General features: G+C 33.6%; 1 protein-coding gene and 2 long non-coding RNA genes across 5 annotated transcripts; 1 reads left to right on the top strand and 2 right to left on the bottom strand.

Moving 5' to 3' along the window:
- Positions 1-24,692: 24,692 nt before the first annotated feature.
- On the top strand, positions 24,693-55,265 carry LOC149552566 (uncharacterized). Its single transcript, XR_016352954.1, has 2 exons — positions 24,693-24,856; positions 52,477-55,265. It is a non-coding gene; the product is annotated as an uncharacterized LOC149552566 (long non-coding RNA).
- LOC149552567 (uncharacterized) lies at positions 29,859-45,874 on the bottom strand. Of its 3 annotated transcripts, none has more exons than XR_016352952.1 (3): positions 45,650-45,874; positions 38,903-38,962; positions 29,859-30,574 (listed from the first exon to the last, which is right to left on the bottom strand). It is a non-coding gene; the product is annotated as an uncharacterized LOC149552567 (long non-coding RNA). The 3 variants fall into 3 exon arrangements; XR_016352951.1 differs by having other exon boundaries at positions 29,859-30,512; XR_016352953.1 differs by lacking the exon at positions 45,650-45,874 and adding an exon at positions 39,409-39,546.
- On the bottom strand, positions 55,173-55,879 carry LOC149552565 (metallothionein-like protein EMB30). Its single transcript, XM_089788161.1, has 3 exons — positions 55,749-55,879; positions 55,531-55,584; positions 55,173-55,432 (listed from the first exon to the last, which is right to left on the bottom strand). Exons 1-3 carry the CDS (start codon positions 55,796-55,798, stop codon positions 55,351-55,353), a joined length of 186 nt encoding a protein of 61 aa, XP_089644287.1. The 5' UTR covers positions 55,799-55,879; the 3' UTR covers positions 55,173-55,350.
- Positions 55,880-72,089: the final 16,210 nt, after the last annotated feature.

The following is a 72,089-nucleotide window of genomic DNA, read 5'->3' as shown; positions in this document are numbered from 1 at the left end:
AAGTTTGTAAGTAAAAAAGGATAATTTAGAAAACCTAGGGCAATGATTGAGCCCTCTTGGAATAGGAAGATGTAAAATTAAATATTTCATTTAATAAACTATCAAGACCTTAGTCTTTTACTAAGAAAAAAAGACATTATCTTAGTATAATAGACAAGTTCATCAACTAATTAATATATTAGTTTAATTTAAAAAACAATTGAAGATCTATAAATGTTGTTTCACACCTATATACCATTCACCATCCATAAAATTTATTTTGAAATAATTCTTAGATATTATAAATCTATTGGAATGCTTTAGAGTATTGTGGTATTGCTATCATGATAACTGAGAAGGGTGTGAATCAGTTATCCAAGGTCCAAATGTACAAATAAAAAATTTCAATGCTTGATAAATACTTGTGCATGCATTGATCATCCAATATCTCAAACCATAGTATATTATTGTCCTAGGTCAAATGAACTTTGTAGAAATGTAAATATGAAATACCACAAAATCATTCACACAATTTGACACAAGGATTTTATGTGGAAAATGAATTTTGGAAAAACCACTAGTAACATTCTACCAATTTTCACTCTTTTCAAGTGAGCTATGTAAGGAGCCAACCTTGTTAAAGGTTACAATGCACATTGTTAAATGTGACCTTGATTAAAGGATTTTAATCACACTATTAGGAGTGAGCCTTGTTAGAGCACTTTAGAAAATTACATTAGAATGTCACCCTATTAAAGGATTTACTCATTACTATTAGGTCAACCTTAATCCAAAGGATTTATCCAGACTGGTACATTTGTTAGAAAGTAACAGTAGGAGTTGTTTTGATAACAAAAAAACTCACTTGCTAATTACATATCACTTATTCAATCCTCTATTTTTCTTGATATTAAATCTCCTTCATCTCTGATAGCTTGTTCACCCTTTAAGCCTTCACCTCCTTAAGCCTTCTTCCTTAGTATGCCAACGGAAAATTCATCCCTTTGCCCACCAAATGAAGCAACACCTCAAGACTCCTTGTCTATCTCTGGTTCACACTATGACACTTTTCTTCTAGCTTGCTAACTCCTTAAATAGAGAATTTTAATCTTTTGTCACTTAACCACAATCATCCATCTTAGGGTTAGGTCAGATTCATTGAATCTATCCTCTTTTTCCATTTAGTTTTCTTCTAGAAAATTCCTTTACAATCCTCTTCAAATTTGTCTTCAAATGGATTATATTGAATTTTGTGCCACCAACTCATCATACTTATCTTCCACATGCTTCACACAATTCAAGAAATCAACTTTGTCAGCTTAGATTTGTCAAATCTTTGATCAAACTCATTTTACTGGCACTCGGCAATAACATGTTGTTTTTTCGGCAATCACTATCTTTTGATGCTCGGTGAACACTAGATTGCTTAGCATACACTAAGTCTTTACTAGTGCTTGACACACATTAAACTTTCTTTGCTCAGCACCTACTAGATTTCTCTTTGCTTGGCACATATTGAACTTCCTTCGCTCAACTTCAACTAACTTTCTGCTCGGCCTGTAGTGACTTGCTCGGCATCCACTATTTTCTTGGTGGGGCTTAGTAGACACATTTATTTTCTTAGCCTTCTTCTTGTCTTTGCTCAAGTATCCTTTCATTATAGCCTTAAGTAGATAAACAATAAATTATACCATCAAAGTCTTACTTGGTCTTAGTGCTCTTTTTACACACCATATAATCCAACCTTTCTCTAGGTACTCTTGTTATCCTTTCTTTTCAAATCCTCTTCATCAATCAATCAAATGATAACATTAAGACCAAATTAGCAATTATCTCACCAGCAAGTAGTAGGTTTGACATCAATAACAAAATAATGATCGTTCCATGACAGGTTTCATCAATCTCCTCATTTCTATGCTTCAACAATCTCCCTCTTTGGCATTGATGGAAAACCAATACCAAAAAGAAACTTAATACCTTTTATTTAAATCTCTCCCTCTATCAATATCTTTCCTTCTTCTATATAGGCTATAATCTTTCTTCTTCTTTATGATCTCTCTCTTTTCTAGTACAACTCTTTGTATATTCTACCTCAATATATTCTCCCTCTTTGACAACAATGCCATAGACTTGACATCTTCTCATGTAGATATCAGTAATTCAAGTTCTCCCTCTGTCACCTTGCATGTGACTGTAAATCTTTTGTTTTAGCTCCTTTACTTTAAGATTTACTTTGGGTAGTTCCTAAGGTAAGATCCACTACATCAAGTTGTAAAATATGTCATTCAACATAGTTGATGTAGGGCACTACTCTTGCTTCTTAAGTAGCTTTGGATAGGGGTATCACCCCTAGTTTACCTGTAAGATATTCATGTGCATCCTTAGGTAAAGCCTTTGTTAATATATCAGCTATCTATTCCTTTGTATTCACTCATTCCAATCTCACTTCTTTGTCTTGAACCAACTCTCTCAAGTAATGATACTTGATTGCAATGTCCTTTGTTTTTGTATGCATCACAGGGTTCTTGGATATGTTTATAGCACTTGTATTAACATAGTAAATGATCGCAAGTTCAATGATTTCTTCCTTCATTCATTTGAGTAATTGTTTAATCCGCACTACATTTCTATAATTTATAGCAATATTCACATATTTAGCTTCAACAATAGATTGTGAAATAAAATTCTATTTCTTGTTGGTCTAAGTGACCAATCTTTTTCCTACGAAAAATGCTCCTCCACATGTACTTTTTCTATCATCAATGTTTCCAGCCAATCAACATTTGTATAGGCTCTCAATTCAAATTTTTCATTTCTTGTAGTATAGACCATAGTCTTCTATGCCTTTCAAGTATCTCATAATCCTTTTAACAACCATAAAGTGATTTTGATCCTTAGGATTTTTAGAAAATCTTGCAATAATCCCAATAGCTAGTTCAATGTCAGGTCTGTTGTGAACTACATATTGCAATTTGCCAATCATAGACATGTACAATGTTTGATTTACATCAACAGAATCATCTATTTCAGATAGTTTATGTCTTGTCACCATAGGAGTACTAACTGGTCTTGAATCTTCCATACCAAAAGTTATCAAGATTTCTTTTACATACTTGAACTAAGTGATGTAAATACTATATTTCATCTGATAAAGTTGTAATCCAACAAAGAACTTTATTTCTCCAAACATTGACATCTCAAATATTTTCATCATTTCATTTGCAAATGTCTTACACAATGCATTTTTTCCTCCAAATATGATATCATTTTCCTCCAAATATGATATCATCAACAAATATTTCAGCTAGTAAAATTCCTTTACCTCCTTTTGTCTTCAAGTGCAAATTGTTATTGTCATCAATCTTCTCAAAACCAATCTTCACAAGATAGTTATGCAATTTTTCATACCATGCTCTGGGAGCTTTCTTTAAACCATATAAAGCTTTGTGTAGTCTACACACCATGTTATTTTCATTTGGATCAACAAATCCTTCAAGTTGTTCAATGTAAACCTCCTCTTCCAATATTCCATTCATAAATGTTGACTTAACATCCATTTGATAAAATTTGTGTCCTTCATAAGAAGAATAAGCAAGAAAAGTTCTTACTCCTTTCAATCTTGAAATTAGGGAAAATGTCTCTCCATGGTCAATTCCCTCTTCTTGTGCATAACCTTTGTAAAATAACCTTTTCTTATTCCTTGTTACTTCACCATTATCATCCAATTTGATTCTATACACCCACTTGGTTCCAATAACATTCTTATCCTCTGATCTAGGTACTAATGTCCATTTTTTTTTCTTCTTATTCTAATCAATTTCTTCTTTCATGGCTTGACTCCAATCTTCATTCTCTAATGCATCCTTCACTAATTTAGGTTCATGTATGCTTAACAAACATGTCTCATTACTTAATATATTCCTTTTCATTTGTCCAACCTCTTTTTCTCCAATGATTGTTCAATAGGATGATGTCTCTTTACATATTTTGATAATCTTGGCTCTATTCTTCTTTCAACAATAGGTTGTTCATGAAGTTCAATCTCAGGTTCACTGTGTACTTCTCTATTAGGTAACTCAACATTCATCTCTTATAAACTAATCTTAGCATCAGAATGTACCTCAGTTTTTGATTGTTACTTGGCTCCTAAATGCAACTCGACATCCATTGTTTGTGACTTAACAATCACTAATTCTTGTTTATCAGTAACTATAGCATTAGTAGGCATGCCTTCATAGTAGTATATAAAGGTTTGTAATTCTTAGGTCCCTTCTTTTTTTCATCTTCATGTATTTCTATATATTCATCAAATTTTTTACATTTGCACTTTCCACAACTTTGTTACTATTAGTATTTAAACACTTATAAGCTTTACTTCTTGTGGAATAACCTAGGAATATACCTTCTTCACTTTTTGCATCAAGTTTACCATTTTTGTTGTCCTTAAGCATTTAACACTTGTTTTAAAATACGTTAAAATATTTGAAATTGGGTGAGTATACATACCATAATTCATAAGGTGTGAAATTTGTACCCTTCCTTGACCTGTACTCGGTTCAAGGTATAGACATTTGTACTAATAGCTTCTCTCTAGTATTTTAAAGTAGCATTCTTCTCCATCATCAATGTTCTAGAACAATCCATCATAGATCTATTCCTCCTTTCAGTTATTCTATTTTGTGGAGGGGTCCTAGGTGCAAAAGTTTGTCTCTTGATTCCTCTATCATTGCAGAAGTTATTGAATTCATTTGATGTAAACTCTCCACCTCTATCAGATCTCAGACATTTCAAGCTTTTTCTAGTCTCTTTTTCAACTTTTTTCAGATACCACTTAAACATTTGAAAAGCATCATATTTTTCTCTCAAAAACATAACTTTCATCATTCTTGAGTAATCATCAATAAATAGAATAAAATATTTGTCACCTTTGTAGCTTTGCACATCAATTGGTCCACATAGATTAGAATGAACTAATTCCAAAATTTATTTTGAAGTATGAGTCTTACTCTTAAAATTAGATTTTTCCATCTTGCCTAACTGACATTGTTTACAAATCACATTATCAGGTTTCTTCAGTTTTGGCAAACCTCTAACTCTTTTCATCTTATTGATACTAACCAAGTTGTCAAAATTTACATGGCATGATCTTTTGTGCCATAGCCAAACATCATCAAATTGTATGACAAGACAAATAGCTTCATTAATGTCAAGATAAAATAGATTACCTCTAGTCTGATCTCCACTCCCAGTGAGTTCTTCATTGGCATCATAGATCTTAGCTTTCTTGTGTTCAAATTCAACCTTGTATCTTGAACTATTCAATTCTGACACACTCAACATATTATAATTAAGTACTTCTACATAGTAAGCATTTTCACACATGATCTTGTTTGTCAATCTTATTGATCCTTTACCTTTCATGGGACAAGGTGCATCATTACCAAATCTAACACTATTTTCATTGTAATGCTCAAGGGTGATGAACTTACTTTTGTCACTAGTCATGTGATGAGAACATCCACTATCAATGATCCACCTTTCACCTTTGGTTACATAAGATACTAATGTAGTTCCCTCATCTTTATCCGAATAATCTTTCAAAGCAACACACACATCTTCATCATCATGATCATCTGATTCTTCATTAGATTTTTCTTCAACAATGTAATAAGCTTTATTTCCCTTGTCTTTATAGCCTTTTATTACTCTCATATTTTCTACCTCTAAATTTGTCTTCATTTATGTTGGTTTTCTTCTCAGTACACCTTGTTGCAATATGACCAACTTATTTACAATTAAAACATATGATGGGTAACTTAACTTTGTATTTACATTTGCCTCTGTGAAATCTCCTAGCCAATAGTGCTTGCAGTTCTTCTAGATCTTCATCATCTATATCATAGTCACTAGCAACATGCTTGACCTTTTTCTTTACTTTAGGTACTTTGATTGTTAACTTAGCTTTAAAAGAAAAATTAGTATTCTTAGATTTAAAATTATCAAAATTTGAAAGTTCAAAAGTAGTGAGTCTACCAACTAGTCCTTCAAGGGTTAGATCAATACCAGGAGTACACCTTAGTTCTTGTATAGTAGAGACTCTAATATCATAGATGGGCATTATGGTTCTCAACACTTTGTTGATTATAGTTTTATCTCCAATAACTCCATTTTCTCCTTTGATTGCATTTACAACATATTTGATTCTTGCACAATACTGGACTATAGCCTCACCTTCTTACATTCACATTTCATCAAATTTTCCTCTTAGACTTTCCAATTTCGCTCTTAGCACATTCTTCTCTCCTCCATAGATATTTTGTAGGGCACCCCACATTGCTTTAGAAGTGGTACATGTTTTAACGTCTTTAAACTATGAATAGCTAGGGTTGATGCAATCTCCAACATTTCTTGATTATGTGCTTTCTTTTGTTTGAGTTGTTCAATAGTTTGGGCACCAGTTACTACAACACATTCAGTGGTGTTGGTTGCTTATACATAATCTCCAAGTCCTCTTAGATGCAACTTCATTAAAATTTATCATGCATGAAAGTTCTCCTCTTTTAACTTGGACACCTCCTTCCTATACATCTTGATCTTTAGCTTTAAGTACCTTCAAAAAAAATCTTTCACAAGCACCCCACAACTCCCAAGAATCACATGCATGCAAACACCTATTACAAAAGAGAGAGAGAAAATCTATGGAGGCTGAAATGGCCAGATCCATAGATGAGACATTCTTGATGAGCAAAAAGAGAAATTGTTATTATAAAAAATGAATTAATCTCAATGAACGTTTACAATGAGAAATCATCTTATAAAAGGAGATCAAAACCCTAATAGGTAAAACCTAGGTTAATTAATAAAATAATTAATTATTATATGCCTAAAGTTTATCTTAAGTAAACTAGAGATAATAAGTGACTTAATAATTAAATCAAAATGATTTAATTAATATGGCAATATCTTATTACTCTAACATTAAGTACCTTCAAACTTTTCATAAGCACCAAATGCTTTGATACCAATTGTTGGAATGCTTTAGAACAACTGAGAGGGGGGCAAATCAATTATCCAAGGTCTATATGTACATGTACAAATAAAACTTTCTAGTACTTAACAAATACTTGTGCATGCATTGATCATCCAATATCTCAAACCATGGTATATTATTGTCCTAGGTCAAATGAACTTTGCATAAATGTAAACATGAAATAGCACACAAGAATTTTATGTGAAAACCCAATTTGGGAAAAACCACTAGTAACATGCTACCAATTTTCACTATTCTAAAGTCAACTCTGTAAGGAGCCAACCTTGTTAAAGGTTACAATGCACACTGTTAAATGTGACCTTCATTAAAAAATTTCAATCACCCTATTAGGAGTTAGCCTTGTTAGAAAACTTTAAGACATTCCATTAGAATGTCACCTTGTTAAATGATTTACTCATGACTGTTAGGTCAACCTTAATCCAAAGGATTTATCCATACTAATACAATTGTTAGAAAGTAACAATAGGACTTGATTTGATAACAAAATAACTCCCTTGTAGATTATAGATCACTTATTCAGTCCTCCATTGTGTTTGGCATTCAATCTCCTTCATCTCCGAGAGCTTGTTCACCCTTTAAGCCTTCACCTTCTTAAGCCTTCTTGCTTAGTATGCCAACTACAGCCTCATCCCTTCGGCCACCAAATGAAGCAACACCTCAAAACTTCTTTTCTATCTCTAGTTTGCATTATGACACTTTGCTTCTGGCCAATTATCTCCTTAAATAAAGAATTTAGATCTTTTTTTGGTCAACCACAATCGTCCATCTTACGGTTAGGTTAGACTCATTGAATCTACCCTCATTTCCATTTAGTTCTCTTCTAGAAACTTCATTCACAATCCTCTTCAAATTTGTCTTCAAATAACTTATCTTGAATTCTATGCCACTAGCTCCTCATACTTATCTTCCACACACTTCACACAATTCAAGAAATCAACTTTGTCATCTTAGATTTGTCAAATCTTCGATCAAACTCATTTTACTGGCACTCAACAATAACATGTTGTTTTCTCGGTAATCATTGTCTTCTCATGCTTGGTCAATACTAGGTTGCTTGGCATACACTAAGTCTTTATTGGTGCTCAACATACACTAAACTTTCTTCGCTCAACATCTACTAGATTTCTCTTTGCTTGACACATACTAAACTTCCTTCACTTGGCTTCAACTAACTTTTTGCTTGGTCTGTAGTGACTTGGTTGGCTTCCATTGTTTTCTCAATCAGGCTTGGCAAACAAATTTATTTTCTTAGCCTTCTTCTTGTCTTTGCTTAAGTATCCTTTCATTATAGCCTTAAGTAGATAAATAATACACTATATCATCAAAGTCTTACTTGGTCTTAGTACTCCTTTTATACACCATATAACTCAACCTTTCTATAGGTACTCTTGTTATCCTTTCTTTTCAAATCCTCTTCATCAATCAATCAAATGATAACATTCAAACCAAATTAGCAATTTTCTCACTAGCAAGTAGTAGGTTTGATATTAGTCACAAAATAATGATTGTTCCATGATATGTTTCATCAATCTCCTCATTTCTATATTTCAACAATATTCTTCAACAAAATCTACATGTAATTTTTAGTAAATTAATTTCAAATATCAATTGTGAAGAACAAGAAATAAGCCTATACCAAACAAGTTCTAATTAGCTAATAGGTTATTATAGGTGGGAAGTCATGGAAAATCATTATTGTTAGATACCTAAAAAATAATTGATCATAACCTTCTTCTTTTTTTCTTTTTGGTGAATGCATGGGAAAAGGTCCAATTGTAGGTGTAATTTTTCTTTGGCATGCCCCAAAAAATAGAACGAGTGCATTGGAAGCAATGCCACAACATTAAAATTGTAAATGAAAATAGGCCTGCCATAAATGTCAAGGAATTACCTAGAATGACACATTTTACTATCTTAAAAGTAATTATTCTATAATTAATTTGCACTATACACTATTTTTGTCAGTTATTTTGAGACATATTTTTTTGAGGTTTTGTCCCTTGGATTTGAAATAACACACGAGTGAAGATAAAGAGAATATGAAAGGCTGCAACTAGACATGGAAGTAAATATTGGCCTCGCCATATTTTCTACACTCAGAAAGCTTTTTGAAGACACCAATTTTAGATACTCATTATTTTATTGATTGAGGTTTGTTTATTTTCTTTAAATTTCTTTTTTTTTGGCTCATTTGAGTCATTTTGAACATTGTTATATTGTTGGTATTTTTCTATTTTAATCTGATTTGGGGTTTCATTATTTTCAATTTTATCTCAAGTTGTGTGAAGAATATTTGGTTGTGTTGTGGTGCATGATTGGATAGAAATGATGTCGTGATGATTTCCATATATTAATTTCAGATGGTGTAGGCCATGAATTTGAAACTACAACTTTAATTTGGGGTTTTAAATATTGGACAACTACTATTTTTTATTTCATGCACTAATTATTTTCCCCTACATTAGATTTTCCTAGTATTACCTATGTATGGGTCCATATTTTATAATGTTTCAAGTTGTCATTTATGGGTAGCATCTTTATCCTTGTATCTTACAACTGCCCAAACTATTCCACGAGCCTAGATAGTGTATATGAAACTATATTTTCTTTATTATTATTTTTTAGTACTACCATTCTATGGGACACTACAACATTTGGGATCAAATTGTGACGATATTTTGTGACAATGGTCTAGTTTGTGGTGATTTTCATTTTTCTTATTTGCAGTTTTCTCCAACGTCATCGCAATACCAATGTTAGAGTCATAATGGAGACATTCACTTAAGTATAAATAAAAAGAAGAAGAAAACACAACATAAATCATTTCCCATTTGTTTTGATTATGGAGAGTTGCACAAAAAATAAGGTGGAGAGCTTCAAATGAAAGAAGGTGGAGAGCTACACACAAAAGAAGGTGAAGAGCTCTAAATGTTGTCATGCCCTTGTACTTGGTGCTTTTTAAAATTTTGATATAACTACATTTCATTGTTGTGGCTTTTCTTTGCATTTCATTTCCATGCCCTTGCTCTGCAAATTGGTTGGTGTGCCTTTGTCATCTTTGCAATTTTGGCACCATGCCCTTGCTCTGTGATTTTAGTGCCATGCCCTTGCTCTACAATTTCAGTGTCGTTCTCTTACTCTGTGATATTTTTTCCATGTTGTGCCCTTGCTCTATGATTTCATTTTTGTGTTGTGTCCTTGCTCTGTGATTTTATTGTCATGCCCTAGCTCTTCAATTTTCTTCAAGGGCTATGTAAATGTTGGTTTCTTTTCCTTTGAAATAGGTATCTCTATATATCTTCTTTTGAACATGTATATTTAGAGATATTTTTTAAGGTGCGAATTCATCTTAGCACAACAAAAAGATTGATCAAGCTACATACATATTCCAGAATCCAAATAATAAAACAATAAATGATGAGAGCCAATTATAACCTATTTAATTCCATATTTTAATCCATTTCATGCACTTTCCTACTCACTTTCCTATTCCATTTCCATTCCATCCCATCTCATTATTATCATTTTTGCATTGCATATGGTTTAATATAAATAAGTAGTATTTAATATTGTTTTGGGACTAAAATATGGAAAATTTATTATTGGTTTCTTTTTATTGGTCTTTATTACTACAACATATTGTTTGTGGAACATATTTTCCTATAATCTATTTCACATGTTCATCCTGTCACCCACTATACATCTTCCTATAGCTATTTCACCAATACAAAGTTCCATCCACTTTGAAATGTATTGCCTATTATTGCTTATTAGCATAAAGATATATTTTCTGTAGATATCATTCACTCTACAAGATCACGTGGAGAGGACATTGAAGACTAGTGGAGAATGTATTTTCTAGCTACCTATTTTTGTTTCTATTATGAACTACAATACTTGTTGCATATTCTCTCCAAAGCTTGGAATGATATCAACCACTACGCAGGATATGCACATGATCTATACTACGCATGTATGGATGCTAATAAAACTTGTGCTACTCTGAGTTGTTATGTTGCTAAGGAGATGAAATGGAAGCATTTCCAAACCATTTTAAAATGTTGGCTCTAAATAATGGTTCAAGACAAATACAATTTGCTAGAAACCTGTGATGCAACTAGAAAATAAACATTGCCGTAGATTTCACACATAAATAGGACATCAAGTGGAGTAATATGTGAGAGGATAGAAATTAACATCCAAACATAGATCATTTTCTATTGTTGTTAATAATACAACTAAGCAATGAATAAGTTTCATAGTCTCACATGGTCAGATTCTTCTAACTCATTTCAAAATCATATTGGATAAAGACAACATCTTGTTGGAATGATAACAAACCATTAGACTATTCTTGGTGCATATCCAATTTCTGGTATTATTTGTATGGTGATTAAAACAAGATGGAGGACTTCATACATGGTAGGAACCAAAATTGTCATTTCCTATTCTCTATTGCAACTACCTGCAATCTGTAAATAAGCTTGTACATTTGGTATTGTTTGGTTTTCATTATCTATATTCTAGTCTAAGTTGTTATAAGTTGCATCTATATAAGCAGTAGGAGATAGAAGTAGGGATATATATACATAGTTCTGAAAAACACACAATATTGTACAGAGATTGTTATTATTCCAAATCATAAATTCTATATTCATGTTCATGGTTAAGAAGCTATAAAAAATCAATTCATCTCTTCATCACCAAGAAGATAAGGAGGTGGGCCCACTCTGAAGTCACCTGGTGATTCTTTATTTTATTGAGTGTGTTTAAGTTTTTTTTAATTTGTATTTTGATTAGTTTAGCATTGTACAATATGTATTTAATCATAATATATTAGTCTGTATGTTCATTATTTGAGCTTGATTGTGTAATAATATCTATTTTATTAATTTAATTAATTAATGGATTTTGTTTTTGTGACTTGTAGCCATTTTATCGCACATTAATTTTGTTGAGTTATTTATATTCCTGGAGTTCCTGTTGCAAGGAACTGATAGTTCCTATCACTAGGATTTAATTGGTTTTTCATATATTCAATTTTGTGTGTTATAGATGCATTCATAAACCCTCATCTCACAACTACCATCCCTTGATAGCATATTTCTTGAATGCCTTTTGTAAGCTTACACTCTTGGATTGACACATATAGACCAGCCAAATTCTATCATGAATTGTTAATTCTTTATTATTATTTGCCCCAATGTTGGCTTATTAATAAAACTCACTCAACCTGTGCTAAGTGACTTACCTCAAGATCCTCCACAAAATAATGCAGACCAAGAAAAATGGACAGAGTTCACAAGAAATGTTACAAAAACATATCATAGCAGATATTTTTAGAAAGAAACTAGCCATAACCAGTTAAATGGATCTAGTTGTTGATTTGTTGGGTTGATTACGAATTCCTATAGAGCTATCATTAGATTAGGTGCAATAAAATGAACAATTAGTTGTTCCTAGATAGAAGGATCAAATACAATTTTCCAAGGTGATAAAATTGCATATGCAACCTGAAGAATAACTTCAGTGAAGAGTTGAGTGTAAGGAGTTGAAGAAGCAAGTTCTGCTTCTGTATAAACTCCATAATCATGAGGCTTATTCCCTTGCAAAAGCCTCTAGCACAATGGCATTACCTCTAAACCATGCAAAGGATGTTGAAGCGGTTCCCAACCATGAAACACTCTTATAAGAATTTGATATTTGGACTGTAAATTCTCAAAGACACTTGCAAGTGATTCCAATATCATAGTACCTATCACAACACTTTCCTGGATCCCATCCAGTGGATCCCATAATATCATCTATGTTTTCTACCTATTGTTTCTGTTGTGTAACCTCTTTCTAAAGTTGCTCCTTCTCCTTCTCTTTCTAAAGCCATGCCTTCTCCTTCGCTCTTGTGCCTTAAATTTTGGTTATCAAACTTCTAAACATTTGCATCTACCTTATCTAAAATCAACTTCACATTGTGTTGTAACTCTAGCATAGGTGTTTGATCATTGATAGCTTTCATTTCAACATTCAAGTTTTCAAGATTGGTCAACACCATCACTTGTGGACCTCTCATGTCAAGGACCTCTCATGTCAAGCACTTTTTGTACTATTTCAACACCATATTCTTCCTTCTGAGCTAACAATTCTTCAAGTGCATTTTCTTGTAAAACATTAATTTTGTTGAACAATTGTAAACTCTTAGAAAATGCATTGTTGTTTTCATGTATGTATGTATATATAATAATGAATAATAATAACACTTTCATGTATGTCAAAATAATAACTAATATTACAATTGGATCATATAATAATGAAACAATCAACCCCAATAATTAGCAACTACACCAATTTAACTATTGTTTCCAATGTCATAGTACCTCCAAATGTATTTTCTTGTAGAATATTAATTTTGTTGAACAATAGTAAACTCTTAGAAAGTGCCTTGTTGTTTTCATGTATGTATGTATGTATATGTATGTATGTATGTATATATGTATTTATGTATGTATGTATGTATGAATACAGAGAGATCTTGTGGATTGTGGATTATGGATTATAAACAAAAAGAAAAGAAAACATGATATTAATCATTCCCCATTTTTTTTATTGGTCATGGAGAGTTGTGCATGAAAGAGGGTGGAAAGCTTCGAATGAGGGTGGAGAGCTCTAAACGTTGGTGGAGATTCGTGGAGATCTAGGATTTTTTTGTAGTTCCCGTATGATCTTCATGCCCTTGCTCTATGATTTTCTTTAAGGGGAGAAGAGGTACCTATGTAAATGTTCTTTTCTTTTCCTTCTAAACATGTATCTCTTGTTCATATATAATAGCTTTGGTTATATTCAAGGATAATTGATTATGATGATTGCATGCATATATGCGTGTATGCATGCAAATCAGTTCACTATGTGAACTCATTTACATGCATACACACATACTTGCATAGTACTTGTGCTAAATTAAATTAATCGTTCATGTCTTCAACTGAATCAATTCACACAAGCAATTATCCTTGCATTCAATTAAATTTAATTATACCAAATTAAGTATGCAAAAATATGTACTTACAGATTATATTATCTCTTGGTGATTGAGTAAAGATCTCATGCATAATATCGTCCAGGTAATGATTGGATGCATTCACATTAAGTCATAGTAGGATTGAACAGATGATCTATTTATGTTACTTCATACTTGTTTTATTGAATGTTTTGTTTAACATACTTAGTAATACTAGAATTATATAGCTACAACTAGTACTCTTGTTTATTTTATTTTATCATATACATTTAAGACTATTGATTTTCTTAAAATTAGACTGTATATTTGTTATCACTAAAACACAAATATAGATCTCTGATAGTTATCTTTTTTAATTTTAAGACATTCATATTTAACGTGAAGAGTTTCCACTACTAGATAGTAGAATAGCCATAATGAGGAGCCACATAGCTCATGGCTTTTTCCACCAAATTATATTTTTATTCTTTTTTATGTCACCAAAAATTTTCCATATATTTAATAATTTGTCACTTGTTGTTTGAGGTAATTTTCTATTATGAGATAGAGACATCTATCATAAGGATGGACATGCCAATTTTGATCATCATGCTTTCAAAGTTGATTCCCTTATCAAATTAATGAAACTACTTGCAACTGACACCCTCATTTTCTGCAACTTACCCGATCCGCCATTCACACAACCATCTTCCTCCTACCCCACCATCTAATATTTTGTAAGCCTCTCTCCTCTAAATACCTAATACATGGAGCTATTATCATCATGAGTAGACTCACTATCCTTAGACGAATTCAATCGAAACTACTTATACCACACTAAGTATGTAGAAATTTGTACATACAAATTATATTATCTCTTGGTGATTGAATAAAGATCAAATACAGTTTTCCAAGGTGATAAAATTGCATATGTAGATGTATGTGTATATGTATGTATGTATGTATATATGTATATATGTATGTATGCATATATGTATCTCTGCATCTTGTTGACATGCCCTTGTGATCAGTTGTTGGGGGAAATATAAAGAGATACATGTTTAGAAGGAAAAGAAAATAACATTTACATAGGTACCTCTTCCGTCCTTGAAGAAAATCACAAAGTAAGCACTACTACATTTGGGCCCAAACACCACAAATTACACCACCATTGTAATTTGACCCAAAATGTTGCAGTGAGCTGCAAAGGGTACAAAGATCACAAGGGCATGACAATGAAATCCTAGATCTCCATTGATCTCCACCAAGGGCATGAAAATGAAATATAGAGATCATAAGGGCACGAAAACCAAATACAATGATCACAAGAGCATGACAATGAAATATCTACCAACATTCAAAGCTCTCCACCCTCTTTTGCATGCAACCCTCCACAATCAAAACAAATGGGGAAAGATATATGTCATGTTTTCTTTTCTTTTTTGTTTATATCTAAAATCAACTTTACATTGTGTTGTAACTCTGCCATAGGTGTCTGATCCTTGATATCTTTCATTTCATCATTTCAACATTCAAGTTTTCAAGTTTCCTCTTCATTATATAGTCCTTTCCACCCTAAAAACCACTTTTTTACTTCATTAAAATCAAGACTTGAATAAAGCCAATGATAAAACAAAGCCCATATTCCAAAATCCAAATACTAAAACAATAAAACTCACTCAACCCATGCTAAGTGATCTAGCTCAAGATCCTACACAAGAATAATGCAAACAAGGAAAAATGGGTAGAGTTCGCAAGAAATTTTAGAGAAACATATCATAGCAAATATTTTTAGAAAGAAACAAGTCATAACCTAATTAAATTGGTCTAGTTGTTGATTAACTAGGTTGATTACAAATTCTTGTAGAACTGTCATCAAATTAGGTACAATAAAATGAACACTCGGTTGTTCCCAACTAGTAGGATCAAATATAGTTTCCTAAGGTGATAAAATTGCATATGTAGATGTATGTATGTATGTATGTATGTATGTACATGTATATATATTTATGTATGTATATGTATACATATATATGTATATGTATATTTATATGTATATGTATATGTATATGTATATGTATATGTATATGTGTATGTATGTATATATAGAGAGATATTTTGGATTGTGGAGATTAATGGAGATGTATGATTTCGTTGATGTGCCCTTTTGATCTATGTATATGTATGTATGTATGTATATATATACATACATACATACATACACATATATATACACATATATATACATATATATGTGTGTGCATATATGTATATATATATGTATATATATGTATATATGTATATATGTATATGTATACACACACACACACACATATATATGTATGTATGTATGCATGTGAACAGAGAGATCTTAGCACAACAGAAAAACAATAAAACTCACTCAATAGGTAGCATGGCCATGGGTATTGTCACCAGTGGTTTGAGTTGGTTTGAGTAAAGTCCCTTGGCTCCCAAGAATTTGTAGCATAGGTTCAAGGTAGTAACTCCTTACACTCAACTCTTCATTGAAATTATTGTCACTGCCACAATGACATTACACTCTAAACCATGCAAATTACCTCTAAACCACAATGACATTACCTCTAAACATGAAAAATTACCTCTAGACCACAATGACATTACCTTGTGTACCTGGTTATTGAAAATAGAAGGCTAAGCTCTACATTTCAGCATTAACTTGACTGGTCTATTTAGACACATTGATTATTGTCACAAGCTTTTAAACATAACTCTATAAGGAGTGAGTTAGGACGTATATAGGTCAACCTTACATTAACTATAAACTACAACACAAAGGTTGTACCAAGGTATTATAATATTGTAATTATAGAAAACCACTTGATTCACCAGAGTGGGTGTATGATGGCGAAGTTTTTTATTAGGTGAGTAAAGCTCACCAATGGTTATAGGAATACAACTACATCAAAACAATTAGAAACCAAAACTACATATTTGTTAGAGTGAGTAGTTCAAGGGTCTTGATCCTATGGCTACAAGTATGTAGGCAACCTGGTAGGCAAAGTATGTCTTCAGTGTGTAGATGCCTTGGACATAGTTAGGTAGTTGAGCTTGCACCTTATGCAATATGCAATACTTCATTCAACATGTAACTAAACTTGATAATAGACCAAATTCTTAGATTAACCACTTTGAAAAATATATATATGAAAGAGATTAATAGGATATTCTTCGATGTTTGAGGGGATCATTTATGATTTTGTTATTATACATATATGATCATTCATGAATCATCTATGATTTTGATTATGATTTGTTGTAATTAATAATATCTATTGTTATTCAATACTCTTTTCATTCCTTTTGTTCACTAATGTTTATATATCCTCACTCATTGGCTGAGTAGATATAGTTTTACTAATAGGAATTCATTATTTGGTGACTACATTCTCTTAAGTATTAGATTAGCTTTAAAAATCATGTTCACTATATATAAAATTCCAATGGTTGTGCATTGCAATCCCTAAGAGTCTTTTTCCCTATTTTCTCTTACGAATAAATTATGATATGTCTTTAATACTCCATGCTCTTCTTTTTATCATTTTCAACTCTCCTAATATCTTCCTTACAGATGTCTCATTTGAGTTGATATTTAACCTTCACTTGTTGATTTTTACAAAATTTTTGACTAGAGACTTTGTGTGTGGTGAGTTGGAATTAAATATGTCTTTTATTTGATAATTGAATTTGATTATAATACTTATTTATTATTATTGTTATTTATTAACTTCAGTCTTGAAATTAGATATTATTATCTATTTAACTTTATCGAATGTAATTAGAATTAAATCAAATTATATTTATTTATTGCTTATAGTAAATCTATTATTAAAATTATTCTTGGAAATGGGGACATTAAAGTCCATCCTTCCCAAAATTGCTTGTCCTCAAGCAATTCAATACTATCTCCTTATGAATTGGTTGACAATCCTGCAACAACAATTTTAGTTTGGGATTAGATAGTTGAAAAATATAGATTTAAATATCACAAGATTAGATTTTAAATTACTAAGATAAATTTTAAAAGAGGAACTTATCTTTATATACTTTTTGATCCTTCCTTTGCCATTCTTTGACCCATGAAAAGTCTTGATTAGTAATCCTCATAAGTATTGGTAGAGACTTTATCTCAAGTCACCTTCATTCTTTTGACAATTTCCAACTCCATCATATTTTTGAGAGGGTAACAAGGTTGTTGACTTCTTAGCAAATGTAGGGATTGATTCAAATGATGAGATAAATTTGATGAGTGGAGATCGCATTCAATTTGCTAGATATTCTACTAGAAGATATGCGAGTGTTTGTCAATAAAGGCATTGTTTAAAATCTAAAAGAATCCCCTTGTATATGGTCAATGTCGTTCTTGTGAATTTTGGTGTTCTTGCTGTCATCCTTAGATTTGAATAATCTTTCTCTCAGATCTTCTACACTATTCTGTCAGTACTGCTCGGACTAACAGGAGATTGTCATGATTTTTTTTCTAGATTGGTGCACTCCTTTTTTGTTTATTTGGGCCTCTATTTTTTTTTAATCTCAAATCAAATGATATTTTAAGGAATTCAGTGTAGGTGCGTGTAGGTTGTGGTGGTGGAGGAGGCGCCAAAAGCTCAAGTGGCCAGGATTTTTGAGCAGGCCAATGAGCAGGAGAAGGATACACTCATTATGCTATTGGGAGTAGATTATTGGTATGATGGTCATGTTCACAATGGCGGGGTGGTTTTTGACTTACCAACCTATAATAAAAATTTTGGGCCATCCTATCTCTACATATGGTGTGGCTAGGAGGACGATTATTGAATATCTCTATTTGGAGGTGATGTATGCTTTGGATCCGATAGAGACAAACTTGGTTGGAGGGGGTCTTCTAAGTATTTTATTTCTTGAAGTTGAGGGAAAGAAGAAAAACATAAAGAAAGCTTGGTCACTTTTCAAATCTGGGGTTGTAAAAGAATATGATTTGAGTAAGTTTGAAACATTTTGCCAAGAAAATGATGATCTTTTCTTGGTCGAAGTCTCTGCTAGGTTGATTTTAGTCAGCAATGGGGTTGGATACCTAGCTCATTAATTTGGCAGGTTTTGTCTGTTGGGATGATATGTAATGGAGTGTTAGCTCCTTGATATAATGTATTTTCTTTCTTTAAGTAATTAAGTATTTTCTTGAACTTATGATATTACTATACAAGTGATTAATGTGGAATGAAATGATGACACTCAGGTTAAAAAACCATGGCTTTAAACTAGATCCTGAAGTTCACATACATTCTTAAGTAGACATTTGTGAGTAGTAAGTGTGTGAAGGCTCCATGCAAACACATGTAGAAGCAAAAAAGGTCACGATGAACATTTTCGATGACATGTTTGCCAAGAGCATACACGATTTCCTCAAGGTGACTTGGCATTACTAAATTTTCATGTTTGCCAACACCATTGCTCTTCCTCCATATCTTGCATAAATAAAAAATGTTGTCTCCAAACGTTACAACCACATGATAAATGGGAATAACACATGCCCAAGCCATAACCTAGTTAAATTGGCCTAGTTGATGATTAGCTAGGTTGACAACAAATTCCTGTAGAACTGTCATCATATTAGGTACAATAAAATGAACAATCAATTGTTCCCAGCTAGTAGGATCAAATACAATTTTCCAAGGTGATAACATTGCATATCCAGATGCATCACTTGAATGCCAAGCATGAAGTGCATTCCCCAATTTTAATTAATTGCCAAGGATGTAACCATGCATGTATTGGTAGAGTTAATGTCATTGTTAATGGCAACTAGTAGGATCAAATACAATCTTCCAAGGTGATAACATTGCATATGCAGATGTATCACTTGAATGCCAAGCATGAAGTGCATCCCCCAATTTATAATTAATGGTTGGATATAAAGGCGCCATACATTGGCCCAAAAATGGAAGCCAAGGATGTAACCATGCATGTATTTGCAGAGTTAATGTCATTGCTAATGGGAATTATATTTCCCCTACACGCACACAGGCGCGCACACACACACATTACCCATCAACTCTACATTATTTTTGTGAAGGATCTTGAGCTAAGTCACTTAGCATGGGTTGAGTGAGTTTTATTGTTTATTTGTATTCTAGAATATGTATGCAGCTGGATCAATTTTTCTATTGTGCTAAGATGTAATAACAACCTTAAAAAAGATCTCTTTGTATACATACATACATACATACATACATACATACATACATACATACACGTATATGTATGTATGTATAGATGTATGTATGTATGTATATGTATGTGTATGTGTATATATATAGATATGTATGTAATAAGCACCTTAAAAAAGATCTATCTATATACATACATACATATACATGTATATATGTATTTATGTATGTATGTATGTATCATGTGGAGATCTAGGATTTTGTTGTCATGCCCTTGTGATCACTACATTTTGTTGTCGTGCCCTTGTGATCTCTGCATCTCATTTTGGAATGACTTGTTTCTTTCTAAAAATATCTGCTATGATATGTTTTTGTAAAATTTCTTGCGAACTCTATGCATTTTTCGTGGTTTGCATTTTTTTTGTGGAGGATCTTGAGGTAAGTCATCACTTAACACCTTATAAAAGATCTTTCTATATATACATACATACATGTATATGTATATATGTATGTATGTATGTATGTATATGTATGTATGAATTCATGTATGTATGTATCATGTGGAGATCTAGGATTTTGTTTCCGTGCCCTTGTGATCGCTGCATTTCGTTGTCATGCCCTTGTGATCTCTACATCTCATTTGTTGTTGTGCCCTTGTGATGTCTGTATGTGTATGTATGTATGCATAAGTATATGTGTGTGTGTGTGTGTGTGTGTGTGTGTGTGTGTGTGTGTGTGTGTGTGTGTGTGTGTGTGTGTACATAAGTAGAGAGATCTTGGCATAGCAGGAAAATAATAAAACTCACTCAACATGTAGCATGGCCACAGATGCAATGATAACGCCTATTGGTAAGTAGATTCCTCTTTTTCTCTGTCATTTTCATGTGTTTATAACTATTATTTCTTAGGGGATATTTTCTAATATTGAATTCATTTTATGCAGGAGGCAATGAGGACATTCTTGGATGTACCCATGTGATGAATTACTCGTGAACAATGAAGATGTTCAAATGCATGGACAACAGGTGGAGTTGAAAAACACAACAGTTTTGCATTCTTGTTTGAGGTCTTTAATTAGGTATTAAATAAATGTAATTGTGTTGTATTTTATCAGCTCTGCCTATTGTCCATGCATTCTCAATTCAGAGTGGCAAAATCTTATTGTGGATGGGATGGAAAAATGACATGCACTAGAAGATGGGAAAATGATGTCACTTTTGCAGGTATGGAACTTTTTTTATACTTTAAACATTGATCATTTCTTAAATATTTTAGAAGTTAATGGGGAATTTAGATGTTGGGGTGTGGGGGGAGAAAATGAGCTTCCACCTTCACATGGTTGGCCCTGATCAGTAGATAATATTAAACTATTCTCAAAACCAAGTGAAGCTCAATATTAACCTATTTTGCAATCATAATAGAAAAAAAAATGAAATGTATGACATTGGAGAGAGTTATTTTCTAATAAATCTATTTCTAAAATTCAACTTTGGTTATGAACATTATTAGGAGATTGCAATGCTCTTACCCTTATAACTGGTTTTCCTATTATATTTATCTTTTGGGAGAGATCAGATGATTCTTGTGACTATCAAATTTGACAATGACAGTCACAAGAATCATGTGATCTCTCCCAAAAGATAAAAATAACAAGAAAATTGTCAAATTTGACAGTCACAAGAATCATTCATTCTCTCCCAAAAGATAAAATATTGATAGTCACAAGAATCATCCGATCTCTCCCAAAAGATAAAAAATAGCAAGAAAACTAGTTATAGGGGTAAGAGCGTTACAATCTCTTGATAATGTTCATAACCAAAGTTGAATTTTTGAAATAGATTTGTTAGGAAAGCGTACTCTCCAACATCACACATTCTATTTTTTTCCTACCACATAGTTGTCGCAACTTTGATGGCTAGCTGTCGGTTCCATAACGTTGCTCCCATATATCTGTCACTATTACGACAGATAGGTGCGATGACTAGTTGTTGGATCCACAACATTATCGTCGCCTAGACATCGCACATGAGATAGGGCCTTCGATGATGTATTGCCCCTTGTGGATTCAATTTACAATAGTTTGGGGGTGTTGTGTCCAATGGGAGCCAATTCTTATTGGAGTCGCTTGGGCGACGAGTGACCATCGCCATTGTGATGTCCTGCCATCATAATTCGGGCCCAAATGTAGTAGTAAGAGGCTAGATTATTGTATTTTGTAGCATGCTTGTTTATTTAATTTTTTACTTTTTTAAGAGTCCGATTTCTTTCCTTTTAAAAGCTCATCCTATAGACTTCATTTCTTTTAGGGAAATGAAAACATTAATGCTTTAAAACATTTAAGGTAAATGACTAGTTTAAGGTAGAAGTTATTGACTTATTATTTTTCAAGCTATTTATCTAGGAATACATTTCTCCTTATAGAGATTCTAATCTATTTTGTTTGACTAAATTTTATTTATGGTTTAGTTTCAAAGTTTTAGACATGAGTTTTTTTTGGATAGTGTAAACAAATGAATAGATATAGTAAATTTTATGTAACTAAATTAGAAATCATAATTTTTGGAGTTAAGATTTTTTTAATAATTTTTTGTAGTATTTAATTGTTTAGTTAGTAAATTCTCTTTATAAGTTATTTGTTTTTTGTTAATTGATATTAGTTTTCGTTAAATAGAGTTAGGAATTTAAGTTAAGAATTATGTTAATTAAATTAGTAAATTATAAATATTTTTTTCCTTATTGATTAACATTTATTATTTGATTAATACTATCTTATTTGTTCTAATATTGTTGTTTAATGTGAAAAATGATGAATTCTTTTAGAACTTAGTTAATTAATTAAATAATATAAATTTATTACGTTTTATTGAAGGGGTGACTTGATTTAAACTAGGAGTCTAAAATTTTCATTACATATTATTTTCATTATGTCAAAAATAATAATTAGGGTTGCTTCATTGTATTGCGATTTAGCTAGTAATTGTCAGTGTGTTTTAGTATCACCTTGCATTGGAACTATGGTAACAAGTTAAGATTTGCGATTATAGATTGTATTTTGTATACTAGTTACATTTTTCCTTTTCATCTTTTCTAATTGTTTACTATTGAATATACTAGTTCTAGTTTACTTTTGAATCAACTTTCTAATTATTTACAACACCATTTTGTTTATCTCTCAATCTTAAAGGGTTGTTGTTTCTTGAATATGTTCTTTTCTCAAGATATGAACTTGATTTCTAGATAGGGTACACATGTTAATGGACTTGAAATGGGAAAGGTGGTTGTATAGCCTTTGATGGAGGTTTTCAAACAATGTTATTGTCAAGAGGCATGCATTTAGCATGTCACAAAATGTAGCAAAAAGTGTTGTAGATTATGAGTCATTTCATTTAGAATTCTCATGGATAGAATTTCCCAGTAAGTGACATAGACTATTGCAGACTTATGATGCTCAAGGATTGTCTATTTTCACAACTTGAATTGACAAAATTAAACTTTGATAGTCACATTTAAATATTTTGATGGTTATTGAAATATCTTTCTAATTATAAATGTATGTGAAACAATTGTGTAATAGATAGAAATAAATAGTGTATGTGTAAATATCAATGCTGCATAATTGTAATAGCCTTTGCAAGAAGTCTCATATTCTATCTGCAAGTTACATAAATTAAGAGTTAAATAATTGATTTATGTGTAAAATATCTCACATGGATTCTCAATTCTCCTAGTAAGGATTAGTGTGAGAAATGAAGTGTAAATACCTTCTCATGTATTATTATTCCTAGAGAAGTCGATCAAATTTTGAAGTCATCTAAAATGAAATTATGTGATGCATCCACTCCTTCCATTATTGAGTTATTTGTGTGAGATGTTAGGCATTTTAAAAAAATATGACACTCCCTAAGCTTGGTTTTTTTTGGATTAACATAATAGATTATTAGGCTACTTTTGTGAGACATTTGACTAATCTTGAAATGAATCTACACATTACATTATTGGCTAAATTTGGTTGGGTTTGTTGTTTTTGGAGTTTTTTTTTGGTGAGAAAGAAATTGTATTCCACATTGCCAAGTTATCTAAGTGTATTTTAAGGGTCTCTAGAATTGATTTACATAATAGATTATTAGGTTATTTCGATAAGATATTTGACTTTTTCTAAAAATGAATTTATACCTTACATTGTTGACTAAACTTGTGTGAAATGTTTTATATATGAAATGACACTTTAGATAAGGAAATTGCACTCCATATTATCATTTTTTACTATATTTCAAATGAATTTACACCTTACATTTTTGGCTACATTTGTGTGAGATGATTTATTTTTATAATAAATTTGTCTCCTTTCTTTCTATCGATTTAACCATTGGAGTGCAATTGCTAATTTAATTTTAAAGAAGGTAAAAAAATTAATAAAAGAGATATGAAGAAAATAAGATGTCTTGTTAAGAAGTTAACCAAATCATAATATGTGCCATTCCAAGAAACATATCGAAGGGGAGGTTCAAAAGAAATCCTCACGAACTGGGCGCGCACGCCGCCATCGATTTGCTTGGCGCGTTTATATTCAAACAGGGGAAGACACGCTGAGAGGAGGGATCTGAAAAGATTATGGAATCAAGGGGTTACGCCTGCCAAATGCATCCACTCGTGAGTTCTATGCCTTTTTTAACAAATTTTATTGTCTGTTTCCTACAATCTACGAATACACGAGGGTATTTGAGGAATTTTGTCCAATGGTGTCAACACCTGGTCTTTGCTTCCTCGTTTTCTTGGCTGTCAAATAGTTCAAATGCCTTATATATGCCTGTATACCTTGGTTTTTAAAATCACGCAAAATTGTGAAACAACATGATGTACAATGATAAAGTTTGCGTAGAATCCTGTAATAAGTTTTGTATGAAGATAGCCTGACCTCTGTTATACACTATATGTGAAGATATTGAAACCATTGCATTTACGGCATCAGCAACAGCTGATATCCATTCACCATTAAATAATTGTGCGCAAAACTTTCCACGAAATTAACTCTGAGAATAATTAAAAGAAGAGTTGCGATGCAGCTTCCGTTCCTGCCTTTTGCAAAAATAACGATGCTGAAGCCGACATTCAGATAATTGCAATGCCAATCTATACATTTGCACAGCAGAAATAGCTGGCATTCAGATAATTGCACTGCTTAATTCTCTATTTGCACAGCAGTGACGAAAAACTTCTCTATTTGCACAGCAGTGACGAAAAATATGTTTAAATTGCCCAGTATCTTTCAAAGTTTCAAACATTGTGGAAATCATCAATTGAAAGCAATATAGAAAAATTTCTTTTACTATTCCATAAACTCGACTGCCATATTGTGATCGGTAACTAATTGACACGGGCGAATGCTTCGATTACTACATTGTGAATAATTCGATAACTTAATTGTGATTGGTGACAAACTGAAGAAAGTGAATGACTTTCTTGACTAATGTCGTGAATGAATGGAAATTTTTTCAGATTCAGCATCTACCCTTCCTATAGCTTTCAAGCTTTTGGGTCTCTGCAACATTCAGCTTTTTGAGTTAGTGAAGACATGAAACTCAAAGACAGGTAGTTGAAGTGGTGTTTATAGCTGGACATACTAAATTACTTGAGTTTGACACTGATGTAGTGAATACATCTTTAGGAATAGCATCCCTGATGTGTAAGCCCTTGGAAAATATTGAATTGTCCAGTATTAAAAAAACAGTTCATCTTTGCTTGGTTGAGACATTGAATCACTGGAAAGGAATTAAGTACTTGGGAAACTTTTTGGCATGGAGACTGTTGGTTTTTCGGATCTGCTGCAAATGTATTAAGCACTGCCTTATTAGGTATGGGTGTTCCAAATGCAACATCTTCTTAGATTTATATAAAGAGAGAATAGACCATGAATAGACATGTCATGTCTATTCATTAATCAGATAATTAATAATGATAACAAATTTAATCTCATATAACAATGACCTTATATCTCAATATAAAGAAAACACACACACACACACACACACACATGTATCTCATATATAATTATATATATAGGTCTATCCAACTAAATCTATCAAAAATCAACAGCCACTCTTAGCTTAGAAGGATAAACACATAAGAATAAATATTACTTCAAAGTATTATTACAAATAACAATTTCAAGGATATCCCATTTGATACCTCAAAAGATTTCCACCATTTGATATCGAATTCGATATCATGAGTATTGGTCTTCCACGATATCGACATATGATATTCACCAAGTATCCAAATAAGGTTTGATATCACATCTGATATCAAGAGTATTGGCCTCCCAAGATATCAATGATATTCACCAAGTACTCAAACGGTCTTGATATCACATCTGATATCAAGAGTATTGGCCTCCCAGAATATCAAGGATATTCACCAAGTACTCAAAAGATCTTGATATCACATCTGATATCTAGAGTATTGGCCTCTTCGAATGTTGAGATACAAGATATTCACCATACACTCATTTGTTTGATCTCATAATACAAGTTATTGTAAGATAATCACCTTACAATAACTTATGCAAATACAAGTGACATCATTTGGAAGTTGTCACTTCCTCATGATGTACACAGGGGGTAGGCCCATTAAAATCACATAGCCATGAGGTATATTCATGAATCAAAGTCCTCTTGATTGCTACAATTTATCGATCACTGGAGAATCCATCTCAACATGGTTTACTCCCTCCAAATCTATAAGATTGAGATCACCGAAGGTTGACTAAATCACATCCTCTGTCTACTCCCTCTCTTTCAAGGTTGCCTCTAATGAAATGTCAGACTCCCTTTGAATATCAATCATCTGAGCTCCTCATCCAATGATGCTTCTGATGGAGTGTCAAACTCCCTCTTAATCTAATATCATTCTCCCTTTTTCCTGCAATAACATTCTTAGAGAGGGAAAGATCAAGGCAAATACATATTGAAATACAAATAAGAATGTTAGTATTTTAGCTCATGCCATAATATAAATACTTAGTGATGTATAAAAGTCAGAATATAACTATACTTAATTTGCCCCTTTTATATTCTCATAATGAATCTCTTTATGATTAACAAACATTAAGTCAGATTTATTTAATCTTTTATTACAAGTCTATTGTAATAAAAAATAATTGTATATCATAATAATTGTTTAATTCCATTATATATATGTATATATTTCGTTAGTAACCATTTCATATCTCAATATAAATAGTTTATATTAATAACAAAAATATACCTACACATTATACCGTGATGGGGCCCATGTCTTGCTTGATGCCTTCATTCTTTGTTCCACGTCATAAGTGCTAAATTTTCACTATGGGTATGCATTAGCAGTGGTCCACATCACTTGACTAACTAATATTCATGTACCTTGGGCCGGTTGGTGCTTGAGCCCTTACACCTTACATTATATACACTTGTCGTAATGGGGGTTTACGCTTAATAACTCATCACCACAGTATGAACAGGGATCTATACGTGCTCTCCAATGTCGCTGCCTTATCAGATATCCTTCACTCTTAACGTGACACAATTCTTTACTTATGTGTGGGGACCGATGCCTTTGTTACCCCTTCCCAATCTTAATTCTTCAGGCTTCTGCAAGACCTCTTCTTATCAGTTTGTCCATGATCTCCTGGTCAAAGACTATTTCACTGCTTCTCTCTTACTTCCTCGATTATGGTTGTGTCAAACTTATGTTGACCTTGCAATTGATAAACCTGCAGAATCTATATGGTGTTCCTTTTCATTGGTTATTTGTTTACGCATTCTCCAATTTGTAAATTTACTGATGACCACAAGCTCTGGAATCTGGTTCGGTTACAACTCCCATCCGGTATTGTAACTGTATCTCTAGACAATTTATCTGCATCTCCAAACAATATTATTTGATCTGTTCAAACAGTGTCATGGCTTCTTCATCAATCAATACTTCCAAAAAAAGCTCCCCTTGTGTCATAATACTTGTTTCACTATTAGTCCAAACAGTTTGTCTTTTCTTATTTAGTTGTTGAGACTTGTTTGAGACTTGTTTGTTGTAGTTGGATAACAAAGGGATACAATATCACAATATATATCATCTTTATATATGATGATACCTCCAGATTTGAACTAGCCAGATAACACAAAATTGTTGACCTGTGTATTAAGCTGCTAGCCCAATAAGTAATTTATTTTTCATAAACATTAAGAACTTTTGAGATTTATTACTGCTCATTGTATCAAGCAGCGATGGTGACATTTTTCCTTCAACCAAATAAACTTTTGTCCAACCAAATACAAAATCCTTTGGTATTTCATAAAAACGATGATCCCAGATTTCAAAACAAATCACAGATATTACTGGGTCTGCCTAGACCATGCTAATTTTAACATCAAAGACATATTATATGCAAAACAAGTTGCTTCCTTACATTTGCAGTTTGGCTCTGATACCATGTTGGTCTTTTGGATCTGCTGCAAATGTATTAAGCACTGCTTTATTAGGTATGTGTGTTCCAAATGCAACATCCTCTTAGATTTATATATATAGAGAATAGGCCATGAATAGACGTGTTCCTTCATGGGACATGTCTATTCATTAATCAGATAATTAATAATAATAACAATTTAATCTTATATAACAATGACCTTATATCTCAATATAAAGAACACACACACACACACACATAAATTATATTTCATATATATATATATATATAGGTTTATCTGAGTGAAGCTATCAAACTCAACAGAGACAAACCAAAATCAATCCTTAGTGTTTGTGGCTCCTCAATGTCTTCAATGAAGCACTTCAATAAGTTCTATTGATGGTCTACCCAATGTATGGACACCGGCTCTCCAAGTGAAAGTAGAAATGCTTGCAAACATGCCATGTGCTCTATTATTAACTGTTATTATGCGATGCATTACCCATGCATCAAATTGACAAGTATTTATAAGTACAAAAATATAATTATGTTCAGATTACTGTCTACCCTTCTCATAGCTTTCAAACCTCTTGGTCTCTGCATCAATGGCATTTTGAGTTAGTCAGGGCATTAAATTGTAAGTTATAAATGCAAATGCATTTGTACAACAGAAAATTCACTGCATAATGCAATACATGGCACCTAATTGACAATAGCGACAATATGCTATTAACTCAATTCAAGCAGACTATGTGACCACTCTCATCATATGAATTTTATAATGGTTACATTCTAATTGAATGGACCAGTGACTGAAGGGAATCTATTTTTGAAGTTAGTTGTAGTTAAAACTAGAATTCATCCATTGAAAAGTGGGTTATACAAGAATTTAGATAAACTAAGAAAAGGCGGAGATTACCTATCAGCAGAAAGCTTTAAACCTAGCTATTTAGTTTGTTTAGTTGATTATTATATTTTATTGCCTTGTGTTGAATCAAATCTTTCAAAGGAAATTTAGAACCATTCGAAATTGTACAAGAATTTATTAGAAGAGAAATTGAGTTGATGAAACACTGGCATAAGAATGGTGGAAAAAAGTACCGATCACATAGTGTCATCCAATATAATGTACACAACATAAGATTGACAGCTTGATCCCATCACCAACCCTGAAAAATAATAGGGAAGAAGAATGCCAACTAATGTCTCTGATAGTTAGAATTTTGAGTTATACAGTGCTTATAATATTTATGGAAATTACATTATTAATATTCCTTTGAAATATATTACATAATGTTTCCAATGCCATGAAAAACATGTTTGACCCATCTAAATCGGAGGAACACCAGCAGACTATAAACTATTAATCAATGTTAAAACACATAGAGATTGGAATTGCTTTTCATACAATTGAGGAGCACAGTAAAGCTCAACAATCTGACAATTCAGCAACTGCTTCATTGCAAATACACAAATCTGTTTGACACATGCTATCAAAATTCATGTGCCCTGTATATGCTTCCACATATATAGTATAAATTTCTACCAAGGTAGTTGCAACTATAACATTTGAATTAATAGCTTCTTTCTTTTCTTTTGATACATGTCCATATCTTGTTCCAAAGCCCTCATTTTGAATTTGGCAGGTAGGATGCCATGAAAAGTTATTGAATTTGGTTGAACATCTTCCAGTCACAATTACAGAAGACTTTGTAAAAGTATTTTAGAAAATCTGTTTTGTGCACATCTTGCTATTTGACATACAATAAGATCAAATTGCTTTGAGTCTTTCCATCAAATAGTTCAATGGCTTTTTTATGCTTGTACATTTTGCATAGATATCTACCAGAGCACTTCCACAATGTCCTGGTCAAAAACACCAACTTCAGAATACAGCATTGACATCCGTCGATTCATTATGCAGGCACCTTGTAAGAGATTAGGGCACATCCAAAAAGAATAAAATTTAATTTAATTTATGCATATCAAGAATTCCATTGACATGTATAATATAGATAGAATTGTAAATTTATACACTTCCCCCTTATTAACAGTCTACACAAATAAATCTTTTTGTTGAAAAGTAGATACAAGTTGGATTCAGGCAAGGCACACAGTTAAAGAGAATCCAAGTTTTCTCCTCTTAGTCCATTTTTTTGCCTTCTTTTTTACAAGTAATCTACATAATGCATCTGATTGAGTTAGTCTTTGAGAACTGTTTTTCTTAACAATACAATGCATTTTTTGGGTTAAATGAAATGGCATAGATTTATTCCCATGGATTGTTATTTTCAGAACTTGAGGGAACTGATATAATTTTCAGCTCAATATGATGGTCATGGGCTCCTTGCAATGCAGATTTGCTTCTCTCTAGGCTTTTGTAGTATCAAGCTAACATAACAATAGCCAAGCTAGACTTCAGAACAAAAATGGGGAAAACTGATCTATAAAAATTGTTACACGTAAGAATATTCTACACAGTGAAAGTAATGGAAGAATGGATGTCGATGTTGAAGGAGATTGCTCAAATCTGTAGATTCTTGAACTTTTTACCAAGATCCAAAATATTGAAATCATGGATACAAGAATGCTGGAAAACAACAGGACTGAGGGACTTTGTAATTAGACGTTGTGAAAGATATGGAGACACAAGAAAGATTGCAACCATTGAGACTTTTGACATTTTACAGAAAATCAACTCTTCATGAGATGCTATGTTGGAATATAGTCTGCGTAAATATCATCCTATAAAGATTTTGTACCTATCTGTAAATTGAAATTAATGGGGAAATAGATAAGGCTCAGGCTATGCAAGATGTGGCTGGCATTAAAGAATATCATATCAATTTAGGGCACTCCTCTCTTGTGCCTATACCCTCTTTCTCCTGTGGCCTCAGACCTTCCTCACTGCCCAGACTGCAGGTAACAAGTATTTGTAGGAATTAAAGAAGAGAAGAGGACAAGATATAATTTATGAATAGGTAAACAAATGAATTTTGAACAGTTTATGATTGGATATTAAACTGGCCCTACGTTGCTGTAGGAAAACCAGAAAAGATAACAGATAAGTGTAAACTGGGAAATGAGGCATTAGAAATATGCATGAATAAGCCAACCACAAAGCTTAAAACACCGTGCAAACAATATTCCTAATCACACCATAAATCTATTAAGACAGTGCATAAACATATTGAAATTAATCAAATAAACACTCCCTTAATGAAGCTTCAATGCCCTTCCTTTTATCTACAAATGTTGCTCCCATGTTGACAAAGTGCACATTCAATTAAAGCAATTCTGACAGGAAAATAATGAGAATACTTGAAATGCATGGCTGTCAAGAATGAGGAAAATGAGCCCAACTCATAGAGTTTTAACACTTCAATCGACAGTCAGGATCAAGGACAAATCAACTGCTATGATAGCATTTGCAGACATAAAATTGGCAATTGACATAAATAAATTGAAGTTGTGCATTTGGAAAGTGACAACTTCTTATGACAAATTTTGACAAAATTAAATGTACAATTGGAAATGCATCAATCGAGGGGAATGTGTAAGGCTAAATTAGGGGAAAATGGAAAAGGAAAGGTGCAAGGAATGAATGCAGGAGATGGAGACTAAGTTAGTGGGTTGAAGCACGATAAGGGAAAATGAAACCAGATTAGTGGGATTAGGAAATGAGAGAATTAAAAAATTCAAAATTAATTAATTGTTGGATAATGGGAAAGAGGATGAATAAATATATTTTATTTATCATGACATAAGACTTTGGTTAAGGGGACAATTATTGATTATTAGCCTCCAAAGACTAATTAATTGATTGACAAGGTCAAGTGATCAACAATCAAATTGATAGGATCAAACATGGTCGAAAAGGTTAAATCAATAAGACATTAATAATGATATAAGCAATATGTATATATTTGCCCCTAGTGTCAGGCAAGGCAGAGATGTTATGAATGGACAAATGGACTGGTTGAATGGAAATGCGTAGATAAAGGATAGTGGTAGCACATTATGGCACTGAAACTGCTTTGGTTTCCAAGGACTATCCAAGCGATGGGATAACAGGTTTTTGCCAAGCTAAGGATTTGGACATGACAAGATAGAGTAATGATATGGGCCAATTGGCACGTGATCCACTAGAATTGACATGTCAAGAGGTTTTTTTGAAAACATGTTTTGCATCTTACATCCTTATTTTACATCAAGCCCAAGAGCAGCATTTCAAATGGGACAACAATAGGATATGAATGAGGTAAGCAAGTTCAAGAATGAACAAGATAAGGGATATTGACTGAAGGTTGTAATAAGATAGGTGATATAGACTAGGATATGGACCAAAGGGATGCAGATAATGTGAAGTATATAGGTTGTGAATACTTGCAACGATCCCTAGCCTTGTCAAGATCAAAGATGAGAAAAGGGAATATGGATGTTGATAGGATAATAGAGGAAATGACAAGGGTATGATATGATAGAAAAACATGGATGAAGTCCATCCTCAAGTGTGGAACACAAGTTCATAAATTATACATGACACCCGTTTGCTAGGTTTCCATCATGGTCCTTGTCCAAAGTGCTTGTTTGCCATGTTTTTTACATGGGGCCAATTATTTCTTTTCTCTTTTTTTCTTCCTTTTTTGATGTCACCAAGATGCCCGTTTGTGAAGTTTTCATCAAGGCAGCACTTTTTTTTGACATTTTTGGAAAGTAATGGATGCATAATAGGACATGGACAAAGGGCTCAACTATCTTGTTCTTTGGATGGCGCTCTTGAAGGGACATGGAATAATGGTCCATGGCTATTTGTTGAAATTATGAACCAAAATATAAGAATTCAATAGATAGAATACAAAAACACAAAATTAACAATTAATACATAAGAATTTATCCTGGGAAAAAAGCTCCTCTTGAGGAAAACAAATGAGCCCACAAAAGATGATTCCTTTATTCAAATCTTCAACCACATTGCAGAATACTTGCATATAATTGATGTTTTCAATCAGACAGTCAATATATGAGCCTTTAGATTTTAATCAATATCTCATACAGGTAGTAATCAATAGCAATTATATATGCTATCTGCTCACATAAGAGTATTTACTCTTATCAAAATTAAACATCAACTACAGTACTAAAGATTCTCAGAGCACATAGAAAGAACTCTCAGTGCTGATTCAAATACATTACTCAGTGCTTATACAAAATACAACACTCTCATTGCTGATACCAAATACGGCACTTAATAGTCAGAACAAAACGATAATATCTTTTTGATGCTCAGAACAACCAAACAATGACACCAGGTATCCCCTACAATATCACTGAAAAATACGATCAAACATACATTATACTTTTGCATGGCCAAGAGTCTTTGACATGTCAAACGTCAGGAGTTAAAGAAATGAATCAATGTCTCATTAAGATGACTGTTGACATGATTAAGGAAACCGATGATATTATTATAAACCACCAATGCAAATGAAGGAAGCTTGCACGATGCCAAGAGCTCGCATGATGCCAACAAAAACAGAAACAGTGCCAAGTCACCCAAAGACTAGTGACAAGTATGATGCCATGTCACATACTTCCAGCAGACAATTAAGTTGAGTAAAGACGGAACTTGAACGAAAGGGAAAAATATTAATGAAGGTTCCAGCTGAACAACACTTCAACGCAGAACGATGAAACTCTGAGATTGCATAAGGAAAATAATCACATCCACACCAATATGAAGATCTTGATCATAGCTATCATCTTCAACACTATTGATGGTACGCTCAAAGGTGTTGTTAAGGTAATGACATAGGGAGATAAATTGGATGATTGGATAGCAAGGATAAGGAATTATTCAATGGATTGGATAAGAAGGTTAAAGGGTTGAAAAATACGTGTTGGATAAAGTAGGGAGTGTAGGAAAACTTGTTTTTTAGTGGAAGGAAATGTGGGCAAGAACAACACCGGCACACACAATGAAGAGTGATGGAGAACGAGAAAAATTTAGATTTTGGAGCGTTGATAGAGGAATAGGTGTGGTTTTTGGGATACAAGGACTGAAAATGGATTTGGAAGGTGGCAAACATTTAGACGGAGGGATAGCAATTTTTTTTTCTTTGGGAAATTGTGTTTCAAGAAGTTAGTTAGGAATCCACATAGTTTTTGGTTTTTAATTCTTTTGTGGGTTCTTGAAATGCATTATTTGCACAAGGAATTTAGGAACCCATATGACTTGACTTTTTTTTTTGCTTAGTATTTCTTTTTCCTTTCGGATCTTTCTTTTTACATTTCGATTAGATTGGACATGTTGATCCTTGATTGCATATGTATTGGTAGACTTATGGACTTTATGTTTGTATCCACATTGGTTGGAAAAGGAATGGGATTCATGGATGGATAGAAATTGTATGGAGGCCTTTTTGATGGGTGGATGGTTCTCCAAGATGTGTGCCTTTGTTCATCTCATAGTTCCAAGAATCACGGCGATTCATGCGATTCACGCGATTTGGTGATTCGATTCAAGCCAAACGATTTTTTGTGAATCGGTGAATTGAATCAGCGATAAAGGGATTATGAAATAAGTTACTCACTAAATTTCAAGGGTTTTTAAAATTTTCCGATTCATGGCCGATTCGATTCCGATTCATGGCCGATTCACGATTTGATTCGGCCTTGCCGATTTCGATCCGATTCCGATTCTTGTTACTTTGGTTCATCTTGATTTAGAAAAAGATAAAATGATTGTGAGCTAGTGGATGAAGAAATATATGGACCTAGGATGGATTGAAGGGATGAGGAGGGAGTATGTTTGGATTTAGATTTATTTGGTATTCCAACATCTTGTGAATGAGTTTTGTTATGGAGGCCATGACCATCAAAATTTTCTCTCATATGAAAGGGTTTTAAGATACCTTTTTTGTGGAGGCCCAACCCTTTGACTTGATAATGCTTTTGACTTGTGGGACATTTGTTGCTTTGGGAAAAAGGCCCAAGTCAATTTTGAGCTGGATACAATATGGAAGAACTGATGGGATCATGAAGTGGATTAGACTAGATGTAAAATGAAGGGATCCATTTGACATGTGTGGGGTTCATGAACAACTAGCACAAATGTGCTTGAATCATGAGGGGGACTAGGCAAAATAATAGGATCTTGAGGTAGAATAGGAGCAATGACAAGATCATTTGGTAGGATAGGATCTTCCAATGGACATGGAGTATTAAGACATGGAGATGAAGGGATGGAAGGATCATATAGAGGATTTGAAGGGATGATGGGATCTTGTAATGGACGGGAATGTGAAGGGACAATTTGATCTTGACTTGGAATGGGACCATTGGACCCCATTTTAAGGGTGTTTGGCTTCTAACTTTGGATGAAGTTATTGGGAAGAATGGAAGGGATGTCATGATTTTTCTTAGGAAATGGAAGGTCAATGTGACTTGGAAGGATACTTTGTTCTTGAGATGGAAGGGGACCATCTAAGATAGAATGGATAGGGATAAGTGGATCTTGGTCAACAATTGGATGAGATTGGTCATTATTGGGATTGGGATCTTGATTTATTTCAAGACCCATTTCTTTGTGCTTTGTGCCATCCTCTTGACACAGGATTAGATTTTGAATATGTAAGAGAAATTCTAGGAAAGGTTCAATGATTTGGCACAAAGGAGATGGCCTCTGGATGAGACTCCTTGACATGGGTTTGATGGTAAATGGAGCACATGGTGGCATTGGCTCCAAGGTTTCTGAATTAGGGATGGGACTTTTATCAAGAAATGAATTAGCTTGGATTTCTTCTGTGGATAGCCTTTGGGGGTAAATATGAAAGGTTTCATTTGATGGTGATGGTGGAAATCGCTCTTGTGAAACCTGAGGGGGTGATGGAATGATGGGAGATATGGAGGCCTCTTGAGGGACAATTTTTTCATAGGAAGTAGACATGTCATTGATGTGATTGTTTTGGAATGGGTCATTGCTAGACACGGGTAAGTGATTTTGATCATGCTCAACAATTTCTTATGTATAAACTAGTTTTCAAAGAAAGCTCTTGAAAGCTTTATTTTGCGATTTTTGTTGCTTGGGTGATCTTGTTTGTGATACCACATTGACATTTTCACGTTACAAGGTTTTTGTTGATTGACCTTGTGCCACAATAGGTTGCACAATTAGCACAAGGGGTTGTGTGATTGCTTGAGGGACATTTGGTTGCAAAGGAAGGAAAATTGGTTCAAAATTGGGTGATGGCCGGAATTGAATTATGCCACACTTTGATGGAAAGGATTGATTTGGAACTTGGTTGAATGAGGTTTGATTAAATGAAGATTGATTTGGGATTTGATTGAATTGGATTTTCTTGAATGAATTGGATTGAAATTTGTATTTGTTGTTTGAAATTGGGTTGCCATGTTTGTTTGTTGGATGAGGTCTGCTATGTCCGATTTTGAGATGAGAGATTGTATGCCTGATTTTGAGACGAGATTGTATGAAAACTATGATTCTAGGAGATGAAGGAAAAATGCAGCTTATGTTTTTGGAATATTTTTTGGGATTTCAAACAATGAAAACTTAAGGATGACAGTACAACCAATGCTTTTGGATTTGGAATTTTTTTGATGCAAACTAGGGATGATAAAATGCAAGGAATGTAAACTAGGAATGATAATGTGCACACTAAGTTTTTGGGAATTTTGGAAATTTGAAAAACTTAGGAATGCAAATTTTAGGAAACTAAAGTGATATCAAGATCTTAAAGGATCAAAGGGAAAACCAAAGGACAAAGGACCAAGTCACACCTTTCATTAAAAAGTTAGTGTATTACTATTGACTTACCGATAGTGATGACAAAAGTACAAAGTTTGGACAAGGTCATGATTCGCTACTCAACAACACAAGGTATAACCCTAAAACATGGATTTTTGAAATTTTTGCAAAGTATACTTTAGGTTCTAGGTGCATGAGGATGGTAATATGAGGGTGATAATGCAAGGATAAGAACAAGGCTGTAGTTGACTTAGGATCTAGGGATAATGAGGAATCATGGGCTAATATGAGGAAGACAAATGCAATGATAAGTTGATGAATGACTTGGGATGTAATGCAAATGCAATTATGACTTAGGATCTAAGGGAACGACAATGCAAAGAAATGAGGCAATTATTATAAGGATAATGCACGAAAATGAGGACTAATGCCAAGATTTTAACCTAAGAAGACACCTAAGGTTGAAACAAGATTCCAAGGTTCTTGGTATTTCTGTACTCCATATTTGAAAGGTTTCTATTTTGACAATGTTTGAAAATTTTTGGTCAATTATTTGAGGGTTTGAGTGAGGCATTTGGATTATGCAATTTGTTTAACACTCACATAAGACACATCAAGCAAATTGTTGTTTTTGAATTCTTTGAATAAACAATTCACAACCTAGGCTGGAAAAGATAGTACTTGCTAAATCCCCACTTGGATTTTCCATATACCTAGGACATAGAGATTCTAGTGTCATTGGCTCCCTCAATCACTAGAACTCTTTACCTCATAGGTCTGAAAACCTTGAGGATTTTATGTCTCACAATGAAAAATACATGTCGGTTGACTTTCTTAACAATGGTTCCTAGTAACGGCATCCAGTTTAGGGGGTACAATGATAAACTCCCTCATGGCCCTTAGGAGGTCTTCCAGCCCTTAAAACAAGGGTTTTACATATCTCAAGGATACTAGAGGAGATCTATCATGTGCCACATTTCGTTGATTTGACTTTCATTATAATCACATTTTTATATAGTAAGTTGGAAGAGCTTGGCCTTAGTATATTATCACTTGGGTCAATCACTTGGTAGTGAATACCTTTATTCTTGACCAAGATAGGCCCTCTAATGTAAAAGAAGAATTTGGGCATTGCTGTTTCTTTTCTCTTACACCCAAGTTTGCACAAAGCACAAGGGGGGAGAATACTTCACATGGCAGTAGGTTCATCCTACAATGTGCAAGTGCACCAAACACACCAAGAAGAGTTCATCGACCTTAAGAAATGAAATGTGCTCTATCTAATAAAATCAAACACATAAAGTTTTGAAAGCATATGATTTATTTGACATACGTCCTGCAACAAACTCATTAGTAGTTTGATCAAAAGGTCTTCATCCCACAATTGCCGAAGTACTGCTCAGACCTTTAGTAACACAAAATCTCCATTTTGACAGAAATAAAAAATCATGAAAAACAGAAGCAAATCACTCAGAGAAAATTATTATACCTTCCCAGCTGTGCAGCAATTATCCCAGTTGTGCAACACATATCCCAGCTGAGCAGAAACCTGCACCAAGTACGCAACAAGTCACTCAAGTGCGTATTGGAATATTCCAAGTGCTCATAAACATTCGTAAGTGTAGACAAACAGTAACAGAATGCACGTTTTCAACCAGATTTGAACTAAAATTTGTAATTTGCATGAAACTGAATTAAATGACCCCCATTTCAAATCCATCTGTAAGATTGGGGTTCATTCCATCATTTTAGTTAAACTGTGTGGCAGATTGTTGTTCATTTAACACCTAGTTAAACTAGATGAATTTTATTGCCAATTGAACCTCCTACATAGGCTAGATGAAGATTTGTATTCATTTAAAACCCAATGAAAGTATATGGTTCATTTTTAAGCTCAAAGGAAAGTGTATAGTTCATTTTATGCCATTGATTTAATATAGTGATCATCAACAAACATGTGTGTAGCAGTAAATTGAAAACTCCTAGTGAAACTACCTAAAGTCGTCTAAGTCCAACTGCATAGAACTAAGTTCAACTATGCAAGATATATCCAAATTGCATAACAAAAGTGCCTAACTGCGCATCAGGTGTGCCTAACTGCGCAACTATGATCCCAACTATGCAAAAGAAGCCTCAAAGTGCATAGAACCTACACATGTGCCTGCAGACACATCAAAATTCCAAAATTTGATCAGTTTTCAAGCATGAATTTACATTTGGTTCACCAAAATGTAGACTAGGAAATGAGAACATTGGAAATATGCAAGAACAAGCCAACCACAAAGCCTAAAACACCATGCAAACTATATTCCTAATCACACTATCAAAGCTATTATGACAGAGTGCATATGAAACTAATCAAATAAACACTCCCATAATGAAGCTTCAAGGTCCTTTCTTTCTTCTCCAAATGTTGATATGTTGCTCCCATGTTGACAAAGTGCACCTACAATGAACGCAATTATGATAGGACAAGAATGAGTTTACTCAAAATGTGTGGTTGTCAAGAGTTAGGAAAATGAGTCCAATTTATAGAGTTCTAGGATTCAAATTGATGATTAGGGTCAAGGACAAATCGATGGCTATGATGGCATTTGAAGATTCAAAATAGCAATTGACATGGTTATGACAAATTGAAGTTGTGTATTTAGAACATGACAACTTTTATGAAAAATTATGACAAAATTAAATTCACAATTGGAAATGCATATATTGAGGGGAATGTATAAGGCTAAATTAGGGGAAAGTGGAAAAGGGAATGTGTAAGGAGTGAAAGAAGGAGATGGAGGCTAAATTATTGCGTGGAAGCACAATTAGGGAAATGAAGCTAAATTAGCCAGATAATGAAATGAGTGAATTTTAATAATTCAAAATTACTAGTTCCCACATTTAGGATAAGTGAGTTGATTAATTAATTGTAGGATAATGGGAAAGGCGGATAAATAAATGTGCTTTATTTATCATAAGACTTAGGATAATGGGATGGTCAGTGGTTGTTTGTCCCTAAAGACAGTAATTAATAGATTTACAAGTTTAAATTGTTAAGGATCAAATTGATAGGATCTGACATGGTGAAAAGGTTAACACGATACAACATGATGAACAGTGGGGGATGATTGTCAAATATATTAAATAATTTTCATTATTTAATTAATGAAGACTGACAGAATGCCGACAAATAATAAAGATCAAATATGCGACATAGATGAATGATTAGAACAGCAAACCAATTTTTTAAAAGTTCATCAAGATATTAAAAAGTGGCAATGTAGGTGTTAACCATTTCTTAATGTCTATAATAAGCACATCATTTGTAAACAAAATTAGTGTAAAAGTTTTGAAAAGTGGGAAAGAAAAACTCAATAGCAATAGATACTAGCTCATTCCTTCCTGATGCAATTTTTAGCTGCCTTTTACTGACCTTCCAATGAAGACACCATCCTTGGGAAGCCAAATTGGCGTGGGGATTTAAGAATCAGAGTGGGTGGCTGCTGGCTGCATTCATTTTGCTCACCCATAGTGCCCCTCCCTTTACACCTTTTTGCAATTTAAAAAAGGAACAAATATAGTATTTAAACAGTGAGAGAAGCCTAAATCTCAAACCCACTAAACATAGATTAATTCATAATGACCAGTTTGATATTATGCATAAAAGCACAGCTCACTGCTAATAATGTAACTAGTTCCTGCAATATAGGTTGGAACTTGGGGCATAATGTAGGAATACAGAACAAGTTCGAGAGTAGAATAATCGAGAGCCAAGGCCCAACTCTTAAGAATATTTTCCAAGCTTACCACCACAAAATTGCAATTTTAGACCCCCCACCTAAAATGTAGTCTAAGATAATTCTTCACAAAAATAAACTCAAACATAACCAAACAGAACAGTAAAGGCAATTCATAACGTGATGCAGTACAAGGAAGGAGAATCCCTAAAGGAGATGTCCCAGCTCTCAACAAATATTCACACAATGGAATATAAACAATAATACAGAGATTTAGATCCACAGAATTGCCAATTCTCATAATAGAATCATAAGATTTACATCCAACATGCCCGGTTGTAAGGCCTTTCGGGTTACGGCCAAATACATAAGCAATTACAATAGTAATTTTGCAAGACCTCGCAAGATCCAACCACTAGCTAGCCTAGACCCACAATCTAGTAGAAAACCCCAAGAAGAATCTAAACTTGTGCTTGCAAGCCACCAAGAAACCTTCTTATTTTCCCAAGCCCACACTTAGCTACTAACTTTTCTCAACTTCGCTCCTCTCAACTACTCCATGCTGAATGAATAATGACTTTAGACTGCACAAGACCCTCTACTTATACTAAACCAAGCCATAGGCTGGCCTAGTATAATAGACATTAAATAAACACTCACGTTAAATACACCTTCAAGCCACAAGTCGGATTGGCAACAAACATTAAATACATGAAATAATTAAATACTTAGGACATGCCCCAAGTTTACACAACATAACTAACTCATATGACATTCTAAGAGTATGCACACTTAGACATAGGTCCATGTGTCATCCAACGATCCAAATCCAGGAGCACACACACACCAACTCCCTTGGATTGAAGCTTGCGAATGTAATCTCCAAAGTTTGCCAATAAGTTAGGAACATGCGACCAACAGTCACCAAGATGGCTCTAACTCCAAGAGGATAACTCCAAACTCTATGTGCACTTAGGACAAGGTTGCCCAATACGTCTCAAACATATCCCCAACCGCGCAAACCATAACTCCACAAATCCAAGCTCGAAGCACTTGCATACAGGATTGCTGACTTCCCTAGGATGCTCCTACATCATAACATCACCTAAGGTTTCTTTTAACAATACTAGTGGCAAATCATGTGTGTGCTCTGAAACACCCATTTTACAATTTTCACGTTGCTTTTTGAAGCAACATTTTGGGTAATGGAATGTGGATGGCTAGAGCATGTATTGACCAAAAATCCTGTAGATATGCACCATCCTGGAAGAAGAAGAATTTATCAAAATTGACTAAGAAGATCCTTGTGTATTGTGTAAATTGATCAGTAGCAACTAAACCATAGAATGCAAAATTCAACATTTTGACTTTTAGTTGCAATTAATCTGCAACATATACTACTGAGCATGCATAGAACAACGAAAAGAGGATCTGTACCAAAAACCCTTGCAATGCACATACAAGGCATGTCCAGCACTAAAAAGATTGCAAGCAAAAATTAACCAAAAATTGATTATAATAATGAAACTGCTACAGACCTTAGTATAAATCATTTCTGCCCATTAAGAGAGATGAATTAAGAGGTAAAAGCAAAGTGAAAGCATTGGTCTCCATCTAAATAAACAGGAACTAACAAAGTAAACAAATAGGTTTAAAAAATTATCCAAAATGATCTGATTGTGTATTTGTTGATTGAGTCCACTTCAAAATTTTGAAGAAATTGTGTCTTGCAGTCGACAATACTGATGGAAAAAATGAGCAGGTTTGAAAGTAAAAAATAGCACATAAACATAACAAAGTATATTTAAATATCTGAAATGAAAGAAAAGCAATATGTCTATACAACTGCTGCTTCAATCAAGATTTAAAATATCGAGGTTTGGAGCTGCTAGAGTCTTTTGAGCTTGAGATAAGATTTTTGCAGCCTCCTAAATGAAAATATTGGATACACATTAAAATTTGTTCTCAGGAATAAGGTGAGGAATGTTAAGTGGCTGAAAGTTGTTCTCCCGGTCTGAGATAACTTTTTGGTTGAATGCTGCTACAAAATATAAGGAATTGTTCATTGCACACTGATTTTGTTAATTCTCCAACAGCTCTCTGCAGGTAAATAAATTATTATTTTGGTTAGGATCATAGGGCATAGAACTCAATTTCTAGACTTGTCGAGTGTTCAATCTTGATCTACAAGATATTTGTTTATAAGCTGTAAATAAATTTGTTCCATAAATTGTATACCCATTTAAAAAAGGTATTTGTACTTTATCTAATCATGTTTAAATGGATATCGGCATAAGATATACAATTTGTTGATGCGCTTTTTGTTTCACTGCATCATGCATAATCTAATACTTAAAATTCCAAGATGAAATACCAAATCTCAAACTCTCTCTTGAATAAGGATGTTCATATGCTAAACAATGTAGATGAATTGTGTGATCAAATGAGACAATCTCAAGGCTCCTTCTTTATTGTGGACTTTCGCTCAGTTTTATGATGTTATATGCTGATTATCACAAGGGGACTTAGCTATTCATTCAATGGATATCAATTACTTCAACTTTTTTAATCACTTCCAACTAAACAAACTACAAAGGATAATGGCTCAGAAATTCTATTTAACTCTAAGAAGGTAAGATAATGTTGATGATTGGGTGAGCCTCTAACCAATCCATGCTTCATCATGTCAACTATGCATAGGAGGGTGCTTTCTTCTAATGAGAATGATTCACATTGTCAATACTCATCCAAATCCCCTATGAAGGTGCAAAAAGGAACATTTCTAATAGAAGTTAAACACTTGCAATTTAGGCCCAGACTAAACTTACAATATTACTTACAATCAACAAGTACCGAAAGTTATTGACACCAGCTTCACCACTAATCACCTTTCAATAATGTTTTCCATCCATATCTACTTTTATTCAATATGAATTGAAATCTACTATAAGTAAGGAATTGAGGAAACCATGTAATACCCTAAAGAAACACAAGTAAATTACCATGAAGACCAACAATGAATCAGCAATTACTTTGATAGCATTATTGCAAAAACTTTAACAAGTCTCCTCTCCTACTCTAATCTCCTAATCTTATATTTCCTCTCTAATGAATCTAAAATCTAACTCTTCACACATGAGAAGGCCTTGGCCTTTTATACTTGTTCAATTACAATGAAGGGGCAATATTTACCCACTAAAAACCCTAGTTAGGGTTACTACACTATCATCCAGTTACATAAAAAAAACTACCTTGTGGGCGGATAAGAAAATTTCAATGCTTTTGAGAACCAATGAGAAAATAGATAAGGTAGAGGTACACTTGGCATAAGATAATTTAATGTACTTGGACATGTGTAATTGGAACCTTCTGATTGGTTGTAGGCAAGTGGGTGCCACCTTGACATCTTGATCTCAATTACAATGAAGGGCCAAAATCAATTCAAGATTAAGGGCCAAGATTTACCCACTACAGACCCTAATTAGGGTTTCCACACTATCATCCAATTACATAAAAGCTTAGTTACCAGATTCATGCCCTAGAGGCTGGATCTAGATTCGTGCTGATCCTGGTAGGATCCTTGTTTTAGATAGTGGGTTTGTTTGGATTCGTGGACCACAAATCCAGATGAATCCACTGTGTAAAACAAGGATCCTACCCAAATCAGCACAAATCCTCAAGGATCTTGTGCGAATCCTCAAGGATTGATGGGTAGGCCAAGGTTTTAAGTGGGTCTAACTTATTTAATATGACTTTTTAATTTATTTTTTTACTTTCTAACCCTAAAACAAACCTTTTATTCAACATCCAAATACAGGTCACCTCAAATTTTCTCTCTATTTCACTCTCTCATTGCATATTTCTCTTATTTATACATATACATATACATATACATATAAATATACATATACATATACATATACATACACATACATACATACATACATACATACATATATATATATTCACGAATCCACAGATCCGATTCATGTGCCCGAATCAGATTCATATCCCGAATCGGTAACTAAGCATAAAAGGCATCACCTTGTGGGCCAATAAGAAAATTTTAATGCTTTTGAGAACCAAGGAGAAAATGGATAAGGTAGAGGTACACTAGGCATAAGATGATTGAATGTGCTTGGAACCTTCTTATTGGTTGAAGAGAAGTGGGTGCCACCTCAACATCTTGAGCTCATCGACTTGATTAATATCCTTTATGATAAGGAAATATCTCACGATAACATTATAAAGCCTTTTATTGTGATGGCAGCATATTCCCAAATTGCTTCATCTTCTCTACTTTTCTCAATCTCTATTCTTGGAAATTTTCTTACTACCATGATTTGAATTTGATTGTACTAACAAAGTTGATGTCTCTTTTGATGCTTTGACCTTGATCTTCTTAAAGTGATGAAATCTTTCATGTAGCTGGATCCTTCAAAGTGAACTTGGATTTCTAGAGGAAATTCAAGTTGGTGATGATTTATCTTTCACTTGTATCTTGATCTTACCTGAATTTGCACTTTGATAATCTGCTTTTGAACCTCCTCCTCATTTGAAGTCCTCGAGCTTGATTTTGCAGCATCCACTTGTTCTTTGAACATTTCCTTGCTCCATATTTACCTTGCAAAAAAAAGGAGAAATGCATTAAGCTCAGTCTGAAAGATTACATGATATGAAATTGCATATAGATCATTGTTTCTTTTACTAAAGCAAATTGATCAAGAATGTTGGCTTTCTATCTGTCTGATTTTTAGTTTCTTCTTTACTTCAATTCTGATTTCCTTGTTTTAAGCCCATATTTGGTCTTGCTTCAGCATTTTTATACCTCTGATTTTCATGGAAAATCAGTGATATTGCTCTCTAAACTGCCCAAAAAATATTTCCTTCTGATCGCAAATTGCTACGAAAGAAGTATGTCGATCTGCCTTTCATTACTCAATTTGGTGCTTAGATGAGAGGTACAAATGCTCAAATTTTGGTGGAAAATTAATTGCTGCTCCTCTCTTATATAGGCAACTGCCAAGACCAAAAGGACAGGTTTCAATTTGGGCTGACTTGTCCTATTTAGGCCAATAAAATCATTTTGAATTAATCCTTTTATTCTCATCAATAGCAACTTTGATTGGATGACAAGAGAGTTTTTTAAATCCACCAAGCCATAAGTTATGTGCTCTATCCTTAACCCCATTAATCTGATTTTGGGCCTGATTAAATCTGGGTGGAATTTTTGGGTGAGTCGAGATTATGAATCTCGACTAGGGGGCAGATTCTGCCCCTTAGTCAAGATTATAATCTATAGATTTTGGCAAACTAAACCCCCTGTAATTTTGTTATAAATGCCTCTTGGTGAAGGCGGTACATAATCTCTCCACCCCCAAATCGCTATCTTGCCTCATTCTGATGGAGATTAGGAAGGTTTCATGATTAAGATTCTTGACAAGAGGGTGGATTCTGCCCCTTAGTCAGGATTAAGTCAATTTTATCAACTAAGCCCAAATCGCCTTTCATCTTTATTTTTTTCCTTCAAATGTCATCCAAGACTTGTTGGCGAAAGTTCATTGTTTGTGATTTCCACTTGAGACCCATTTGAGTTCATTTTAATCTACTTTTTGCTTATCACTTGCTCAAGATTTCCCAAACTTCACCACTATTCTGCCTCAGACTTCATTTTTCTCCAATTTTGAGTGATTGGGAGTTTAGAATTAACATAAAAAATTCCCCAGATTTGGGGCAGAATTCTGATATAAGTCGGGAATTTGGGATGGTATTTGGGCAGAGATTTGACATGTCTTAGAAAATAGATTCCCAAGAGGTGATCAGATTCCGTCCCTCTCTTGGGATTATCCCTTTGTTTCACTTAGCTCCACAAGTCCGTTGGGCTCAATTTAGACTCCCAACTCCATCACTCTACTGGGTTTGATCTGACTTTGCCATGGATTAAACCATCATTGGCCTTGAAACCACATCAACTCAACTTCATTTGAGTTACCCCTTCTTGCTGCCCTAAAGCAAGTGCCAGAATTTAGGAGTGATCTGGGATTTGGAATTCTGACAAGGGGCGAATTCTGCCCCTTAGTTGGGATTTTTCTCCTTCTTTCTTGGTTTCATTTTGTTAATTTACTTGCCCATGCTTGCATGCCTCCATCCAACATGACTTCCAAGTGTGATTTCTATCCTTTGTCCAATCTGACTTGATACCTTGGTTGATTGGATTTCAAAATCTCATAGCTCATCCATGTTTTACTTCCTTGTTTACTCATTTCTCTTTGAGTCTTGACTGATTTTTACCATTTTGCCCTTTGAATTTGATCTTCTTACATCATTTAAGGTCAAAAATTCACCTTAGCCTACACCTACACTTGGCCAGAAATGAGGTGAGAGTCAAGATTTTGCAAAGAGGGGGCAAAAATTTTGTGGGAGTTAGGATTTTGAATTTTGAGAGGTGGTCAAATTCTGGCCTCCTCTCCGGATTACTTTACTTTTGCAAGTCGGCCTTTAAAAATCATCATTTCCCTACTTTTCACCATTCTTTTTATCATTTCACACTTGAATCCCGCCTTGTAGTCACCCAGACACCATCTATGCATGGATGAAACTATGGGGGTGTTCAGATGGGAATCTTGAGACATGGTTGGATTTCAACCTACTCTCACAATTCTTTAATTTTGTTCTCCCAATTTATCATTTCAATTTCTTTAGTTTAGAGGAAAAAGTGATTTACATATATTATAAACTATAACATTTAAGTTATATTTAATATAAATACTTTTAGGATGTTCGAGATAGGTTTCTGGTTCAAAGGAGTTATAATAAAGATTTTAAACTTTAGAAATTTCCACAAGAAATTACTCTAGCCAAATTTTAGAATTCGACACCCCCCCAACAATGTTACCTCCCACCTTTGCCGACATTTTAAGATGAATCTGAAATTGGAATAATAATTTAAAAAAGGTTCTAACTCATTTTATCACATATTTGTTGATTTCAACTCCACTTCTTTGACTAGCTTAGCCTAGCTCTCGCTCACATCCTTGATTGACTTGACGACCCAACGAGCCAAAGTTGCCCAAACTCATATATTCGTCTTGGAGACTTAAAATTTGCTACCAAGATTACCTAAGACCCCTGCTCACATTGCTCAAGCAAAAAGAGGGGTTCCCCATTTGCAATGGAGTGATGGTGTAAAAACCTCACAACACGACCCTTTAGTGTATTATAGTCTTGTTTATTCTAGCCATTACTTATAGTCAAAAAGCCTTTTAGGAAAGATATCTTCAACATTAACTTACTAATATACACAATATATATTAGTGTGTAGAATTTATTATCATCTTTCGTTCATATCAATATGATTTTGATGCAGTGCAAGGCAAGTGTAACCCTAGAGGAGATGACCTAGCCCCCAACAAATAATCACACAACGGAATATAAACAAGAACACAAAGATTTAGATCCAAAACAACACCAATTCTCAAAACGGAATAATCAGATTTACATCCAACATGCCTAGTTGTAAGGCCTTCCGGATTATAGCCAAATACAAAGCAATTACAATAATAGTTTTGCAAGACCTCGCAAGATCCAATCACTAGCTAGCCCAAACCCACAATCTGGTAGAAAACTCTAACAAGAATCTAAACTTGTGCTCGCAAGCCACCAAGCAACCTTCTTGTTCCCCAAGCCCACACTTAGCTACTAGCTCTCCTCAACTTCACTCCTCTTAGCACTCCGTGTTGAACTCCATGCTGAATCATCCCCTCTAGACTTTACAAGACCTCCCTAGTTATACTAAACCAAGCCACAAGTTGGCTTCGCAATTTACATAAAATAAACACTCACATTAAATACACCCTCAAGCCACAAGTCGGCTTGGCAACACACATTAAATACTTGAAATAACTAAATACTTAGGACATGCTCTAAGTTTACAATCATAACTAACTCATGAGACCAAATAAGAATGCAAACTCTTAATGTGTAGGTCCACATGCCATCCAATGATATAATCCAAGAGCGCACAAGCCAACTCCCTTGGATCGAAGCTTGCGAATACAATTTCCAAGGTCTGCCAACAAATCAAGAACACGTTACTAGCAGCTGCCAAAAGGGCTCTAACTCCAATATGATCACTCCAAATTTTATGCACACTTAGGACAAGGTTCTTCAATATGCGTCAAACACATCTTCAACCACACAAATCAGAAGTCAACAAATCCGAGCTTGATGCTCCTACATTCAGGATTGCTGACTACCTCGGGATGCTCCTGCATCAGATTCTTTATTAAATATTAATTTAATAATGAATTTGCTTTTATTTTAGTTTATTTTGTTCTTTTAACTTTTTTCTATCACGTGCTTGATTTTGTATGTGGCATGCTTAATTAATGATGTTTCACTTTGTTGAAAGAACTTATATATAGGTGATAAAAATAAATAAAAAGAGGGGTTTGAGACACTATGGAATTGCTTTATGAAATTGCTCGTTTAAGTTCTTCGATTGTCATTTTAAAAATTTTGAGATCCATTACTTGCTGTCCATTTATTGAATATGATACATTATCTCTAGTTGTGGTTGAAATGGTTGTTTCCATTGAGCTATTTTGCATTACCAACCTTGCAATCCAAAATCACAAACTTAGTAGGGTTCCCTGTTCATATTGATAAGGATTAAAGAATGGATTTAGTAAAAAGATCTGCATGGGATCTGTTATTGGCTATATAATATTTATAAATATTTCTTATAAGACATGCAATATGAATGTATACAGGTAGGGTAAACTTATTAAGTGTTTCATTAAACACTTATATCCATAGTTCTAAAACTTAGACTCTGCTCGAACTTGGCAAGGTCAACTTGTCTGACTCGGTAAAATGAAAGAACCCGTGAAATTTAGAGATTTTTAATGATTTAAAACTTGTTTCATGCACCCTTTATTGAATAAAACTTAAAGACACCATAACATCATCAAATAGAAGCTAATTGGTCATCACATACATGAACAAGAACATATCTTGGAATTTGGTTGAGTTTAGAATATTTTGGAAAACCTCAAAATCTAGATTTTGCATCCAACTCCTATGAAGCTGAAACCTATCTTGAACATCTTGACAACATTTATACAAATATAACTCAAACGTTATATTTGTATAAATGCACCCCCTACGCCCCCCCCCCAAAAATCTAGATTTTACATTACATCTAACTCCTATGAAGCTGAAACCTATCTCAAACATCATGACAATATTCATACAAATATAACTCAAATGTTGTATTTGTATAAATGCCCCCTCCCTCGGAGCCAAGTGTTGAATTGCGGAGAAAAATTGCAAGTGTATGGTTGGAGCCAGTGGAGTTATTCGTGCTTGAACTTGGCGAGTTGGGTGAGTGATGCCCCAAAACTTGAAGAGTTGAGTTGGGTGAGTGATGCCCCAAAACTTGAAGAGCCGAGTTGTTGGGTTGACATAACTCGGTTGTGTTGACCTAGCTCGCCAACTCACCTAATTTACCTACCTTGCGGCGAGTTTGGGAACTTAGATTCGATCAATCAAGCCTATTAGTGATTTTTGTGTAATGATTTATCTCTACATGCTTGAACATGGCTTTTGGTTCAAGCTTGATTTTTCTACTGCACATTTTGGAGACAACAATGCCAATGTCTGTAGAATTGTTAATACTTCACTGCTGCATGCCAATGTTTAACAATCTTACAACCATTTTATGGATTCACTTCTCATTCAAAAACATATTGATTCTGAAATCCAAATAAGTGATGTGAAAGTCGAGTGTTTTAATGTTTGTTTTTTGAAATTGTGTCTTTTAGGAATCCTATGGAGATGTATTGCAAATAAAATTGCTTTTAATTAATTAGGGTTTAAGGGCAATTTTTTGGGGTTTGTCCTTTATTGTTCCACTAGTTTTGAAATTTGAAATTTTGTTGGATAGCATGAAAGTGAAAAATGTTTAAAGGTAGTTTTGTGTCACTACAACTAACAGATTTTAAAATGTACTTACTCAAACTATGAAGCCTCTGATCTCATTATGTAGGGAAGGCCATTTAGGATGAATCTTTGAGACATGGTTCTTAACTTTAGGTCTTCTCCTAAATTATTAGCCAAATTTGTTCATCCTTTTCCAATGTTGTGGATTTTCTATGCCTCTCTTTATAGATCTAGCTATGATATAGCAAACCAATATGGTCTACCCAAAGTGATGTTAGGACATGACTCGATAATTTTATATATAAGTTGGAGATACAATCTTACAAGGTTAGTCTAGTTGCACATACATCTTGTAGGTGTAGGCATTGAAGGTGAGGCAAAACCATTGTGAGGCAACACGAGGATGCTCGTGACAATAAATGCCATGACTTGTTTTGCTAATTAAAGAGATGTAATAATTTATTTTCCTTTCAATTTTTCCTTTGTTACCTACATTACTAGCTAACTAATGCTTGGTATTTATTTTTAAAAAATTTGCTAGTTACTCTTAAGGATAGTAGATGTGTTCTGTGTTGTGGCCTTTGAGGGCATGACACATTCTTTCCACTCAAGCATTAGTCTCCAAGTTATCTTAGTATTCAAGGAATATTTGAAATCTTTAATTTTCTTTAACTTAGGTTAATGTTCATGAGTTTCCTCAAGATTGTAAGAAAATTTAAACTATAAACTAGGGTATTCTACAAAGTAGAGGTAGGCCACTTTCCACCCCACAACCCTTTCTAATAGCTCATTCTTCAAGGAATTAGAGACTTAACCACTAAAAAGGGGTAGACATAAATATTTAAAACAGAGAAATTCACTTGACAGTCCAAGATACCATAAAAAAATCCTTTTTTAAATCTTATTCCTTTCAATCTAACCTCATTGATAGCCTTTTTGATATTTCTTGCAAAATCTTTAGCCATTATTATGAATGAGAAAGGGGAGATAAGGTCCCCTTGTCTTAAACATTCTTGAGTTCTTGAATAATCTTGATGGAGATGTGTTAATCAAAACTAACACCTTGGGGTTAAAATCATTAGAAAATTGATATCCATAAGTTTCTCTTTGAAGCCAAACATTGCCATGACCTTGAGAAGAAAATTCCAGTTCACTCTATTAGAGGCCTTCACGAGATCTAATTTGACAAGTAGTCCTTTTTTGTTTTGTAGAGCGAGTGGAGGAATTCATGAATAGAGACAACAGTGTCCAATATCAACCTCTCTAATATGTAAAGTGCAATTTAGGGAGAATCATCTGCAATCTAGATGCAATTACCTTTGCTATACTCTTGTAAATAGAATTATAATGGATAATCATTGTACTCACAAAAAGAATTTGCATTTGATTTTTTCAGATGAAGAGTAAGAAAGGATATTTTAGCTCCTTTAACACTATGACTTCCAAAAAGCTCCTTGGTGGCAGTTATGACATTTTTAGAGATAATCTCCCATAAGGTCCAGAAGGGAAAGCATGGGATGCTATCACATCTAGGAGCTTTGTTTCTTATAAAGGAAAATGCAACATTCCTAATGTCCCAAAAAATGAAAATTCATTCAGCTATGTTGTCTTCTTTGTAGCATCTTGGGAATATCTTCCAATACAGCCAATTGAATATCAAAGTTTATAAATCAGTCATTATATAGGAGCTCTAAAAAATTTGGGAGAATTCAATCTAGTTTCATTCACTATGGTGAACAAAGAATTTCCAATCATTATCTTGGTTCTATTGGTTCATTTTTGTTTAGTAGTGTTCAAATTAAATAAATTAGTGTCTTGAAAACTCCTCTTTTTCAGGGATGACAGAGGACAATTCAGACATTTCAGTGATGCTCAAGGGTGAAGTGTCAGTACTTCTCAAGAGGTCAATCAGCTTAATACTACTTTGAAAACATGTTTATCTACAGAATTTTTCACAAGATCAAGTCCATTTGATTTGTTAGATCACATCTGTAATTTAAATTTCTCTCATATAAATAAAGGGCGAGTTCCCATCATTTACTTATAAGCCACTTCTCAAGAAATATATGTCATACATTAATGTGATTATCCAAAGGTTCAAGTATCAAGACTTATTATAGTGAGGTTATTCACCCTCGTACTTCTTTGATAGAGGTGTGCAAAGGTAAGGAGTTGTTCCCAAGATCAATCCCATTTGACTTGTTACTACATTTGCAATAAAATTCTCCCAAACTCATGAAATATGGAGTTCTATGAACTACACATAAAATATAAGTCATAAAAATCAAAGTTCCCAGACTTGGACTTGACAAGGATGACTCGTCTCATAACACAGTAAAGTGAAAAAACCCAAGAAATTTAGATATTGTGGAAAACTTAGTACTTTACAAATGGATTGTGGAAATCTGTTACTGTTAATTTAGATATTTTTAAGGATTAAAACTTGTCTCGTGTACCATTATTGAATAAAGCTTAAAGAAACAATAACATCATCAAATAGCTTAAAGAAACAATAATATCATCAAATAGAAGCTAACTTAATCACATACATAAATAAACATCGATTACATAAATACAAGCACACATTGTAGTTGAAAAAAATAGCAAACTTAGATATATAAAATTATAAATATTGTCAAAAGTATATAAAACTCATGGAATATGAAATCCATGGCATCAAATGTTCCAAACATATGTGAAAACAATAACCAGTCTATGGCTCTGGCTCAGCCTCAACTTCAGAGAAGCCCGCATCCCTCCTGTAAAGCATCTGAGGTAGGTCCCAAATGATTGAACAGCAATAGTCCGTGCCTGTGAGACACCACTTTGACCAAAATCAGCTGTACCTGTCCCTGTGTCTGATCATGCTTCATCCTTCTCCACCATGGCTACAACCTCGACCTATCCATCCGCTTGGTCAATCCACTCAAGGTCCTCATGTTTTAACTAGAATGAATTTAAACTTATAGGACACCAAAAGAAAATGAACTTCAACTTCAAGAATGAAAGCAGATAAAAGGAAAATATTCAACTGCAATAATTGGAAAGTTTCAAAAAAGCATTAAAGATTGTCTATTAGAAACTACTAAAAATACTAAAAACGTCCATAAAATTTAACACTTAACTATTTGAAATGAGATGAGAGCTCTTTGCAACAGCTGGTATGGACTCTTTGATGCTCTAAATGCAAGGATTATGCTGTCCCAATGTGATTTGTTGAAGATTTTTAACTCTTCCTTCCTGCCGGTTGCACTTCTATGGACTCTTATGTTTCTTCTTATCTCACAATTCTCCTTTCTTCTTCTCAATACAATGAAATGAAATTCTTTATAGGGTTGAAGGGAAAAAAAACTTAAACATTCTATTTTTATGCTTTTTATTGCAAACAACTAGAAGTCTGCTGGTCGAGTCTTGTCATCAAGACTCAGTGAGTCATGTAGTGATGCGTGTCTCGCCATGACTCAGCTAGTCACATCCTAGACTTGACCGAGTCAGAGCCCCTATGACTTGGCCAGGGCTAACCAATTGAAGGCTCACCGAGTCATGACGAGTCTGGGAACTCTGACAAAAATAAATGATGGTCGTAGGGATGAGCTATTATGACTTCTTCTAAGGTCGCTTACCCAAGTATTGAAGTATGAAGACTTTTTGGGAGGTCATTCACCTTGATACTACTATGATAGAAGTGTACTCAGCTATTGACTTCTTGGAAGTAGGCCTCATCCCGGTACTATGAAAAAAAGGTGCTTTACTATAATCATGAAGTATCTCCAGAGATCCAGCCTGATTTACTTGTTACTGTGCTTAAAAGATCTCTTTTCATACTAATAAATAAAAATTCTTGTAAGCCACTATCCACTACATTTAATGCGAAAGTTACAAAAGTAAATCATCCAAAACAGTTCACATAGTTTCGAAACTGCGAAAAGGAAAAATCACTGCCTACTTAAATTTTTTTCTTCTTGAAAATTCCATTCTAAATAACTTCAATATTTCTATGCAAAACTTATTAAAAAGTAAATTATACATACAGCTTTCAATAGTATGGCATGCTGAAATCGATTCTCCAAAGAACAAAAACACATACTCAAATATAAAATATAACAATCCTTAATAGAATTTGTTCTGGTTACAAGAGTTATTACATAGATGCAGCACACATAAAATTATATAAATAACCCAAAAGCAAGATCAACATGTTGATTGATCTTGCTGTGAGTATGTCTGCAATAATAGAGATCTATACTAAATATCATGTAATTAATGATCATCAGGCACTATGGCAGGTGCAGCTAGTGCAAGTGCAGGATGGTCCGCATTTGCAGTCGTTCTCACCCATCTCCATTTCATAGCTGAACACCACACAAAACATTGACACCATGAAAATCAAATCTAGATATTGTAGGTGGTACTTGTAACTATACACTAAAAAAATACAAGAAAAGCGCACCTCATGTTGTAGTTTTTCTCAACAATCTGCACCCCGAAGCTGGTGCGTTTCTTGCTGCCATCAACGCACAATTAAAATCATTATACTCAATTTTCAGAATATTAAAGTCCAATTAAAAAATATCTTAGAAAAATACTAAAGCAGTGCTGTGAGGAACAAACTCGCAAAATCCATGGAAATAGAAACTGAAGGGAAAGAAGAAGTTATAATGGGCTTACGTGCACTGGCTTTTATCAGCACAGTCGCAGTTATCACAGGTAGAAGACATGATGGAACTTGGAAGAATTGAAACAAAGGTCGAAGTTGTGCTGTGAATATGAACGAAATAGCAAAAATGACTTGATATGTTGAGATGGGTAGTCTGGTGCTTGTGATTTATAGAAGGTGGAGGAGGAGTCTCATGATGAGAAGGGGAGAGTGATGGTAAAATGAGCGATGGAAAAGAAGAGTTGGTGGGGTCGGATTGTGTGTCGAGCACGTTCCCCAACGTCAGGGTCTGAAGGGAATCTCTATAATGCATGGTGCTCGTAGAGTTTTGATAAACCTGCTAGTCTCACGACCAATCAATTAGAGTGATAATTCTTGATTTTAGTTTTCAAATTTATTTTGTGCTTATCCTCTTCCACAAGAGTTGAAAAGGGAGTTTAACCTCATTCACTGAACCATCTCGGTCCTTCCTAGGAAAAATCTTTTTTAGGCTATTTCTAGGAATTCCTGGTTCCGTGACTGATATAATCTCTTGTACTCAGAAAAAATAATTTTTTTTTGGAGATAATATATCGCTGATTTGTGTTGAGAGATACATTTATGTTTTTTAAAGGGATTAAAGTTTATGCTTCTCAGAATGAAAGTGAGATACGGATTTTTCTGCCTAATATGTTTTGGATTCATGTGATCACTGTTTTAAGTATTGATCGATGTGTAAGATTGATTTTTTAAGGTAAATATGTGATATTATCAGTTTTATGATTCATCATCTAATTTTGTGATAGTTGTTCAACTTCTTATTCAATTTTGTTGGTATAAATATTATCAAGGTTATTATGTAGTTAAAAAAATTTAAATTTTTAAATACAAATTTGTCAATTTTATTCTATGTTATCCTTTTTTACTATTCATTATGTGTTAATCAAAATACAACTTAATCTATAGTGCATATTAGGATTGTAGTCGAGGACTATTTCTTATTGAAAAAGAATAATAGAAGTTAATCAATGAAAGAAAGATTTATATTGAGCATATTGTTACTTCTTTTTAAGGATGCATTCACAAAAACAAATGAGGAGAAGAAGTTGCACCCAACAATTCAAATAAGGCTTAAGCCTAAACTATGAAAAAAAAAGTGAAAACTATTAGGGTCTGTTTGGTTGTTGGTATAGGAATTGGGAATTAGAATTGAAAATGGAAATGATAATTGTGATTGTTATTCTCTCTATTTGTTTGGCTCACTTAATTGAAATTGGAATTAAAATTGACCTCATCTACAAATTAAGTGGACTCATTTTTCAACACCGCCATCACCAAACATTTTTCTCCATAGAGCATGGCTATGTTTATAGTACAGGTGACATCATTGTTAAAAGGTCTTCGTACTCAAAGTTAGTCTCCACACAAGCCACTGACGGTGCTTTGTTGTCAGTCTCCACACAAGCCAATGATGGTGCTTTGTCTAACTTTTCCAAGTTGATCGAAGTTGTTCATAATTTATTTTCTTTCCACCTAGTTTCTTTCTTGTATTATGTGAATGAACTTGAGCAGACTAGCAACGTTAATAGGTATAATGTATTGTGTTTAGGTTATATTCCTCCAACACAAATTAAATAATTTAGTCCAAGGAAAAAGGTTTTGAAAATAGACAAGTAGAATAATTCCATTAAAAAAATTCTAAATTATTCATGCCTAGAAAAAAAATGAAGACTTCTAATCATGTAAAGATTAGCCAATTGTATACGACTTCAATCTTATAAACTTTCGATACACCGACCCTCATTTGAACACTAAGCCTCACATTAAAAATTTTCAAGAAGCAAAACAACTAGAAGAGAAGGAAATATGTTTGAACCACCTTCCTCTCACATTTGGTAGTCTTAAGCGGACTTGAAGTTTTGATTAAATAGTCAAAGCAAAACAAGAATAGGAATAGCTAATTCCAATAACAGGTCTTCTTGGGAATGGACATATGTTTATTTTGGGGTCAAAATGGAAATGCACATTCGTATTCCCAATTTCGATTTGGCGGACCAATTAGGGTTTGTTTGGTTGTTGAAATAGGAATAGGAAATTAGGAATATGTTTTACGTTTTCTGTTTGGTGTGTCAATTGGAATAGGGAATAGGAATACATATTCCCACTTTTCCTCTAAAATGAGCTTATGTCCGTTCCAAAAATAGTTGTTATTGGAATAGCAATTCTTATTCCCAATATACATTCATGTTCTCAATTCCTATGCTTGCAACCAAATAGGCCTTTAGAGAATACAAAAAAATTTCTAAATTTCAATTCCTATTCTAGTTGTATTCCAACAATCAAGCAAACCCTTAAATTATAAGAGCTATACCACAAGAGAGTGGCCCCCTTGTCATTTGGTTCCCTTATACATTGCCAAGGCCTAATTTTTCCAAGGGAAGCTCCCATCCAAAGCCATATGTGCATCTTATATTTTTTCTTCACATGCTTGTGTGTCATAATAGGTGATTGGATAAAGCACACCAAGGAAACTTACTAAAATTTAGTCATCCTATAAATCCATCACCATGGTCCTAGGTGTTAGGAAAGGTGTCTCAACCTTGCTCCAAATACGAATTACATGAATAATGTAGTTCTTTGACTATGAAACACAATAATAATAATTTCTAGGCTATAACATTTATTTGTGGGTAAAATAATTTTTTTGGCATTGTTTGACATTGCTCCTATGATGCCCATTTTTCAGATCTTTTCAAGCACTAAAGTTAACAAGTTAAAGGGTGCTAATGGTGTATAAAAAAGCTATGGTGTTCAAATTTAAGAATGTAAGCATATTACACATAAAAGAGTTGTAAGAGAAAATGTAAGAATATTGCATAGAAAAGAATCGCAAGAGGGAGTTACTCTTGTGATCAACTTATTATTATTATTTTTTGATGGGTAAGAAGCTGAAGCAAAGATTAATTATTATTATGTGTTATAATGTATATTGTTATTATTTATTAAGTTGAGTAGAGTTGAACTCAAGATCCCAAATGAGAAGTTCATAATTTACCATTGTGTTGTAGGCTCTTGCCTAGCTCAACTTATTATGTTTTATATAATGTGTCACAATACATTTTTGAATGGAGGTGATAAAGCCAAAATCAAATACCCAAGTCGGTAAGTGGATCACATACGACTAGATGAAAGGAATATGTAATTTTTAAATTTTTGCTGGCGAATTTACCTAGAGATTTAGATGATTTTCTAACTAGGTATTTGGGTGCAATGTTTGTTAGTAGTTTTACATGATAGTTTTGTAATTACCATTTGACAATCCCAATTGGATGATGATTATTCAACCCAAGATCTAGGCACTTCATGAAAGCATGAGAGAGCTCAACAATGAAAGAAGAATACTATTCTATCAAGGATGCAAATAATACAACATAATGGAATGTTACACGTGTTATATGATTACGAAGGGGATCCCTTGGTTGCATAGGCCAAGGTGAACATATGATGACATAAGATTATGACATGTGTCTTATCCTATGACTTGTGACTTAAAATGACAATTTTTAATCCACTTATGGTGGAAAAGTAATAACTACACACTGATAGTGGGATTTTTTAGTGTGTTCTCTAAGCATACTTAAATAACATGGGTGATTAGGACCTAGGTGTTGAACTTTTTATGTGGAATACACTTTTCACACCAATACCCCCTCATCTGCCTTAAGTGCAACTTAGGTAGAATGTACACAAAGGCTAAAATTCTAAGATGCAAAGATGGTTCCTAGGTACTAAGCTATGCTAGGTGACCTTGTACAAATGTAACACAGTCTTTCACAAACAAAGAAAAAGAGAAAATCCTAGTAGAAGAAAAATCTTCTCCAAATGAGAGATGAAAAAAAGATGCTCTTAATGAGGAGTTACATGGACAAAATCCCATGTGAGGAGAAAGTCCCCCAGTAAGAAACTAGATTGGTAACCATGCAACCCACAACAATGCAAAATCTCTAGCAACAATGGTAGATACTTGATACTAAATGTTGATCCAATATTGTCAAACAATATTTGTTTGCTTAAGAAAAAATAAAACCAAGATGGTCTGGAAGATTTATTCTCATTCTTGAAAGGAAAATGAGATGAGATGGATGAGGTGTGATGTTTATAAATTTCTCTTAAGTGTCTCCATGTTAATATTTGACGCAGGCTAGGTAGGGGGTAAGAAGGAAATGAGCCCAACTTAACCATTCTAGCACCCTTTCTTAGAGTTACACATGGAAGCTTTACTTATACACATCAATAGGGAGCAACAAAGCTATATGTAGTAGATCAATAGTGTAATTATTTTACTTCACATATACTTCCATAAAGAAACAATATTCCCGACTATGAGGCCTTCTGGGTTGCAGCCATCTACAAAGAAAATTACAAAATTAGAGTCCAAGCTTGCATCTTCTATCTTCTCTCTAAAATGATCATTTCCTACATCTAACCAAGCTTCATATATAACCTACAAAGCCACAAGTCAGTTAGTCAGGCATAACATTATAGGTCCAATCTTGGAAGAGCAAACCAAAACCCAAGAAAATGACAATATAAGATCATGTGCTCTTACAAATAAGTCCAAACACAAGTTAGGAGTTGACTCCCAATTGTGCAAGACGCCATGTCAACATAGAAAAATATGCCAATAGTAACAACACGCCTTCCAGGATGCCAAGTGCAAGAAACAAAGACTGGAAATAACGACACAAAACTCAACAAATATGAAATACTAGGATACACACACTTAGGACGAGGATCTAGAATAGGTCCTCGACATGATATGAATTGCACACATCATGAAACCAAGAGAAGCAACAACTGCTTCACAAACAATAGATTGCTATAGAAAACAAGAAATGTTTCTTTGTTGATGCAAGATTGCTCAAAGACCCAAGATGCTCCAACATCATACACTTGGGGTTAATAAAGAACTGGTGTCCACATCAAGCATTCTCAATATTTTGACCTAAATAATAAAGATCCAACTCAACTTGTATAATTCATCAATTGCCTTCAATCGGTTTGTCTTTCTACTAAATTCAGTATTCCATTTAGTTGTTTCCTTTGGTATTTCTTCTTACTTTGTTATTCAAAATATTCTTAATGATGTTAGCCTTCTTCTTAGGATAATCTAAGTTATCTTTTATTTCCTCATCTGCGTCTAAGTACTGAAAGATGTCCACAATGTTAAAGATAGGTGAAATATCCATGTCTTCAAGTAACTCAACTTTGAAACCATTTCCAACGTCAAACTTTCTCGAAATCTTACACGGACCAAATTTATTTCTCTTTAGCTTACTATATACCAACTGAAAATCTTTTCTTTGAATAAATCATCACTTTTTCTCCAACCTCAAAAGATTTATGCCTTCTCCTTTTATCTTCTCTTTGTTTATATTCAAGATTACTATTCTCTAGATTATTTCTCACTTCATCATGCAAACTCTTCATGAAATCTGCAAATTCTTCAATTTCAACACCTCTCTTTCTCTCAGTAGTCAAATACCTTAAGTCAGTAGTCCCTTTAGGATTCAATTCATTAACAATCTCAAAAGGCATCTTATTTGTTCTCCTATTCATAGAATTGTTGTTGCGAACTCTGCTTGTGCCAGAATCAAATCCCAATTAGCAGGCTTATCTCCAGCCAAACATCTCAATAAGTTACCTTAACTCTTGTTCACAACCTCAGTTTGTCCATCTATTTGTGGATGAAATGTAGAACTAAACCTCAACTTTGTATTCAACTTCTTCCAAAGTGTCTTATAAAAATAACCAGTAAACTTAATATCTCTGTCTGAAACAATAGTCATAGGCAAACCATGTAATATCACAATCTCTTTGAAGAATAATTCAACCGCATGTACTGCATTAGATGTCTTCTTACAAGGTATGAAATGAGCCATTTAAAAAAAATTGTCAACCTCTACCAAAATATAATCATTACCTCTCGGAGTTGTAGGCAAACCATGAACAATTTCCATACTAATATCTTTCCAAGGCTTATTTTATTGGCAATGGTGAATACAATCCCAAATTTTGACTAGTTCCTTTTGTTGTTTGACAAATTCTACAACCTCTAACCAATCTTTGCACATCCTTAAAAATATGCGGCCAAAAGTACCTATCAAAAATACACTTTACTGTGTTATCAATCCCAAAGTGTCCAACAAGTCTCTCCTTCATGATGTTATCTCTCATAGATCCTCTAAGTATGCACAACTGAGTTCCTTTAATTAATACATCTTCTTGAATGAAATAATTAGTCCACTTATCTCTTACCATTTGATATTTACAAGCTTTCGAAGGTTCTATGAAATCTGGATCAGTTTCATACAAGTACTTCAAATCATCAAAACCAAGTACGTCAACTCTAATTTCTGTCAGCATATTCCTTCTTCTTTTCAAAGCACCAACAACTTTATTTGATTGCCCACTCTTATGCTTCAATAAAAAAAGAATTTTTTTGCAAATACTCAACCCACTTCACGTGTCTTTGATTCAACTTATTTTGACTTCCCAAATACTGCAAACCTTTATGGTCAGTGTACAACACAAAATCTTCAGGCATCAAATAACGTCTCATTTCTTCAAAGCTCGAACAATAACATATAATTTTTTATTATAAACTAAATATCTTTTCTTATCATCATTCAACTTCTCACTAAAGAAAACTATAGGTCTTCCTTCTTGACTTATAACAACCCCAATAATAGTTCCACTAGCATCACATTCAACTTGAAAAACTTTATTGAAATCAGGCAAAGCAAGTGTAGGTAATTACACAACTCTCTATTTCAATGTCTCAAAAAAATTATGTGCTCCATGTATCCACTTGAAATCTTTTTATCCCCTTTCATAGTATTAGTCATGGCATTACATATTGAACTGAAATTCCGTATAAACTTCCTATAAAAACTTGTCAATCCATGAAATGATTTTACTTCTCCAACATTCTCAGGGGTATGCCAATCAAGAATGACTTTTACCTTTTCATGATCCATCTTCAAACCATCAGCTGAAATTACAAAACCAAGACACACAATCTCTTCCTTCATGAATGAACATTTCTTCAAGTTAATCAACAACTTCTCCTCCAATCTTTGCATTACTTTTATGATATGCTCAAGGTTTTCTTCTTTAGTCTTACTAAATATCAGAATGTCATCAAGATATACAATCACAAGTTTGCCCAAGAATTTCTTCAAAATTCCATTCATCAACCTCATGAAAGTACTAGGTGTGTTAGTTGAACCAAAAGACATAACCAACCATTCATATAAACCTTCATTAGTCTTAAAGGCAATTTTTCATTCATCTTCTTCTCTAATTCTAATATGATGATAGCCACTTTTCAAATCAATCTTGGTAAAATACTTTGCTCCACTCAAACAATCCATTACGTCATCCATCTTAGGCAAGGGAAACCTATACTTCTCTGTGATCTTATTAATAGCTCTAGAATTAGTATGCATTCTCCATTCTACATTCTACATTCTTGTTAGGTGCTAACATTGCAAGTATTACACAAGGACTCAAACTTTCTCTTTGCAGACCCTTCTTAAGCAAATCTTGTACTTGTCTATTCAACTCAATATTTTTAGTAGGTGTAAACCTATGTGGTGCTAAATAAGGCAAACTAACTTGAGGAATTAAATCCATACAATGACTTATGCTTCTTATAGGAGGTAAACCATCAAGTACAATATCTGAAATAATGTCTTGAAACTTCGCCTACAAAGATTCAATCTTAGGTGCACATTCTAGTTCATCTTGTTTCTAAGTCTTTCTAGGAATCAAAGAAAAACAAACATTTGGTTCCTTCATATCTTTAGCAAACTGTTTTCCTTCAACCAAACATACTCTAACTGTGGCAGAGTAGTTATTATTAGACTTTTCTACCAAAGGTAACAAAATTTGCTTCTTCCTATCAACCCGAATAGTATATTGATTCAATCTACCATCATGCAAAGCTTTCTATCATACTACCTAGGTCTACCCAAAAGAATATGACAACAATCCATAGGTATAATGTCACACAAGACTTCATCATGATAATTTCCAATTTTGAACTTAACAAGGCATTGCTCGCTTGCAAGTAAATTATGGTCCTTCTGGATCCAAGCAACATGGTAAGGTTTAGGATGTCTCAGTCTCTACAACTACAAATTGTTAACCAGCTCCTTAGATGCTTAATTATCATAACTTATACTATCAATGATTATCTTGTAACATTTTCCAACGATCTTACTGATGATCTTGAACAAAATTCTTATCAAAATGGGTTCTTCATTAGCTTCCTCATTCCATAGAACTCTTATTATCATCATGTTTTTACCATGCTTAGCTTCATTAGGTGTTGTAACAACTTCTTCACAAGCCAAAGTATTTCTACTACTACCTCCAATCTTCTTGCCAGAATTATTGCATTCAAAGGCTCTATGTCCTTCTCCACACTTGAAACAAGTACTTTTAAACTAAGTTATTTCTTCTCTTTTACCAACAACATTATTACTAGAGTAACCAATATATCTACCTCTAGTGTAATTACTTCTTTTTCTAGCAGGTTCCTTTCCATTACGTCTTTCATTTATCTTGTATTTTATTGTCATGTTTGTTACCTTCTCCATAGGTTCTACCTATGCTTCTTTGAAATTTGCCACCTCTACCTCTTTGTCTTTGATCATGTTTCTTTGCCAACCTCTCTTCATCTTTCAAGGCATACTTATATGCTTCTTCCACACTATCCATCTTAACATAACTAATCTCATCTTGAATTGATTTCCTCCAACCATTTGGGTATCTAGCCACTTTTTCAACTTCATCATCCACATGTCCAGACCTAATTTCCAATTTGTAGAATTCCTCAATGTATTCCTTCACACTCATGTCCTTTTGTCTTAGATTTTGCATTCTTCTACATAGGTTAACTTGGTAATCTACAGGAAGGAACTTCTTCTTCAATTTTCCAATCGTTGTTGCCCATGTCTTGATCTTTTATTTTCCTCTCTTTTGTCTTTCAGTTTGCAAATGATCCCAACAAAGTGAAGCATGACCTTTTGACTTGGTGATTGCTATCTTAAGTTTCTCATAATTAGGAGTACTTTCATACTCAAATTATTAATCTATCTCAGAGACCCAATCCAATATTGCAATAGTCTCAATTCTTCCATCATAGCAAGCAACTTCAATAGAGAAGACTCTAAGAAGTATTCCTCATCTTTTTCCTCCTCAGGTTCACAATTAGGATTAGGTGTCACTTCTTCATCGTCACTAACATCTTCAAGATATACACCTCTTCTCTAGGATGTCTCAACAACTTTAAGTATTGTTGTAGTTTTCCTTAATGTGTCCATTATGACATTATTTGCATTTCCTCTACCTCAAACCATTTTTACAATAGTTCTTGCAAGAGCGTAACCTTCTGCAAGTATAGGTCAAACTCCACAATCCCAAAATCACAAGGAAGGATAACCTTGCTCAGATACCACCTAACATAGGGTAGGTAGGGGATAAGAAGGAAATGAACCCAACTCAAATTTTGTAACACACTTGCTTAGAGTTACACACAAAAGCTTTACTCATCTATATCAACAGGGAACATAAAAGTCATATGCGACATATCAATAGTGTAATTATTTCACTTTACATACACTTCCATAGAGAAGCAACATGTCTGACTATGAGGCCATCCGAATTATGGCCACATTAAAAGAAAATTAAAAAGTCAGAGTCCAAGCTTGCATATTCTATCTTTTGCTCTCTAACATGATAATTTCCTACATCTAACCAAGCTTCATATATAGCCAACTAAGCCACAAGCCAGCTAGTTGGGCATTTAACTACATTATAGGTCTAGTCTTGGAAGAGTTAACCAAAACCGAAGAAAATGACAACATAAGATCATGCACTCTTAAGAATAGGCTCAAACACAAGTTAGGAGTTAGCTACCAACTGTGCAAGATGCCACATCAACATAGGAAACTATGCCAATAGTAACAACACATCTTGCAGAATGAAAATTGTAGGAAACAAAGACTACAAAGAATGATACAAAACTCAGCAAATATGAAATATAAGGATACATGCACTTAGGAAAAGGAGTTAGAATAGGTCCTTGATGTGATATCAATCACACACATCATGAAACTAAAAGCAGAAACGACTACTTCATGAACATTAGACTAGTACAGAAAATAAGAACTATTTTTTTGTTGATGCAAGATTTCTCAAAGATGCAAGATGCTCTTGCATCAATATCAAAAGCCATCAACACCAATTAGGTGCTCTAGACTACATTATTGAAGAGGAAAATTCAAAATCTCCTTAATTGATATAGAATATCATTCATAGACAAGTATACCTCCAAATGTTTTTCATAAGTATCCACAATCATGTTAAAAATAAGGAATAATGACATAAAGGATGAATAATAGGGTTAGAGTGTTACCTCACACAAATTAAGAAGGACTACTCCTTCAAAGTGAAGACGAGTGTTATTAATGGTGTCTCCCAAATTTGAAATGTAAGACTCAAAAATTAAATCTGAAATGCCTATCAAGTGATCATCGTATGAAGCTATGTTTGGAGGACAATGTGAATCTGTTGTATTGCATCACAAGGAGCCCAAAATATAGCAACAAAAACGCCACCAAAAGAAATAATTGACAAAAAAGATGGAATATTAGGATATGTCTATACAACTTTAGGAGATGAAAGTACTTCCAAGATTTGAATGACCTTACTAAATCTACTCAAAATTGTCCACACTAGATGCCATAGTGTGCATATCAATTGGTTGAACAATAGGAGAAAATTGTGAGAAGGTGTAGACTAAGATTAGTGATCAACCTCTCGAACTACATCATTGCTATGAAAATTTTAAATAATATAATTTTGTGTGAGCTCAATGGCTTTTCTTGGCACACTGTGCGATATTTTAGATAGAAATGATATTGGTTGACAATGGAGTCATGCAAAAAACATCATTGAATGATCCACCATCCATGTCAATACATATCTTCTCATAATCATGCATATATGTGTTGTTGTCCATCAAGATATGTGGTGATGAACAATACTCAAATGAAGAGAACATACTTTATGATGAAGCCATATGATGTGAGGGTTAGAATAAAGTATCCACTTGGTTGACTCAAAATGCTCAATTGCAACAAGGGGTTTCCCATAACATTTCTCTATCCTAGACGATGATGAAGAAGAAGGTGAACCCCAAATTGATTTGATTCTTCTTAACAACATGTTACAATACATCAATTTATATTAAATAATGTTAGTGTTCATCATGCCTTGATTTTTACAGTATGCATATTTAGGCTCCTCCTTAGATAATTACCCTCGAGGGAGAGGTGATTTAAATTCTTTGTTTAGTTTCTTTTCTTTTTTTGATTCTTATTGACATTTCATATTTTTTTGAATACCTGCAGTTGCCACTAATTCTTGGTGTTTAGAAGACTTAATTAGACCCATGTTTGAATTAACTTTTCTTTGTATTGGATGGGGAGTTTTGAAAATTATCAAATTTATGATTAACGTACAATTCTTCCATACAAAGCCAATAGGTATGAAAGATAGAAGCAAAAGATTGAATGCTCAAAACTAAGCTTGGTCAATACATTGAGAATCAATTGTAAATCCACTTTATCAATATTGTGATCCTTTGGCCATGTTCATAGTTTCTTTATTTTGGAGATCTAGTTAAATGTGGCCAAGACTTTTTGATCAAGATTTTTCAAATCATTATCAATTTAATCTTCCTTAACCTTACTAGTTTTAACATACAAACTTTGAAGAGTCACCATGCCTCTTTAAAAGTTTTCCATGATTGAGTATGACACTAGAAGTCAAGTCGACCTAATGAACATATGCATCAAATGCATTCCCCTATTCAATCTTCCATCTTGTTAATGCATTTGGATAAGTTGGTTGAGAAATTGTTTCTTTAGATGGCCAAGATAACTCTTTCATATGAGATAATTTTGTATTGGTTTCTTCCAAGGTGCATAACTATATATAATTAGGAGTTAAAATTGTGATTTTCCCATATATTGAACACAAAAACATGCAAAATAATATCTAGAACAAAATATGATTTGGCTCTTTATTCTTAGTAGATTTGTAAGTAGTAGATGCCAAAAACATGTACAAGTGATCGTGGTACATATATGTACTAACTTTTTTCTACAAGCTCAAAGTATAATTTTTGAAACAAAATGGGATCACTCTATTTACACCACAAAAAAGTATAGGAAACATCATATACTTAATAAAATAGAAACACCCATAAATATTACCAAATGAGCTCAAATGGAGCCCCAAAAGCTCTCAAAATGAGGACTATTTAGCAATACTCATGACAATGTGTAATTTCTAGAAAAACCAGGCATCAAAATACATAATAATTTCACCATTATAAAGAGACACAATTTATAATATGTTAAGGTAATAATAATCAATATGTGTTGACAGAGTTATTGTTAGGGTATTTTTTAGTGGCTAATATTTGCTAATTGGCTAATTTTAGGAAATTTTGGCTAATAATTTAGTTGTTAAAAAATATTTAAAATCGCCATATTTTATAAAATTTAGTTATACAAATATTTAAACAGTATAAGATTCGCTAATTAAATAATAGAAATTATTTTTATTTTTTTCAAAATAATGTAAGATTCACCAATATTTTTATATCTCTTTTTTTAGGGGAGTTGCTTAAAGTTTACCTTGGTTTTTGTGGCCTACTACTAGCTCCAGGATTTGCTTGGAGCCCCAATCCTACACAGGGTTTGCGCAGAAGTTTATGAATGAGTATGATACATGTTAAGAAAATATGTCTTCGTCCACAAAGGGGGGCAACGTGGGTTGGTGGAAGGAGGTGCTACATATTTTGGTTTTGGGTGGGCCAAGCTGTTGTTCACAGGTAGGAAGAATGTAGATGCAACCCTAAGAAATGGCAATAGAAAGGAACATGTGGTCAACTACTATGGATTTTCAGTTGTGAGGATGTGGAATGGTGCATAGCATGAGGGTTGTGGATATGAGGCTTAATGAAGTGGTAAGTTCTTGTAGATGTATTAGGGATTCAAATCTAAATGTGTAATGCCAATAGAGGGAAAAAATGACAGATTTAATCAAACCCCAAATAACTAGCCTTGCCACGATGGAATTAGTAGGTGATGTGGAGGAAGTGAAACATAATGTTGATGTTTTTTTTCCTAGATTTGGATTGATTATATGCTTGAAGGGTTTATGTGCGATTTTGAGTGAGCTCCATAAATGGATTTCAAAGAACTAGGAACTTGTTTAGATTTATCCAAGCATTGGGGATTTCTTTGTTGTGGTTCTTGAAAATGGCTAGGACATTTTTTTTTTTTGAGATCATCTAGAGTTGGGAGTATAAGTTTTCATTAATGTTGAAACCTTGGCGCTCTTCTTTCTCTCTAGCAACTGAATCCTTTGACATGGTTCCACTATGGATGATACTTTCAAACTTGCTTTTACATTAATGGCTTGATTCATGCCTTGAAGTTATAGGAAACTCTTTCCGAAATCTTTTAATAGTTATTGATCTTCAAATTTCTTGCATTTTAGCTTTGCCTACATCTTGGTCGAAATGGATATTTCTGAGGCATCCCTACACAAATATCTCTCAAAACTTTGAATTGTTGATAGATATTTGAAGGGTTTCCATTCAAATGCAAGAGGTTTATTCAAAAAAGGCATATGACTACCAACGTTCCAAACAAAGAATGGATAAGGCAACTTCCACGTGGAAAGATGCTTCACACCATCACTATACATGGTGGAGATGGGGGACCAACAAATTATTTATTCTCTAGTGAATTGAGAGGCATCACACTAGAAATATGAGGATATGAGTCATGTTGCTATGCATGCTATGGCCAGTGTTAAGGTTGACATGACTACTAATGCAAAGTTGGAGATCTACAAGAAGGTTGTTTCTATGTTAGAAGGAATAGAAAATAAAAGACTCATTGGAACTCAAGACAAGGAGGATGGAATTTCAAATGAAAATTAGAATCAACATGGTAATAGCAACTTGGGAGTTGAAAGTAGATATGAGGATAATTCAATGACATGGAAAAATGTGACAGTTAAGGTGAAATGTGGCTAGGAAATTGTGAAATAAAAATAGGGTAAAAATAAAAGACCTTGTTTGATATGATTCTCCACTATTAGAGAAAGGGAGGAGATGAGAAAATCTTGATAGTTATTATTGTATCTAAATTTATAGAAGCTTTATGTTTTGGAATTGTTAATATATCTCTTTGATATTTTCTTACATTTGGGGAGGTAGCTCTCCTAGTGTAGTCATCCCTGGCTCGAGTTGGGTTCTATCTTGATTAAATAAATAAAATAACTTGGTATCGATCAAAATACTATATCAAAGTGTGTTTCCTTTCATCTCAACATGATGTGAGTGGAAGTCCATAAATGTGTCTTTAGATGTTCATATGATCTCTGATATTTCTTTTGAATGAGTGTGTGTTGCTTCTGATATGTTATAGTATTACAAAATGAAATATGTAGGAAAGAGAATTTGAAGTTTGTATTGAAAAATGCTTGACATTCCTCCACATTTGGTAATGGGAGCTTGTAGTTTTAAATAAACTATTTATGTTATGTGGATGTAGCACCTTTATATTTTTCAAGTCCTGAACATTATGACATATGTGGTTGGTAATTACAATTTGCTAATAGTTTGGTTTCTTTTCAAGATTTTTCTAAAAAATTATCCATAGTGTTGTTTCTAGTTGTGTATTTTGGAGGACATGCTCAGAGTTCTTGTGCAATGTCTAAATTTAATTTTCAATTGTTGGTTTTCTTTGCAATAGAAGTTGTCGTTTTGTTTCTTAGTAGTGGTATTTGTGGTGTCTCTAACCAATTCAATTGGATTTATTGTTTGGATGTTCCTTTGATATGGACTTGTGGTGGAAATTGAGTTGTAATGTTGTTATGGGTCTTACCATTGTGCATGGATATCCTTATTAAATATATGTAGTATTGGGTTATGTTTTTGGGCTCATTGACTATGTGTTACATTGGTTATTTACACATTACAATTGATGTTGAATTTAGAGGATGTGTTGCTTCTTGTGAACTACTTGGAGTTTCTTAGAAATATGTGCTATGATGTCCTTGGGTGCCCTTTATCTCTTGAATTATATCAATCTTGCACTTGTGTTTTGGTGACCAACTTGATTTGAATTATGTTTGTTGTATTTTGGCTGACCTAATTTGGGGTTTTCTTGATTATATTAATACATGTAGAAGATCTTTTCACATCTTAATGGATGGATTGAATGTGCATTAATTTAGAATAGTATGTGTTGGAAAGTGTGAGATCAATTTGATGAGCTTTCATGATAATATATGTTGGATTACTAGAGTTTGAGACAACACACATGCGTTTTTTGTTTGTCATGAGGTTGGTCACTTGAGATAGTGATTCATGGATAGTTTTGTACTTGGAGTTTTTTTCATTTCATTTAATATTATTTATGTTATTGCTAAAAGACAATGTGCTCTTGGTAGATTTGTGCAAATTTGTTACTTTCCCCAAGGTAATGAGCTTTACCTTGCAAGTCCTTTGTATCTTGCACTGAGATTGTGCATCTTAGCTTGCAAGTCTCTTGTATCTCTCCGAAGATTTTGTGCCTTAGCCTAAATGTCAAATTAGGAGTAGTGAGATACCTTGACTTTGAGTCTAAAATAATATTGTAATCTATTATTCATTAAGTGAGTTGGAATTGACCATGTTTTCTTTTTCAATCTTAGGCTTTTCACTTGAAGATAGTGTTCACATGTATGTTGTTCATTGATTTATTTCTCTTTGGTGTTAAGTTCATTAATTTAATTGTTGTAGATTTAAGGTTTAAAAAATTTTATGTTCAAGACTAATTTACCTCCACTCCCAACTTAGTATTGTGGTCTTTTCAACAATTGTTATCATAGGAGAAACTTAAGCACTTGAGGAAAGTCCAAGATGGTGCAAGGGTGATGCATTTTGGGTTTCTTTTCTACCCTTCTCAGTTGAGGCATGCTCGGTTATGCTTGTAGACCTCCTTAGTGACTTCATTGCTTATTTTCTTGGTGGATGTGCTCTTATCTTCATTTATCAAGTGACTCAAGTTCTTTTTTCGCTAAGTGTTTCTATATTCACCAAGTGACTCAGTGACCTTTTTTCTAGTTGTTCGGTGTTATCTTTCACCAAATTATTTGTTTGGTTCTTACTTGAGAGTTTACTCATGTATTTAATTGGTGTTAGTCATTTAATGTATTTGGATGAATCACTGGGG

The sequence above is a fragment of the Cupressus sempervirens genome, chromosome 6 (genome assembly GCF_028749045.1).
Source record: "Cupressus sempervirens isolate cs-2001-9-10 chromosome 6, ASM2874904v1, whole genome shotgun sequence".
In the NCBI taxonomy this organism is placed as follows: domain Eukaryota; kingdom Viridiplantae; phylum Streptophyta; class Pinopsida; order Cupressales; family Cupressaceae; genus Cupressus; species Cupressus sempervirens.
The sequence above is the reverse complement of the archived record's forward strand: the minus strand, read 5'-3'. Positions and strand labels throughout refer to the sequence as shown.

Bases quoted from the DNA above. Each gene is read 5' to 3' on its own strand.
- LOC149552565 (XM_089788161.1), bottom strand. From the start codon at position 55,798: ATGTCTTCTACCTGTGATAACTGCGACTGTGCTGATAAAAGCCAGTGC. The intron at 55,585-55,748 runs GTAAGCCCATTA...CGTTGATGGCAG, and splicing joins GCTGATAAAAGCCAGTGCAC to CAAGAAACGCACCAGCTTCG. The intron at 55,433-55,530 runs GTGCGCTTTTCT...TGTGGTGTTCAG, and splicing joins GAGAAAAACTACAACATGAG to CTATGAAATGGAGATGGGTG.